The sequence below is a fragment of the Ictidomys tridecemlineatus genome, chromosome 11, assembly GCF_052094955.1.
Source record: "Ictidomys tridecemlineatus isolate mIctTri1 chromosome 11, mIctTri1.hap1, whole genome shotgun sequence".
Taxonomy (NCBI): Eukaryota; Metazoa; Chordata; class Mammalia; order Rodentia; family Sciuridae; genus Ictidomys; species Ictidomys tridecemlineatus.
Genome location: NC_135487.1, coordinates 68,456,596 through 68,528,684, shown reverse-complemented (window position 1 = coordinate 68,528,684; position 72,089 = coordinate 68,456,596). Strand labels below are relative to the sequence as shown.

At 39.3% G+C, this 72,089-nt stretch overlaps 3 protein-coding genes and 1 long non-coding RNA gene across 7 annotated transcripts in view; 3 read left to right on the top strand and 1 right to left on the bottom strand.

The window, feature by feature from the left end:
* Positions 1–2,872, top strand: part of Ddah1 (dimethylarginine dimethylaminohydrolase 1) — a 135,950-nt gene extending 133,078 nt beyond the window's left edge. The window contains exon 6 of the mRNA XM_005334065.4: positions 1–2,872. This exon is cut by the window's left edge and continues 265 nt beyond it. The gene's annotated coding sequence lies outside the window, so the exon portion shown is untranslated.
* Positions 2,873–32,772: 29,900 nt separating this feature from the next.
* LOC144368103 (uncharacterized) lies at positions 32,773–35,311 on the bottom strand. The gene is made up of 2 exons (XR_013427877.1): positions 34,431–35,311; positions 32,773–33,968 (listed from the first exon to the last, which is right to left on the bottom strand). It is a non-coding gene; the product is annotated as an uncharacterized LOC144368103 (long non-coding RNA).
* Positions 35,312–39,774: 4,463 nt separating this feature from the next.
* Bcl10 (BCL10 immune signaling adaptor) lies at positions 39,775–54,796 on the top strand. Its single transcript, XM_078026635.1, has 3 exons — positions 39,775–40,083; positions 46,822–47,110; positions 49,472–54,796. The coding sequence occupies exons 1-3, from the start codon at positions 40,027–40,029 to the stop codon at positions 49,822–49,824; spliced, it is 699 nt and encodes a 232-aa protein (XP_077882761.1). The 5' UTR covers positions 39,775–40,026; the 3' UTR covers positions 49,825–54,796.
* Positions 54,797–59,209: 4,413 nt separating this feature from the next.
* Positions 59,210–67,428, top strand: C11H1orf52 (chromosome 11 C1orf52 homolog). 4 transcript variants are annotated; one of them, XM_078026633.1, is made up of 4 exons: positions 59,210–59,561; positions 60,204–60,402; positions 61,569–61,642; positions 66,726–67,428. In XM_078026633.1, the coding sequence occupies exons 1-4, from the start codon at positions 59,286–59,288 to the stop codon at positions 66,765–66,767; spliced, it is 591 nt and encodes a 196-aa protein (XP_077882759.1). In that variant the 5' UTR covers positions 59,210–59,285; the 3' UTR covers positions 66,768–67,428. The 4 variants fall into 4 exon arrangements, with proteins under 4 accessions (XP_077882759.1, XP_077882760.1, XP_021587920.1 ...); XM_021732245.3 differs by lacking the exon at positions 61,569–61,642 and adding an exon at positions 62,044–62,136 and having other exon boundaries at positions 59,217–59,561; XM_078026634.1 differs by lacking the exons at positions 61,569–61,642; positions 66,726–67,428 and adding an exon at positions 62,044–62,141 and having other exon boundaries at positions 59,216–59,561.
* Positions 67,429–72,089: the final 4,661 nt, after the last annotated feature.

Genomic DNA, 72,089 nt, shown 5'->3' with positions numbered 1-72,089 from the left:
ATTTTCTGCACCTTTGCCCTCCTTCCCCTCACGGTGGTACCTAAGCTGTGGATTTGCTAAATGAATTAAGTAACCTAGAAAATATAAAACTAACGAATCATTGAAATGTGATTAATAGTAGAATGGAAACACTCATTTTTAGTGTTGGTAGTATCTGTGTGAAAATCGTTTAGTCACAATGTATTCCGAAGGATGTCTTCTGATCAGTCAGATAAGCTAGGTCTTTCTCTGCATCGTGAATCACATTTGATTCCTGTGAAATTCCCTGGCCAGTGGATTCACCCTACATCCCTCTTTTATTCTTCTGGACTCCAAAATCCTTTATTCCAGGTACTTTCTTTGCTTCTATCACAGCCACCTTGACCTTGGGTAAGATCCCGAGGCCTTTCGTCTGGATACATTTCTGCAGGTCCACCCTGTCTGCCAGGTTGCCTCTGCCTCACAGCCATGTCTTCTACCACCACCAGCCCTCCCTCCCCTGAGGGCCAAACAGGCTCCTCAGCAGAGTGGTGACCAAAATCAGACTGGCTGTTAGGGGAGTGTGAACTACACATCCTGACGGGGTTTGCCCCAGAGACCTAAATTCCAAAAGAAGTAGGGCACCACACCTAGGAAGGTGAATTTGGCCCCAGATGGTTGCTATGGGATCACAGATCAAGAAGCTTGGAAACACCCGCTGGGTACACCTTAGGAAGTCTCTAAGTCATGTACCATGCTTTTTTTTTTTTTTTTTTGTCTCATTACTGGACCTGGAGAGAAGTCTTACTCCAGCTTATTTCTTTTACTATTTCTATTTACTTCCCTTCAGCTTATTTCTGTTCCCCCCACACACACACACACCCGGGCTCACCTTACTTATAGCCTTCTACCCCTTGCATTTATCCCAGTCTAGTAATGTCATTTATTTCAAAGGAGACATCACATCTAAAAATGATTATCAATGGTCTTGAGTGAGCCAAAGGGAGTAGACCCCCCCCACCCCCCAGTCAAGGAGCCATGTTCAGGAAATGAATGATGGGCTGGGTGCCTGAAATCACCCTCAGACAATGGATGATTCCACTTTGAAATATCTTGTGAATGTTTGCTGTGGAATTCAAACTTCTTTCGTCTCTCACACCTTCAAATTATACAACTTTCAACTGACAGGGGTTCCTTACAAAGAACAATGCCACAGTGAAGGAAGAGATCCTTCTTTTGCTTAAAACTGAATCAGGCCGGGGAAACGGTACTTTCCGAGGAATGCTGACTGATCCAGGCGTGTGAACATACTTCCTAGTCATCGCCACCTTCCTGTGCTGCCTGTGGCTCACTGTTTTAAGATTCAAAATCAGGGAGGCTAAGAAATATTACTTCAAATCTCACTTTGCTCACCTCTGCTTTTGTAATCAAACATTCCCTAAGCCAGTGACCGAGAGAGTTACTGTCGCTCATCTCATCTCCCCTCAACAGACAGAAGTGAGAAACCCCTAAGAAAATCAAGATATCCTTAAGCACTATCAATCTTTTTAATTTATTTAATGATTTTATGCCAGAAACTTGAAGAAATTCCTTCTCCTTCTTCTCTCTCTTGTTTAGTTTTAATTTTCACATTGAACACCAGTATCTTAACTATGTGCATCCTGTAAATGAGCCATGTCTTGGTCACTATCTTATTTTGAAACATCTCATCATGGGTGGGTGACTAATATGTTTATACCAGAGAGAATGAATGTTAGCCACATTCCCAAGTTAATAAAGAAAAATTGTTCTCGGCAATTATGGTTGCCCTTTTGGGTTAAATCTGGCCCTACACTGGCAAAAAAAAAAAAAAAGGGAAGAAAAAAAAAACAGAAATTCTCCCTGGGAGAGCTCACCATCTCAAAACAGCCACAGGAAAAACAACCTGATCAGCCAGTTTAGGCTAACTGGCATATAATTTTCAATAGCATTTCTTCTTTCATCCCAAATTAAAGAACTGTTCTCCATTATGTTTAGTCAATTTCAAATGAATAGATTTTTCTTTTTAACAATTTGTTCTGCCAAAGGCAGTTTAGCTCTTCCTTTTTCTTTGCTTCTTTCTCTCTTTTTTTTTTTCTGTTTGTCTCCAAAAGTCACTTAGAACCTGTGTGCCTCTTCTACATCGTACTCTGAGCTGCTATGTTACCTATTAGACTGGCTTCTTTGGACTCCCTGTGTGATATTAAGATGTGAGAACCTTTAAAGACTTTCAGTGTAATAGTATTACTTTGATGTTCTCATTAGCATAATATTATCTTTGAAAAGGAAAAGATACCCACGACATAAGTTCCCCTTCTTGTCCATTATGATTTATAAGAATGGAAAAACTAACAAAATCTGCTTTTGAGATTATAAAGACATGAGGAATTATATTTAAATAACTAACTGTTGAATCAGAATTACTGGGGCAGTATTATTCAATGTAATGAAGCAATGCCATAGAGCAAATATGTTATTTAGCATAATTTCTTCAACTATAATATATTGCTATAGAAATCAGCAGGCAGTCTCTCTAATGTGTATTGATTGCTCTTTTAAGCTACTGTGAACAGATTACTAAGGTCATCTCTTCATTTCTAAGGGGGAAAATAGTCTATAAATGAAGAATGTTGCATGTTAGTCTCTGTAACCATTGACTCTTCAACATTCTACAGAACTCAGACATGATTTCAACATAATGTTAGTTTTGTGCATTTTAATTTTCCTGCCCATTTTGATCCAGCCAATGTATAGTTATCCACTCTGTGTGCCAAAACCTGTAACACCTTCTGTGGCCCATTAGTCCAGAGAAGTTCTGCACTGATTTTAGTCTCTCGCTGTCCCAATCCTACATGTATACCAATCACGATGGAATAAAGTGTGAATTGTACTGTGATCAACAGTGTATGTCTCTTTTTTGCAATAGAAACTGCTGTGGGGGACAAAGTCATCATTTCTTTGCCATTAAACATAAGATACTGCCAGGTGCAGTGGCGTATGCCTATAATCCCATCGGCTCAGGAGGCTGAGGCAGGACGATCTCAAGTTCAAAGCCAGCCTCAGCAAAATCTAGGCACTAAGCAACTCAGTAAGACTCTGTCCCTAAATAAAATACAAAATAGGGCTGGGGATGTGGCTCAGTGGTTGAGTGCCCCTAAATTCAATCACTGATACCCTCCCACAAAAAAAAAAAAAAAAAAAGATATTTTCCTGTCTCCTATAGGCTATGGAATTAGAACTTCTGTACTTAGAAGTCAATTGCCATCAAAACTTAGGTTAAAATGATATTTGAGTAACACTTTATACTCCAGGCACTTTCATAGTATGCATATCACCTATGCTGAGTCAGGACGGCTTGATTTCACCTGTGTGTCTTCTTTAAAAGTGTCTGTCCCTTCTTTTTTATTGCTCACCCTAGTCAGCACATTATGAGGTTTTATTATGGAGGCAGTTAAGTGATTTTTTTTTCTTTGCTCATCCAAGAGTTTGTTTTTTGTGCATTCATTTTTTTATATAGTAAACATCTTTTAGGAAATGTGAAGTTTCTTTTAATGAGGCTTTTTTATTTTCAACAAAATTTTTGTAAGCTGAAAGAGGTGGGTTTTGTGGGGTTTTTTTCTTTTCTGTTTGTTTGTTTGGTAAAAATAATACCTGGTATACTATAAAAAATAAAATCCAAGCAATGCAAAAACTACAAAAATAAAAGTGAAGGAAAAATTACCCAAAATGTATAATAGCTACTATTAAGACTTCAGAGAATATCCACATATGTTTGAATAAAGATAAAATATGGAATTATTTTCCATAATCATGATATTCTATAATTTGTTTTCCTCATTTAGCAAAGTATTGTGGGCATCTCATCTCAATAAACATAGATCCACATCATCAATTTGAACAGCCCCAAATATTTCATAATATAGTCATTGAAGCATCTCTTTCTAAATTTCACAGCATGTTATATCACAGATGGTCACTGTGCTCCCATTGCCATCAGCCACGGGTCTTCAGGCTATCAAAAAATGTGCTGCTTATAAGCTTTCACGTGACCCCAGTGTTAGTTCAATTTGGTGTACTGTTATCATAACTGAATGGCAAGTGGGAATGTTCACCAGATGCACAGAACAGTTCTAAAATTCCTTGAAGCAGTCATTGATTTAATCACACCTTATCAGTTGAGGCTGTTGCACTGATTGAATTCTCCATTATTTAGTTTGGCTTTGGCACTGGCAATCAAACTGAAAAATGCCACCCCTGCAAACATGCTCTGGGTCCAATAGGAAATGGAAGCCTCCTTCTAAGTGCCAGAACATAGTGCTCCTTGCAGAGGGGAAAGGATGGTCCTCTTTAAAGGAAGAGTGGACAGTGGTTCCCCAACTGATCTTCCTCTCAACCTTTTGAAAAAAAAAATGAGGGAAATACTCACTCATGACAAGCTGCAGGTTCTGGAAATGGGGACTTTACTGAAAGGAGAACACTGGCAACTACAGTGTTAGACAAGTGAGCCCATATTAACAAATGCCCATGTCCTGCTAGGCTCTGGAGCTCAGTCCCTGTCTTCTGAGAGCTGACCATTTGGGAGGGACAGGGAAGAATGAGCACATATATGCATTAATGATTGACACACAGCAGGTAAGGTAAGAACTGTCAAAGGACAATGTTGTGCTGATTCCCAAGTTGGGGACACCCGATAGAAGATCAGGGTGTGATCTGGGCTTGGAAGGACAGCTCGGGCTCCAACACGTCAAGGAGATCTGGGCTGAGGGAAGTCCAGGAGATCTGGGCTGAGGGAAGAGTATGAGCAAAGGTGGGGAAGCCCAGTGTGAACTGCAGATGCAAGTGTATGTTGAGGACTTACTATGTGCCAGTTACGTTGGGCTATGTCCTGGGGATGGAATGGTGATGGTCCCTGCTTTCCTAGAGTTTACATGTAGCAAGGAAGACAGACACTAAACAGCTACAGCAAGTGAGATGAGCTTGATGAAAGGGGAATGGGGTGATGCTCAGAGCAGACAGTGGGCACAAGCAAGTGGTTCTGTTTGGCTAAAGCATGGCATAAATCCTAGAGTATGGTGAGACAATGTAGGTTGGAATTTCCAGGGCCCTACCTGCTGAGTTAGGCTATTTGGACTGAATCTGTCAGTCCATGAGGATCCCCTGAGGTCTTCGGGGACATGGAGAGATACTACTGGAGCTTTATGTGGCAGTATTATATGATTGGGAACAGAGAAAGGCTAGTATTTCTCTTAAGTTGAATTTCTCCAAGTTTAATTTAAACCTCTCTTCTGACCACCAAAATGGAACCCCCAAACCAGACAATGAATTCTCTTCTATTTACTCTCCTGAAGAATAGTTTAATAACACCTTCCCCTCCCAACTCCAAAGGGACATTTTCAACGCAAATGAGATAAAAGAAATGAAGTGTTCTTTGGAAGAAAGGTATAATGTAAATATCATTATCATCATCATTATCCTCATTAACTTGCTATCACAGCATGTTTGGATCCCATCAAAATGTCATCTTCTATTTGAAACATCAATCACCCACTCCAGAAATAACTCGGAATTTTCCTCTTTGATGCCTCTAAGCTGTCCCGACAGCTTCCATGGTGAATTCGCAGGTGTCCTTGGTGCCGCCATGGCTGCTCTGTAGACATACTTGTATCAAGAAATATCCTTCACTGCTCCTTAGGCATCCTTCACTGCCCCTTCCTAGTGGCTGGCACATTAAAATGTTCCTGTCTCCCTCCCTGCTAAAAACATTCATTTGTAGCTTAGAGCTGGGCCACTTGTAGCACAAGATAACAGGGGTCATCGGGCTTTTAGAGGACATTTAGGTGACAAATATGTTACTGGCACTATAAATAAATAAAAGATTCAAACAAGTATGCCAGTGAACCACTTGGTGAAATCCTGCCTGGGCTGGCTTGTGACATGATGCCTAAACACAATGATGGGTCTCTAGGTGTTGGGAAGCCCCTTCTATTTATAAACAGAGTTTAGTCACTTAGTTATGAATACAGAGAAGGAGCTTGCATGATATATAGACCTACGAAGGTAGTTTATTTTTTCCTTTCCTTAAACACTTTTTTTATAGTTTAATTGACAAATACCTATTCCACCTTCCTCTTTAAAAGTAATTTCTAAGTTATGCTCACAGACAAGGAAACTAATTGATTAGCTAAGACTTTTGTGAAAGAATGCAGAGGACAACACCCCAAAATTAACTAGGATATTATGTACTATATTTGAAGTTTCCCTCTATCCCATAAGAATGCAATGACTGCACATTTCACATTGATGCCGGAAAAGTTCAGGATTCCGAGCAACAGTCTAGCTTTGTAGAAATGTTAGCTTTTCCGTTTCTGGAAGAAGCTTGTGGAATAAACACTGATTCATGGATCCAAGAGAGGCTTAAAATTCCAAGGCAGGATGTGAACAAAGTCATCTATTTTGTTTACAGGGGACTCATGAGATCCCCTAGAGTTAATGCTAGGATAGAAACATGGGGATTGCTTTCTGTGTAGGCTTGGTAATGATTGGGGGAGACAGAGGAACACTGTTACCAGGGCAAGGTGGTAACCAACAGTCTGGTAGGGAATAAAATTCATTGCCACTGGATTCAAATGAAGAGGTTTTAATGAAGGTCTGTTTCAGAGGTACCAATGTCAAGGGTACAAAGAAGAAGTGGGCCGGAAACTAGCTGTCAGCCGTGCTCTAAGCCCAGAAGGACAAGGACACGAAAAAGTACTATTGAATTTAGGATAAAGGAGACAAGACCCCATCCTCAGCCAAAGACCAGGTTCCCGAGCAGGGAAGAATGTTTCTCTCTGTCTCATCTCACTCTCCGATCTGTTGCTCTATCCATTAGCTGAAAGTCAACTGCAAGATGCTACTGAGGGGTCCCAGGTGATCTGATCAGCAGGGGTCAGCATCCCAGGGCAAAGAGCTGGCAGAGAAGGGGAAGGGAAGGATCTGGAGAGCCAAGAGGATGGCTGCACAATGCCATTATGAAAACAAGTTTAACCTACCAGAAAGGGACCATCACCAATGCTGTTTCAGAGACTGGCATTCAAAACATTAATTCCTGGCAAATTCCTCAGGCACATGCCAATTCTGTAGTCTGGTCCTCACTCCCTCAATATCAAAAATGATTGGAATAGAATCAACAACAGAACATGAGCGCGCATGGCCTGAGGGTGAAAGATGTTTGCATTCCAGACCCATGAGTCCTGGACCTCTTTAATAAAGCACGATGTTGATTCTAAAATTAGAGCAGTCTCTAGGGCACCTGGTATCCAAAAACAGTGTGTTGTTGCCTTTCTACAGCAAGCGCATGACCTTCTGGTGACATAAAGTTGTTTAAGATTCTGAAAATTCACTTATTTCCTCTGTTTACCTTTTTGTTTGTGCATCCAGCTCACGTAGCCAGGCACAACCTGTTGTAATTTTATGTGGTCAGGTCATTAATGAGGATAACAGTTTAAACTGAAAGTAATGAGTTCCCTTTCCTTGGGGGTGTTCAAGAAGAAACTGAAGGACCCTGAGCAAGAGTAGAGATAGTGACTACATCTGCCACAGATAGTCTCTGTATCAGGGTACTCCCTGACCACCCCGATAGTCTATGATTAGGCCTTTGTACTCTTCTGATCCCAGGTACCACCTCCAGTGATCTTTCTTTCCCCGGTACCACCTCCAGTCTCCCAAACAGATGCACACTGCCCTTATCTAACAAATAACCATAATAACACTGCATCTGTGGATCCACTTCTAAGTGAAATTGATGAAAATTATTTCTAACAAATAAACATTTAAAGTCTCTGGGAATGACTGTAAAAGTATACAGGAAATGGAACAATTATTCAAGAAAATCTACTAACACTTGGTAAGATGAGTAAGAATCTGTGGTACTTGAAGCCAGACCCACCCCTTCCTCCCCACTTGGTGAGGCAGAAATCTCACTCCAGCCTGGGAAGCTGAGGACATGAGGCTACCTCTCCCACTGATCCCAAATGAAAGTTTATCTTCCCAGAAGGGCAGAATATCAGCAGTGCTCATCCTGTGCCCTGTGCCCCACCGATATGTTGCTGAGACACAGGCCTAGTCAAGGGGGATCGTTTGGTGGGGGCCCTCTTCCTTTTCTCAGTCCCCTTGAACGGGACTGAGGCTCTACTTTGAAACCACGGCACCAATAAGAATACTGGGCCCTCAACCCCTCTGTCCTAGCAAGCCATAAAGATTGAAATCTGCTACCTCTCCTCCATCTGAACTTAGCAACTAAAATTAAGATGTCACTCAGAAATGGGCCATTTACCCTGCTTGCATCCCCAGATTAATAATAGCTCAGAGATTTTGCACAGGGTTAGAAGCAAACTAAAGAAGAAACATATCCAAATCTCTCCCCAAAGAACTGACTCCATTTGTAACACAGAGTACAGTTTGAGGCTAAGGGTGCCCTCAAAAACAGTGGAGATTGTGGTAAAGAGGCATCTGAGAGATTGGTAGATTCCTTAGAGATTTGAGCTAAATAGCAGGTGTTCAGTTCAGAAGAAAGAAGTAAAAGCCATCTCTCTTTGCAGATGATGTCATCTTCATATGGAAAAATCCTACGAAATCCATTAAAAATTATTAAAACGAATAAGTGAGTTCAGCAAAGTTTTAAAAGGGTCAGAATCAATATATAAATAAATTAACTGCATTTCTATACATATACTATGAATAATCCAAAATGATATTAGGAAAGCAATTTCATTTACAATAGTTTCAGAAAGAATAAAATACTTATAAACCAACCTAATAAAGAATGCATTTATTCCCTGAGAATAACAAAATTAAAAATCCAAGTAATTGAAAAAACCTCTCATGTTCATGCAGGAGATGACTTAATATTATTAAGATGGTAATAACTTCCCAACTTGATAAACAGATTCAATGCAATCCCTATTAGAAATCCAGCTAGCTTCTTTATAGATATTGAAACATTAATCCTAAGATTCATATACAAGTATAAGGGGCACAAAAATAGCCAAAACAATATTGAAAAAAATTAAGGAAATTGCATATCCCAATTTTAAAACTGCAAAAGCAACAGTAATCAAGTCTATGGTATAGGCGTAAGGATAGACATATAGATGAATAAATAGAATTGAGTGACTGAAGGTAAATCAGCTTGTCTAAAGGCAACTGTTTTTCAACAAAGGTACTAAGGCTTCAGTGGGGAAGAGAATGGTCACCCTGCTCAACAAATGCTTCTGGCATATCTGGACACCCTCTGCGAAAGAATTAAGTTGGACCCTTCCCTTACACTGTAGAAAAAAAAGTAACTTAAAATAGATCAAAACCCTTTATGTAAGAGCTAAAATATAAACTCTTAAAAGAAAACATACTGGTTAAATCTTCAGGACTAGGGATTTGCTATTGGATGCTTACATGTGACACCAAAAACACAAGCAAAGAAAAAAATGGACTTCATTAAGACAGAAAACCTGTGCTTCAAGAACACTATCCAGAATGTGAAAAGACAACCAAACTGAACAAGAGGAAATATATGCAAATTATATCTGATAAGGGACTTATATCTAGAATATATAAAGAATTCATCCAACTTAAAAATTGAAAGAGGCAAAATTTGAAAATGGGCAAAGGTTCTGAAGAGACATCTCTTCAAAAAGATATATGTGTGGCCAATAACCACATGAAAAGATCTTTGATATCATTAGTCATCAGGGATATACAAATCAAAATCACGCCCAATAGAACGGTTAAAATTGTAAAGTCAGCTGAAACAAGTATTGGCAAGAATGTGGAGAAATCAAAGCCCTCCTACACTCCTGATGGGAATGTAAAATGTGGCCAATTTGGAAAACAGTCTGGCAGTTCCTCAAACACTTAAACATTAAGTTACCCTATGACCCAGCAATTCCACTCCTAAATATGGGCCTGAGAAAAATGAAAGCACATTTCCACACAAAAACTTGCATGTGAATATTCTTAACAGTATTATTCAAATTAACAAAGGGAGAAAACAACCCAGTGCATACCAGCAGATGAATGGATAAACAAAAATGTCCATACAATGGAATAATAGCTATAAAAGAGAATGAAGTTCTGAACATACCATGCCATAAATAAACCTTGAAAACATGCTAAGTGAAAGAAACCAGTTACAAAAGACTACATATTACATGGTTCCATTTATATGAAATGTCCAGCTAAGTAAATTTGTAAAGACAGAAAGTAGATTAGTGGTTACCTAGGAAATGAGAATGATAAAGGGGGTGGTAACTAAAAGGTAGGGGATTTCTTTCTAAAGTGATAAAAACGTTTGAAAATCAACTGTGATGATGGTTACAAATATCTGTGAACATGCTTAAAACCATTGAATTGCACTCTGTGTGGGTGAATGTTTAGTATTCGAAATATATCTCAACAAAGCCTTTTATTAAATGACAGTAATGATACTCTTTGTCCTCATATTTCACAGGGTAGTTGGGAATATCAGTGAAAGGATTTATATTAAAGTGCTTAGTACTCTGTGAATACTATACAAATCCAGCCTGTTTTTATTGAATAGGATTAATCAGCTTTTCTTCCACACCTGTCACTACAAAACCCAGAAGCTGCCGTTCCTGAAACTACCTTAGCCCTCCATTTGAATTTCTTTTCTTCAAAAGTTAAAACACATCAACAGAGCCCAACCCTTGAAATAGTGCTGCATAATAAATAATTATGGAATGCTTCTTACCTACATCACCTTTTCAAAAAAAGAAAATAACATTTCTTTCATATGTTTTCCTAAAATTCAACTCAAGTGCATATAATTTCCACATATACCAAGTTGTTAATATAACTCTGGAGCCCACAGGCCCTTATTATAATTTGCTGACGGGTAATGGTTCCTTTCCTCTCCTGTGCCCAGACTCAGCATTACATTTTGGTCCTTGCCCTGCTCCTCTGATCTGGGGAGTATGGCAATCTGAATAAGCAAAAGGAGGTAAGAGTGAAATTTGCTACGTGCAGTGAGTTTGAGGGTGACAGGGACAGAAGTTGATTCCTGGCCGGGTGAGCCTATGAGAGCAGCACCAACACAGTAATTTTACATAAAAAGAGGAAGAAGCCAAGTTAGTTTTCTAGTGGCACTTTCTTGGTATAGTGTGACCTATCCCATTTCACTCTCCAAAATGTATCCCACTATGGGGAAGGTACTGGGGAATGAAATGGACCAATTTATATTACATTGTGTGCATGAATGAGAATGTTACCCCCCCCAAAAAAAAACTACTATGTATAATTATAATGCACTAATAAAAATATATAAATAGAAAGAGAATTATCACATATACCTTATAATATGTACAATTAAAATAGTAATTAATTTTTTAAAATGTAGCCCACACACACACATACCCCTAGTTTTGCATCCTTTCTCACAGCTTCGCAACACAGACCACCTTGCATTTGCTTGGCAATGAGCTGATACGTTTTTGGTCTTTTTAAAGATTCTGTAAACAGTAATTAATGATATTAGCTCCTCCTTTCCCCACCACTGGCTCTCAGCACTTCGGTGCCAGGACTTAAGTGATGGGCCACTTGCCTTATGAAGCAGATGATGTCCAGACTCAGTCTCTGAGTCAAGTCACACAGCTAGTGAGTGTGGAACTGGGGCTCCGGTCCCGGTTCTGTTCAGCTGCATGGTCATTCAGGGTTATTCTAGGTTGCACACTGAAAATCACTGCCCTATTAGATTTTTCAGAATTATTTCACATCCAGGCATTTTCCAAACGTATAAAATGTTTTCCCACTTCTGCTTTTCTGCATTAATACAGGGTGTGTGCTGCCTTTTTCACCAGAGGTATCCCTTGGTTAACCCTCAAAACAAAGGCACTGGGTACATCCCGGCTTGCTGAATTCAGGTCTTGCTGACAAATTGTGGAGTAGCAGCGCCCTCGCATGGTCACGCGCGTTTTCTCAGCCAGCCTTTTGGCGGGGAGAAGTGGTGAGAAGAACGTGTGGCTGCTTACTGGGTGGGTTTTGTGGACACATGGAGAGTCTTGCTGCTCTGAGTAAACTGAGTCTGCCTACGACCAGGAGGCAAACCAACAGAGTCATCTCAGGGACCCATTCCCAGCCCTGGCCTGGGCAGATCCAAGGCTGGCTTCTCCCAGCTGGCTGAAACCAGAATTGGTGTCAAAGTCCTGGTAAGGGTGTTTAAGACCCACACACGCTGGATCTAGGAGGGTCCAATGCTCTGAGCCAGGATTCCCTCCTCTCCCCGGTGCCTCCCACCTCTTGGTTCAGGCCTGTACTTCCTCCCATGGAGCACTGGCTCTTTAGCTAAGGGTTTGTTTCCTTTGGGAAGTGGAGGGGAGCACCAGACTGTGAATTAGGGGTGAGGGTAGTAACACTGTAATTCTTACTGATTCTCAGTGTGAAATATGTTGATCCGACTCTTACCTGGTGACAGGTGTTTTAAGGGAGAGGAAAGGGCCGAAGGACAATGAGAGGCAGTAGTAGGAAGTGAAGGCAGAAAAGAGAAAGGGCAAGGAGGAGAAAGGGGAAGGGAAGGAAGGAGGGGAGGGGAAACAGGTGAAGGGAAGGGGGGAGGGGAGGGGAAGGGAGAGAGAGAGGGAAGGAAAAAAGGGAACAGAGGGAGGACAGGAGCCCGCTCAGACCCTTTCGCCTTGCTCAGTCCTCATTGCCCCAGCCCAGGCTCCCAGGCATGAAGTGCATTTCTGTTCAATACACAGGCCTTTTAGTGGCTCCCACTGGACGCCCATCATTGCTTGGTGTATTAGGCTGGGTTCTCCAGAAAAGCAGAACTAGAACCAGTAGAGGTATCTGTGAGTGTGTGTGTGTGTGTGTGTGTGTGAGAGAGAGAGAGAGAGAGAGAGAGAGAGAGAGAGGGCGCTTTACTATAAGGAATTAACTCATAGGATTATGGAGGCTGACAGGTCCAAAATCTTCAGTCAGCACTTGGGGACCCAGAATTGCTGATGGAGTAAATCCTAGTCTGAGACTGATCCCAAAGGCAGAAGAAGAATGCCCCAGCCCGAAAACAGTCTACAGAGAGAATTCTTCATTAATCAAATTTTAGTCAATTCAGGCCTTTCCACAGGCCAAATGGAGTCCACCCACATTGTGGGGCAGGGGGTGGGAGGTGATCTGCTTTACTCAGTATTTTAGTCTGCTTTGTGTCACTGTGACTGAGGACAACTTAGAGAAAGAAACGTTTATTTCCACTCACTGTTTCAGAGGCTCTGTGCAGACTCCGCAGACTCTGTAGTTCTGGGCCTGAAGTGAGACAGAATACAGTAATTATCTGCGTGTCTGTGCCCAGGCTGCCTAGATAGTAGAGGCAGGGGGCAGACACATGCTTTTCCAGCCTCAGACCCCAGTACCTCACACAACACCTAACAGTAAGTGCTCGGGGTGTTTGAGAAGTACAAAAATAGGCAAATGAACAAATTCAAAGATTTGAGGACAATATAAAGAAAACACAGTGGTTGTCTGTATACACGTGTATGCTTTACAGAGGGCAGTGTGCCTTTTCTCTTCGAGGCTGTGTAGGCCCTTGCATTTTCAGTGCTGAGTTTGGTATCTGATACACAGCAGGTGCTCAATTAATATGTGGCAACCCAGAGATGACTGGATCAGTCAGTGAGTGAGGGAACGGATCCAGTTGGCCATCTTCCCGGGGATGGGTAGGCTTTGCTTTTTACCTAGAGCTAACTGAGAATCACTCTTACCTGTGGTCAGGATCTGAGACTGGGTTTAACCTACTGGTATCCTGATGCTTTCAGACAGATTTGAGAAGCCTTTGTAAAATTCCAGACTTGCTTGTTGTGTAACCACAATGATCCTGAAGCTGTCAGAACCAATAGGACCACTTTGGGGGAAATCCAGGAAGGTACAGAATTACTGCTGTCAGTGAGGAGCCTGTGACAGCACCATGGGCCCTTCCAGGGGAGGAAGAAAATTCTGATTAGATAGAGACTGTCACACCCAGGAAGTCTGCCAGGCTGACATGAGCTGTGCCCTAACATTGTGAGACAGGTTTCTAGAATAAGGCCTCGCCCAGCTTCATCGCCCTTAACTTGCTTATAGTCTCTGCTGCTCAGGAAAATCCAAGAAAGAGAAATCCACATTTTGGGTTTCTCTGTCTCAGTTTTGAAACAGTAAAGGTGGCCCTAGAGGGAGGCAGAGTAAAGGAAAGGACACTGTCAGTAGATGTGGAGTTTTCATGGTGGAAGTATTTGGGGGTTAGGAGGGGGTCATCGATTTCAACCCAATCAAACCTGTTAGTTACCACTTCTCCCTACTCCCAGAGCCATGAAGACATGGGCTCTAGAATCAGAACCGTCTCAAATCCTGGCCCTGACATTGACAAGCTTGAGCCTTGTAGTGGTGGCACCAAGGGGTAACATGGAGGGACATTAGCCACTCACCATCTTCACGAGACCCTAGGGTATCTTAAATATTAATAATAATCATTACGATGGATAGTGGATATGTTGACATGTTCCTGATCTTATGTGAAGTATGCATATAACTCTATTAGGAAATTTTGGTATCTTTGTTATGCACAATCTAAATTAATACAGTGTGTTTTTTATACAAAGCATCAAATGAAGCCTCAAAACTTTAGGACAAGTCCCAGAGCAGTACCCCCACCCCCATTGCCTCCCTGGGCCCCTCTTTATATAGATTCTGGAGCTAACACTGGCTAATCACTTACTTCTTTAAGTCTTGGTTCCTCTCTGTTAAAACAATAAAAGATATTATAATTGTTATATTATGAGTCCTTTCTGTTTGCCAAGAACTGAGCTTTCTTTCCAAGAAAGGGAAACCCAGATGTTTTGATGTGAATTATCTCATTGAATCCTTACAACAGTATAAAGTAAGTCACTACCGCTCTGAGCTTCAGTTTCTTAAGTTGTGAGGTAGAGATATAAAGTCTACCTCTTGGGATTGGAGTGGCGGTGTAGCGCTCAATAAATAGGATATTGGAGAAGCATATGAGGAAATGGAGGAGGAAGAGGAAGAAGATGAGGAAGATGAAATCATGGCTCCTGGTGGACAGAGGCTGTAGATTATAATCAGACCCACCCTCAAGTTCTCATTCACAGCTGCTTTCACTCCCAACTGAAATGTCTCAGCAATGTCACCATATAGTTTTACTCATGCACACTGTTTACGTCAGCTCTTCTGCCACTGTGACCAAAAGACCCGTCAAAAACAACATAGAGGAAGTAAAGTTTATTTGGGGCTTACAGTTTCAAAGGTCTCTGTCCATAGATGGCTCACTTGGGTGCTCTGGGCCCAAGATAAGAACAACATGGCAGAAGGGTGTGGTGGAGGAAAGCAGCTCAGGACGTGGTACCAGGAAGCAGAAAGAGAGATCAGTTTACCAGATACAAACTATAAACCCCAAAGGCCCACCCTCAGTGACCTGTCTCCTCCAGTCACACCCTATCTGCCTGAAATTACACCCAGTTAATTCCCATCAGTGGATTAATTCACTGATGAGGTTAAGACTCTCAGCAGTTTAGCAAGCTCTAAGCAACTTAGCAAGGCCTTGTCTCAAAGTAAAAATTTCAAAAGGGCTAAGGATGTAGCTTGCTGGTCTCAGTAGTAAAGCACCCCTGGGTTTAATCCCCAGCACTGAAAAATAAAAATAAAATAGAAGCCAGATGTTCTTCTTTTCCTTTTTTTACCTTCCAATGTGCTGAAATCCAGTCCTGGTCCTGGTGAGGCAGCTTCAGCCATGAAGACAAAGGCAACCCTTGGGGTTGACTAAGCCGCAAGGTAGAAGCCTCCTGGCTTCCTAGTTGACCTTTTCAGGTCAACTTTATCTCTGGATTTTTCCTTGGGAATTTTTACACATCTGTCTTACTTGTCTAATCTGTTGGTTAAGGCAGCGTGAACTGCACCTTCACTTGTCAGTTGTCCAAAATGAACACAGTATCCAGGTTTGACAGTAGGAATGCTTGGGCTATTATCCCAGTCAGCAGGCCACCCAATATAAGAGCACCTCCGGGGCCTCTCTGAGGAGACACAGGACTAGTCTTCAAAGTTTCAGAGGAAACAGCAGGAATTTCTGGGGCTGAGGTGAGAATGGCTAAAGTGCAAGGGAGGTAGGCTGCTTCCATCAGAAAGGGCAGAGAAGATCCCCTTCCTAGACACCTGGGGTCAAGTTCAGGCCAAGGCAGGTGTGACATCCAAGAAACGGTTTCCTCCTGGGGAATAGCAAGACACAGCCTTCTCTCCACTTCACCCTGGCTTATGTACTATTGTATGGCCTGGTATACAGAAGAAGCTCAAAAAATATTGACTTGCATATTGATTGAATGAGTAATGAGACTTGTGAATTTTGAGCTCTTCAAAACAGAAATAGTATTGGCAGCAAAGACAAAGAGCTGGGCGCCAAAAGGAAAGGAGAGTTGGCTCTGTTTGACCAGCTTTTAATGGGACATTCCTCTTAATTTAAAGGGACAAAATACAAAGTCTCTTATATTTTGTTGTGGTTGGCTGGTGGTGGGGATTGTTTTGGGTACTGGGGATTAAACCCAGGGGCATTGAACAGGGGATTGAAACAAGGTCTTGCTAAATTTCCCAGGCTGACCTTGAACTTGCATTCTTCCTGCCTCAGCCTCCTGAGTGGCTAGGATTACAGAAGTGAGCGACCATGCCCAGTTTAAAAGTTTTTTAAAAGGCCTCTCTTGGGCATCCCTGGCTCACTTCCCAAGCTTTGACAAACAGGGAAGCCAAAGGCTGTGGCTTTGAAAAAACTGATTTGGGGAGGTTGGGACTGGGGAATTAAAGTAACTAAGGAAATGACATTAAATAAAACCACCTCTTTCACCATCCATTCATTCAACACAAGTTTACTGATGTGCTCATAGATGCCCGCACCCAACCAAGTGCTGGGATTATAGAAAAGGTTCTAGAGGCTGGGGATGCAGCTCAGTGGTAGAGCACTTGCCTAGCATGACCAAATACCTAGGTTCCATCCCAGGTACTGAAGTTAAAAAAAAAAAAAAAAAAAAAAAACTTTTAGATCACAACACTCTCCCCACCCTTAATGAATTTGTGTACTTCCCCACATCCTTCCTCAAAGAAAGAAAGATAGCAGGGAGCACAGCCAGACTGCTTAGGACAGACTGGAGGCTGGATGTGGAAAATCCACAATACTACCATCCATCCAGCAGAAGAATGGAGATGATTTATCCCTGCCAGAATCGTCCTGATCTACAAGCTAAGCTTGTCCTTTGGACCTCCACACCCTTTCTGCCTCTTTTGAAAGAGGGGTAGAGCAACCATTACTATAAGGTGACACAATACAGAATCCAGACTGCTGTAGATGCCTGTACATGCTGCTGGCTGGAGGGTGGAGACAGAAATCAGATCACAAGGCTTTCCTGGTTGGATCCCAGTCACAGGTGCTGATACACCCACTGCTGTTTGACGTATCATAGCTCTGAGAGCCTCCTTGACTTTGACCAGACTGGAAGTGGGGAGTGGCTGGAGGAAATTGAAAGGAGGAAGATGAACTGCTTGGAGGGCTGGGTACCAGTGTGCACCTGGGGGTTGGGAGAGACATGGTAGAATGGGAAGGAGAGAGAAGCAGAAGCCCCACATCTGCTGGGAATTGTATCTGGATGGTCATTTTTTTATTGTTATTGTTTTAAGTCAGAAAGCCTGTGTATATGGCTACAATAGTGGTGAGCAGGAAATGGGACCGTGCATATCAGGAAAAAGTGATCGGTGTCCATGCTCCTACATATCAGGAGAGTCAGCAAAGAAGAAAGACAACCAAAACCTGGATGGGTTGTTGGAACAAAATGCTGACTTACTTCTAGTTGGAAGCATGGTTTTCCATTTATGATTCATTTCATAGTTTCAAAACCCAGCATACACATTAAAAAAATGTCAGGCTTCTTTTTTTAATTTTTATTTTGGACTCATTTGAGACTTGCAGAAAAGTTACAAAATAGTACAAAGAGTACTATTCTTTTATGTCCTTTAACCCATTCCACAAATGTTAATATCTTATATGACCATGATATAATTAGCAGGAATGGGAAATTAACATGAGTATATGCTATTGTTAACTAAATTACAGACCTTACTTGAATTTCATCATTTTTTTATGATAAATTTTTCTGTTCCTGGATTCTATCCAGGACCTCACACTTCATTTAGTTTCATATCTTCTCATGTCCTCTAGTCTGTAATAGTTCCTTCATCTTTCATGAGCTTGACACTTATGAAGAATAGTGATCAATTCTTTTATAGAAGATCCCTGAATTTAGGTTTTTCCAGTGTTTTCTTATAACTGGAATCATGTTGTGTTTTTGGCAAGAACATCACAAAATTTATATATATATATATATTCCTAACATTTTAAGGGGTTCATGATGTTGATATGTCTTATGCCTGGAGACGTTTATGTTGATCACTTAAGTTGGTATCTGCCACATTTATTCACTGTAAACTTATCATCTTCCCATTCATAGATAACAAGCAGTTTGGGTATGACTTTAGAATTTTTCTGAAAATTCATCATCTGCAATTGATAGTGTCCTATTGTGGTTAACTTCAGTAGATGACAGTACCCTGACCTTAAACTCTCTTGGGGTCATTAGTTTTAATGATTCCCAAAAATTATTCAGTGGCTATAGATGAAAAGTTCCACAATGAATCATAATTACCAAATGCAATGTGCAAATCTTGTTTGAGTTTTGATTCAAACAAATCAATTACTAAAGGACATTTATAAAACAATCTGGCATCTGCATCCACGGTCTGCAGCAATTCATTTCCTGCCTCTCTTTATTCCTTATTCTCCTTCCTCTTTTCATCCTTTATTATAAAAGGAAATCATAGTAAAACCATGAGGTTGTGATATAGGTCAAAGTAGATATGTCTGATAGTACTTCATTAACTGGAAAGTGTTTATAGGACTTTTGTTTTATTGCTTTATTTTCAAAACAGGAACTATCTTCTATGTGTGTCAAGTCATCAGTTTAAGTGTTGAGCTTATTTATTTGGGATTTTTGTTGTTGTTGTTGCTGCTGTTGTTGTTGGGTTGATTGGTTCTGTGCGGTGCGCATTCCAGTCCCTGAGGGAATTAGTGGTATTCTAAGTAGCTAGCTAGCCTCCCATGGTGACTGAGATACAGATCTGATTCTCCTGAGATGACTGTCACTCTGGACCATGCTACCTAGACTCACTCAGAGGAGAAAATTCTCAACTACAAATCAATGAGGTGCTCAGTGTGTCTTGGTTGTCAGAAACTGTGTTGTTAGTCCTTCTGATAGTAGGACTTATCTCTCCAGATTGGCAGGTGCATAGGCCTCTTACTGAACCTCAATTTCAACAGCTCTGGAGGATTCTTTGAGGTGTCCCCCAGGACCCTGTAGGCATGTCAGTAATGATACCTCTCTGCCCACCCTGAATTCTGAACCTCTTGAGAAATAAAAGACCAAGTAGTTAGAATCCAAAATATCACACTTACTATTGATGAAGTTTAGAAGACCTAACATGTACCTATTGGCTCAGGTACAGATTTAGGAGCAACTCTTTCAAGGCAGTATTGAGCCAGACAAGCCCCCTCACAGGCCAGAGGCTGCCCTGGGGTTTCTGAGCAGAACATGTGCTTTGCAGATGATGAGTCTACCCTCAAGAGGAAAAAGTGAAGCTTGGCACCATGGCGCACACCTGTAACCCAGCTGCTCAGGAGGCTGAGGCAGGAGGATCTTGAGTTCAAATCCAGCCTCAGCAATTTAGCAAGGCACTTAACAACTTAGCCAGACCTGTCTCTAGATAAAATATTTTTTTTTAAAAAAAAGTTGCTCAGTGGTTAAGCACCCTTGGGTTCAATCTTCAGTACCAGAGAGAGAGAGAGAGAGAGAGAAAGAAAGTGAAGCACTGATCCAAACTCCTAGTTTCTCTTCCCAGGTTTACCAAGCAGAGAAAGAACTCTGTCATGGACCAGTTCTAGCCAAGGACTGTTCTTTTCCCTCAAAATCCTCTTGGTGCAAATGTTTATAGAGTGACGATTTCCTTCAAAGGGACATCTGGTCACCCTGTAATCTACTCTGTTCTAACAAAATAACTAAAATACCTCTCTTTCATGCCCTTTCTGGTGTTTACCACAAACCGAAGTTGTGTCCTGGCGTTCACACCTCCCACCACGCAGTCACTTCTTCCGTGTACCTAACACCCAACACCTACTCACCACCAGCTGTAGTCTGAGGGCACACAGGGAACAGTGACTAGCACCCTGCATTTCCTTTCAAACAGTTTAAAGGACACCACCCGTCCCTCCTTTGTCCTTACACAGACACGTTCTGCTGGCAGCCTCCACATTTTGGGACTTCGATGCCATTAAGTGTTGCATGGCCCCACAACAAAAATAAGTGGAAAATCTAATCATTTGTATGTTTTTAGAAGTCAGTTCCATTTAAATGAGTCACACCATTAAGTCAATACACAGTTTCTCTTTAAACCTTTAATCAGTTTCATAAATACCAAAGGGTTCACTCTGAACATGTGTTATGTTAGGGTTTTTTCCTTGTTCTGTAAAACTTTCGTTCTTGGATTACACATTTCCAGGGAAGACTGCCAACTCCTCCCTTCACCCTCAGTCCTTCTCTGTACACTCTGTGTCTATGTTTTATGTCAGCATCCTGGTCCTGCAAATAAAAGTCACCTTTCCTGTTTTCTCAGCAACTTGAATCACTTCCAATTTTCCACTGGGTCACCTTGTCCGTGTTTAGTGTGCATGCTTTGCTGGATTGTTCAAAGAAGCTTCCCACTCCATAGAATTCATGAAGGCAACCAGGGTAAAGAACATTACATTGGGAAAAAAAATAGAATTTTCTGATTCTTTGTGGAGATTCAGCCTCTTCCTTTGAAGATCCAGCTGCTGGGCAGGTGTTTAAGAGAATCTGGAGGATAGTCTGTTCTTCCGTCTTCTTCCCAGTAACGATTTATATTTCCTTCTGCTAAGTACACAACATCTGTATTTTAATGACTTGCTTCTCTTCTTTTTCCTTCTCTGGTGTGTGAATCTTTCCAAAGCAGAAGCTCTGTCCTGTTCTTTTGATCAGTCCCAGCTAACTCCTGACTCCTAGGAGGAGTTCAGTTATTATTTGAGGAAACTTAGAAGAAAAGAGAGAGGGGGAGGGGAGGCAGGAGCAGGTCCCAGTATCCTTAAATATGCTAGCACCCCTCTCTAGAAAGATGTTCCCACACATTTTTCCATGGCCAGTGCCTTTTCTCTCATTCTTGTGTCCATTGAAAATCACCTACTCAGAATGTCCTTCCCTGGAGTCTCCACATAGACACACATATATACACACACTCTGTCTCATTTTCCTTCATGGTCTGATGTCATTTTAGCTGGTTATTTGCTCTGACTCCCCCCACAATAATGTAAGTGCTACAAGGTACCTTAACTTTGTGATCTTAAGTAGTGCCTGGCACCTGGCTAGGGCCGAACCAGTATCAGTTGAATGAATAAATGGAGGAAGAGAAAGAGGAAGGCACACTCTTACCTCACCCTTTTACTCTATTTAATTGACACTTTAAAATGCACAATGCTGGGAACCTCCAGAGAGGAAAAAGGAAGTTCTTCTGCCATTTGCTGACGTGTTCACCTGGCTCTTTAATGTGCACCTCAGGGCCTGGAAGACATCTTTAGTAAAAGAACAGGTGAGGGAAGTATAAAAGGTCTCAAGCTATTTATCTTTCAAGATGCAAAGGAAGAAAACTCTAAGGAATAGGACCATCCTGAGATGTGCAGCCCTCCTAGAGACAATTCCAGCCACACTGTCTGTACTCAGTAAAGAACAGACAGAGCTCCCAATAGGACTATGGGAAACAGCACAGACACCCACAGGCATGTAAACAGAGATGATGGTTTATTGGATATGTCAAGGCATCTGAGAACAGGTGGCATAATGAGAACTCGTGAGGATCTAAGGGAGAGGGTCACACTGTTGAGGTGTGGCAGCTGGTGAAAGATTCAGAGAGGGGGCTATGTGGCTGATGATCACCTTAAAAGGTATGACCGTCTTTACCTTAGTTAACAGATCGTAAGCTCCAGATTCTGATAGCTGAGAAGCAGTTTATTATCATTTCTGTTCAAATGTCCAGATGTTTTCCATTTGTCTTTCTGTCATTAACCCAAGAACACCTAGCACTGGAAGTATAAAATGTAAGAGGCTGTCCTCTGAAATATTTGCCGGGTCACTAAGGGCATTAAACACTTGTTTCCAGCGTTAGTGAAACTAAAACAGAGACCATAGGTCAATGACAGAGAGATGTTTAATGCCTAAATTGGCCTAAGGAAGTCAAATGCTACAGAAATCCTGTGGGCAGCTTTCCACCTTCCTCTTTCATCAATTGCACTGCCTGAGAAAACAACTTCTGGAATGTACTCACTGGAGTCCAACTAGCTCAACAAAACAAGATCGAATGTATACTGAAAGTATCTGAAACACCTCTCCGGGGGTGATTATGAGATCAGCTCACACAACCTTATGTCTCCCTCAACAAGTGAGTCAGAACTCATCCAATTGATTTGCTGGCATTTTAGCACAGGCGTACATTTTAAAGATGACCCTAGATGAGCTCATTGTCTTTCTTTTCTTTTTTCTTATGCTAAATATTTTTTTAATTAAATTTATCTTTAAGCAATTCATTTCTCTGTTGTTGGAAACCTATTTGATGGACTGGCAAGAGTTAAGGGCATGAGTGGGGCCCCAAACAACATGGCCCCAAGGATAGATACAGCTCCATATGTCTTAATAGTGGACAGGGACACATTTACAAAGATGGTATTTCCTCCAGAGGAATATTCCTACTCTAAGAACAACAAGGTATGTGTCTACCATTTCCTTGGCTCATTAGGTTCAGTTCTGATCCCAGGAACTATTCTGTGAAGACTCAAGGTGACCATATCCCCCAAACTGGTGCTTCCAGGTGCCTTGACAGTTGGAAGGTGGGCTTCCTATATGGTGTGGAAGAGCTGAGGGCTGAGCAAATTCCTAAAGCATAGTCATCACTGTGACTGAGGGCTGAGCAAATTCCTAAAACATAGTCATCACTGTGACTAAGGGTTGAGCAAAGTCCTAAAGCATAGTCATCACTGTGACTGCAGCCCATGGACAATGCTCACCAGAGTCTCTCTTTCTGTCTTTCACCTGCACCAGTGACTTCTGAACTTAAACACTACAGATTCGGCTCATTTATTCTCTGCTTTAAGAATCCCCCAAACACAACAAATGACTCCTATAGTTTTCTGGGCTGGGAGGAAGATCCTCAGGGTTCAAGTGAAGAAAATCAGAGAGCACAGAGATGGAAGGGGTGTGAGAGTTGGGGAGAGGCAAGTGAAAAACACAGGGTAATTCTTTCAAATATTCTCCCACTCCACATATAGGATTAGGCCTTGTGCCTATATCTAAGACTTGTTATTGTACAATTGTGTATACCTGTTTCATGTGAGTTTTTGCAGGGCTGCAGGAGTGATATGTGGACCCCAAATGTAGAAGAAAGCATGAGAAGCTGGGTTTGGCTTAGTACTCCACATTTGGGGGTGAACAGTGGAAGTCCTGCTGCAGAATTGACCAAGAGACCCAGATCTTATGGATATGTTTTACACCAGCACTGTTCAAAAGAAGTATAACATGAGTCACACGTGTAATTTTTCATTTAATACCCACATTCAAAAAATAAAGTATATTTTAAAAGTAAAATATATTTTAACCCATATATCTAAAATATTATCATACAAACATATATAAAAGTTAACAATGAGATATTTTCCTTTTTTGTACCATGTTAGAAATCTGTTATTTTATGTTTGAAAAACAATTCTTGTTGGCTATATTTCAAATCTATTCTAGCCACATGTGGTTAGTGGTTACCATACTGATCAAAGAGGTTCTCAAAGTTTCACAGCAGAATTGAGCCCCATTTACCCACAGTGGTAATCTTCAGATTACTGCACCCCATCTAGACTTACTTCTCTCCCTGAATAATTTCTTCAGTCCTCTACAGGATTGAAGAGCTTCCAGGGATCTTGTACCAAATGAACTACTTCTTCTTAAATCTTTTTTTTTCTTTTTTTTTTTTTGGTACCAGGGATTCAATCCAAGGTCACTTAATCACTGAGGAACATCCCCAACTCCCCTTCAACCTTTTTAAAATTTTATTTAGAGACAAGATCTCACAGAGTTGCTTAGGACCTTGCTAAGTTGCTGAGGCTGACTTTGAACTTGAGATCCTCCTGCCTCGGCCTCCAGATCCTTTGGGGTTATAGACATGTGCCACCATTACCAGCTTGTTCTAAAATTTTTGTTTCCGAGTCAGCATCTGAGAACTCAACCTGTTAAGACATTGTGGCTCTAAACATAATGACTCTACTGACAGACACATCTTCCTTTAGTAGTTAAATTATCCTCAATGTTTAATTTCCTTTTTGTTATTTTTACATGGAGTGAATTCTTGTTAAGAGTTACAGCAAGTTGTATTCTGTACTGTGGCAATCTGGAGGGAGGGACTGCCCATTCTTGAGCCCAAATAGCAAAACAGAACAGAGTGTCCCTCCCCTGAGGCCAAAGTGGAGATAGCAGTGGCAGCACTACTGAGATAGCTGTGCCTGGTAGAGGGGCAATCTCAACAATGTCACCAGCAGCAAGGTGGTTGAGAAGAGGGAGGCTGGGAAAGAACACCAGGGACCTATCTTGCTTTCACACAAGATGGCCCTGCAGACATTCAGACAGGCTAGGGGGCAGCTCCAGTCACCACAGCAAGGGAGTGAGCACCAGCTACCACCATTTTATATTTAACAGGAAATTTAAATTTTGGTAGGTGAGGATGTGGAGGTCAGGACATCTGGATCACATGTGAACTTAGTCTCTTTTGGCTGTCTCAGATAGGATAGCTTCATAGAATCCTCCATCTATGCCTCTGAGAATAAAGAAAAACAATGGCCAGTTAAGATGCAAATCCATGCTAGCACTGTTCACAAATTCCTCTAGAAGAGGTGCTTTCTTTCTTTAAAAAAAAATTGATTATACATTATAGAAGGGCTCATTGTGACATATTCATACATATCTATAACATAATTTTTTTAAAAAAAAGAGACTCCTTTTTTTTTAAATAGGCCTTTACTTTGTTCATTTATTTATATGTGGTGCTGAGAATCAAACCCAGTGCCTCACACATGCCAGGCAGGTGCTCTACCACTGAACTTCAATCCCAGCTCCTCTATACCATAATTTGATCAATCTCATTCCTCAGTATTTTTTTCCCCTCCCCTTCACTCTCCCTTGATCCCCTTCCTCTATTCTACTGGTCTTCCTTCTATTTTCATGAGGCCTCCTATCTTTTTTTTTTTTTTTTTTTTTACTTTTTTTTCTCTAGATTCCACATATGAAAGAAAACCAACCTTTGACTTTCTGAGTCTGGTTTATTTCACTTAACATGATGCTTTTCTAGTTCCATCCATTTTCTTGCAAATGACGTAATTTCTTTCTTCTTTATGGGTGAATAAAATTCCCTAAGGAGTCAGAGCATAACTTGGAGGGATGTCAGTGCTTAATACATAAGACAGCTCTATCCGGGTGTGCACAAAGTGAAGAGAGCAATTTCATGTCAGTAATCCCTAAGATATCCCTAGAAGGAACCTGACCCCAAAATGCCTACATACATTAACAAAATCTTTTGTCATTTATCTATTGAAAATGGAAATTCCTTCCTGCTTACTTATATTTTGGCTCCAATTCTCTTATACAAACTGATTCAGATAATCCTTTGTGAACTTAGCTGATAGTTCCAAGCACATTTTTTCTTGAGCCACCAAATAAAGGCTAATAAATTTTAACTGCCATGAGCCAGACATTATATAAAATATTATACAGAATACTGGTCTAACCTTACCTCCCCAAACCATGTGCCTTCATTACCTTTTCCAGAAATTTAATTTAAAATAATAGCAATAACAACATTTCATTTTGGTTTCCATATGCATTCTACTGCAATTACTCTAAGGTCACTTAGACCCCCTATCCTAAAACCAGGATATTCTTTCAGTTCTCTTCCTACTTGAATTTTCTGGAGCATTCAACATATGGATTAACCTTTTTTTTTTCTCTCTCATTCCATTCCAATAAATCTTTATTGATAGGCTACTATAAACTAAGGACTAATATTAAATATCCTGAATACATAAGAAAACAAAACAAAGACCTCTGCCCCTATAGAGCTCATATTATAGCAGGGAATACATCATAAAACATAAACTTCCGTAAATGGGAGAGTGTGTTAGAAGATGGGGACCACATGGCCCTTTCAGAGACACAAGGGAGACCTTGGGCTTCAGAGGGAGGAGAATGTGAGTCAGAGACTGACAGATGGCCATGTGAGCTTCTCACCCCAAGTATTCCCAAACAGTCTGTAAATTCCAAAGCACCACAAAACACCAAGTGAGAAGAAATTTCTTAAGGAAAACAGAGTTGGGGTGTTGCATCATAGCAGGGTCTAGTAAGTTCCTCCCTTAAATCCTCCTCTTCCTCTCTCTCTCTCTCTCTCTCTCTTCTGCCCCCAGGTGGTGAGTTCTGCTCCAGTGGCCACCTCAGCCTTTAAGCTGCTCTCTGTCCTGGGGTTCTTGTCTTCCTCTCCTCTACCTCATCTCCTGTATTGCTGCCTGGGGGATCATCCTCTAAAATACAAAACAAATCCTGTCACCACTGATTTTTTTTTCTAAAATCCACATCCTATATTGGCAATATATGCTTTCTAAAGATTCTCTGATAATAAATACACTGAGAGACACAGGCTCACCTACTGATAGAATCCTACCTAGAAAAAGCACATTGGAATCCTTTTTATTCTCTTGAAGCAAGAATGAAATGCTATTCCTAGTAATAGAGTTGACACACTTGTCACTCCTTCAGGAACTAACTGTGGTTGAAATACACAACTGATCCTAAGAACCTACAGGTGGTTGATAGAGCTAAATGAATTTTGACAGCAGCCAAGATAATCCACAAGGAGCTGCTTATGAATTTTTAGAGCTGATTCCAGTTTAAATCACATCAAGTAAGCTTGCTGCCCAGAGGCTGAATAGCTACAAATTAATCCTTAGATTCAGCAGCTTGCCACGGGCAGAAGCAAACTAGGTACACAATGGCCCAATCAGAAACACAGAATCAACTACTACTCCTTAGCAGTAGTAAGTTTAACTTCTGCTCTGAAGGTTGATCAATGGTGTGACACTGCCTAGGGAGAACCAGCACTTAGGGAGGTAAAGCAGGTAGTTAAGGGAAGAAGTTGTGTAGTGGCTGAGGGAAATCAAGGTCATCATCAACAAGGAGGGGCTGACAAGCATGAGACAAGAAAGACTAGTTAATAATAAAAATAAGTCTCAAGAGTATGAAAGAGTGACAGTCACTAACATCTACTGCCTACATGATATATCCAAGACACGAAGTACTTTTTGGTCTTTGCATCAATTGATCTATGAGGTAAGATTTTGCTATTTCTTTGTCTTTGAATATAGTGTTTCATAATATTTCACTCTTATTTCTCTCTTTTACACTTATGTAAGCTTTTTCCCTGGGTGGGTGAGAAACCTGAGGCACAGAGAAGCTAGGTAATTTGCCTGAGTTTGAACAGTATGTGGTAAAGGAATGATTCAAACCCAAATAAAATGAGGCTGAAAACCAGAGAATGAGATGTGAGTCAGAAACCACAAGGAGGCGGTCCAAATGGATGATGAGGATGGAATGGGTTGGTGCAAGGGGTTTAGAACTAAGGCCAGAAAGAGCTTTGAATTTTCCTTTAGCTGCTTCCTGGTATCTTAAAAGTAATGGTGGCTGGGAGGAGCCATGCAGGTAATAGGGAAAGTACACTGGCATAAAGGGGTTAAGTATGACTCAGTTATTTGGTACACATTTATTAAACACTTACTATATGCGAGGAACGGTTCTAGGAGCAGCATTGAAAAAGTGGAGTGCTGGCCTTACTGAATTCTAAATAGTTTAAACTTTAAACAATAAAGATAACAGATCTTGTACACCCTGTACTCACAGCCAGCTCTGTTCAAGGTTAAAACCTCACTGGAACCAAATTAGGAAAACCAAGGCAAGGGTAAGGAGAAAAGTAACAGCTTCCTATCCTTCAGGCCATGCCTCTTCCATTGTCTAGCAGAGATGTTCAAGATACAAGTGGCTCTGACGGTATGAATAGAGGCTTAGAGTCAAAATCGCTACAACAACCCTCTGACCCTCTTCCAGTTTTTGAATTGCCTTCTGTGACAGCATCACTATCTCTCTTTTTTTTTTTTTCAAACAATGCTCTATTAAATACCTAGGTGTTTTGAGGTGTTTTGAATATAGTGTTTCATAATATTTGGAGGCAGTGGGCTGGGTGTGCAATAGAAAAAAAACTTTAACAGGCCCTGTAGACAGGGGCCTCAAAAGCTCAGATTCTCCTCAGCAACACCTGGAGAGGTTCCACCTTTCTCTGACTCATCATTTCAGCTTCCTGGAGGATTTTATTGGAAGAAAGGGTTGCACAATTAGAAAAAAGTTTGAAAACCCCCACCCCTGATATTCACCCTCAATTCATCAGTTTAAATGTTGACTCAAAGAGACTTGAGAGCACATTTCCCTGCACATGGACAGCAGTCACTCCTGTCTGGAAATGAACTGAGAACCAGCCTCATTATTCCACATGAATTCCCAAGGCTTACAAATTACCCCGCAAAAGGCTGCATGAAGGTGTCAGAGTGCATCCTGAGTGTCACTGTTCTGTCACTACCATTGATTCTCAGCCTTGGATCTATATTAAATCAATTGGGAAACTTCAAAACTATCACCAATACTTAAGAGGTTGAATATAGTTGAATATGACCCAGAAATTCCACTCCTAGTTCTATACCCAAGAGAAATGAAAACATGTTCATGCAACAATTTGTATATGAATATTCATAACAACAACATTATTCACAGTAGCCAGAATATGTGGAAATAGCTCAGTGCTCATCAGCTAAACAATCTATGGCATATACATACAATGGAATATTAACCATAAAAAAGGAATGAAGTACTGATTCCTGCTACCTTGAAACACTACGCTAAATGAAAGAAGTCAGACACAATAGGCCACATATTGTATAATTCTATTTATATTAAGTGTTTGGTGTAAGCTAATTCAGAGAGATAAAAAATAGACTAAGGGGTACCTAGAGCTAGGAAAGATGCAAGCATTTTTTTTGGAGGTGATGACAAAAAGATACAGGTTTCAAATTAGTACAACTGCTATGGAAAACAGTATGGAGGCTCCTCAAAAGACTAGGCATGAAAACACCATATGACCCAGCTGTACCAATTCTTGGTATTTCTCCTGAAGAATTAAAGTCATCTTACTACAGTGGTACATGTATAACCATGTTTACAGCAACACAATTCACAATAGCCAAACTGGAAACAGGCTAGGTGTCTATCAAGGCTGAGTGGATGAATGGATAAAGAAAATGTGATGTATATACACAATGGACTTTTTAGTCAGCCATAAGGAAAAATGAAATTATGGCATTTGCAGGAAAATGGATGGAACTAGAGACGATCATGTTAAGTGAAATAAGTCGAATCCTGAAGGTCAAGGGTCGTATGTTTTCTCTCATATGAGGAAGCTAAACAGGAAAAAGGAAAACAAAAGTGGAGGTGAATCTCCTAAAACATCAAAGGGAGATAAGTAAAGAAAAGGGACTTGGGGTGAAAGGCACAAAGGGAGGGGGAAAATGCCGGGGAGTGATATAGGCCAAATTGTACTGTTAACATTGTGTGCATGTACAAATATGTAACAACAAATCCCATCAATGTGTACAACTACAATGCTCCAATAAAAATTGTGGAAAAAAGATACGTGTCTATTTTGGGAGTGATGAAATATTCTAAAACTGATTGTAACTCTACCTATAAGTGTCCAGAAGTAATCTGTGAAAATGATGCACTATTTTCTTGACCTAGAAAACCCCACAAAATCATGCAAATCAAGAGGTTCAAATCTTCATATTTAAATCATGGATAACATTTACTCTTCTGGGGCGAATCTGGAAGATCTACTTCACTCAACTAGACTCAACTTCCTACAGTATCCATCACCTCCCAATAATGTCATCAAATTATAAATCAATAGATTAAACCACTGATGAGAGTAAAACCATCATGATCTAATTGCTTCCTCAAAGCCCCACCCACCTCTGAACACTACTGCATTGGAGACTAACCTTTCAACCCATGAGCCTCTGGTGGACATTCCAGAACCAAACCATAATACCAAGCAAACAAAGTACCCGAGATGCACTGCCATACTTTCAGAGCTCATGGTGGAATTAACCCATATGTGAGCCCTCCTCCCCACCCCCGTCACATTGAGATGACCTTTACTGAAAAGTAGCAAATTGTTTCTAAACCAGAAAAGGAGGTGGCACAGAAGAAGACATCCCAGAATACACTGAAGAAACGAAAACTTATGGCACAGGAACAAATTCAGCACAAAGTAAATGCAAATAAAAGTAAAAAAAAAATTGTGGTGATGGCTGCACAACTCTGTGAATACATTAAAAGTCACTGGGGCTGGAGTTGTGGCTCAGTGGTAGAGCACTTGCCTAGCATGTGTGCAGCACTGGGTTAGAGCCTCAGCACACATATAAAAAATGAATAAAATAAAGGTCCATCAATATCTAAAAAAAATTTAAAATTTAAAATTTAAAGATAAAAGTGACTGAATTGTGGACTTTAAAATGTGTGAATCACATGGTATATACATTATATCTCAATAAAACTATGAATAACAACAAAAGACTAACCCTGCCAGGCTCCCTCAGAATTTTTGAAGTTGATCTGGGGTGGAATTTGGATTTCTGACCACAGGAGTAACCAGAATTCTAATAAGAACCACTGATTCTCACTAGGAGTAGTGGGAAGGGAAACGACTGATTTTGAGGGAAGCCATGCTGCCTCTTGCTGGTCACCTGCCTCCCACTTAGGCTCTCTGGGGACACTCCTCTAATACTCCCTCCCAGAATTATCCCTGCCCTCAAGCCAGACTGGATTGTGCAAAACGATCACCTTCTTTCCCTTTTTGAGATTTGTATTAGTAAACATTCCTGAATTTTCAGCTCTCTCATGGTTGCCTTTGATCCTTTACGGATTCTCAGCAGCAGCAGATGCTCTCATTCCCAAGGTTGTTTCTACACCCTTGGGTGCCATCTGGCAGAACCGTGCACCTTTTAACTAAAGCTCATTCAGCTCTTCATTCACCTCAGAAGAGTGTTTTTTGGACAAACTCAGTGTACACTGTGAAGTCCATCCTATATTCTTAAATGTCAGTTTCCTCTTCATGATATTGATGCTGTCTTTAAAAGTCCTGCTCCACCAATTATCAAGCCCTAAACAGTGGGTCCATTTCTGATCTCTTCCACCTCTGAGAGCTGCAGGATGCTCTTATAAGATTAAATTTCAGGGTCCATCAAGAGCCCCAGGGGTCCCTTTCCTGCCCATCCTGGGGTATCATTTTCTCATTTAGGGAATTAGAAAGTCACAGGATAAGTTTCCTGGATTTTCTTTTTCCTAGCTCAGGCATGGAGAATGGAACTAAAACCATTAAACCATTTGTCTTGCTCCAAGAAATGCTTGAGTATCTTAGCTTCTCTGAATTACCATGCCCTGAAACAGTTATTAATTAAGAACAGCTGCTAATTAAGAACACTGATCTTGTTATCAAACATCACAAAGTTGCAATCCTGATTCTGCTACTTGGTGGGAGAGTGGCCTTGGGAAAATTATATTTCCTAAATCTAAGATTTCCTCTGTAAAGTGAGAATAATAAAGTGTACATCGAAGGCCTGTTACGGGATTAAATTGTGACTGCAGATGTCAAGTGCTTGGCTCCAAGTGGGTGTGAAATAAATGGACAGTGATTATGTCTTCAGGCAGTTTTAAGATGAAGAGATCTAGCTCCTCCTCCAATGTGTGCTGATGCATGTGCCTGCTTGCACTCTCCAAGTGGAACCATCTTCTAGGGGAAGGTAGGGGGAATAAATCTTTCTCTCAGGTTCCTCATCAGCCCCAGCAATGTCAAAGTCTTGGGATGCACTTGCAAACATCATCAGAGCATTTGCTTAGGCCCATTCCCACAACCTAGCACCCTCCTGTTCCTTCCTTTCTACGTTGATAGTCATTCCTGGAGACAAGGATACCTGGAGTCTTCACAAAGCTCTGTGCAGAAACAGGTCAATTTCATCACACATTGTCTTGCCATTAAAACCCAGGAGTGTCTGTCTCAGAACTGGTTGCTTTGTCCCTCAGCTATTTACCGGAAATTTATAAGTCACCATGACCTGGAATTGAATTTGTTACTCAACATAGCATCTAACATCTGACAAGAAAGTTTAGAACAAATCATTAAGAAGCAGTTCAATCTCCACCTATTAAAATTCTCCCACACAGCTTAAATACTCCTCTTTCAAGTTGTCCTGTCAGCTGGAAATGATTTCCTCTTGCCTCTCTCTGCATTCCTATAATAGCTACTTTTATCCAGTACTCATTGATTGTTCCAGAATCATACAGCTAATGATTGCCAAATCCAGAATCCAATTGAACTAGGTTGAATAGCATCTCTCCAAAATTCATATTCATGGTAACCTCAAAATATAACTTTATTTGAAAATATAGTCATATGTCCATTAACAATAGGGATAGGTTTTGAAAAATGCACTTTGGGGTAATTTTTTTATTGTCCCAGCATCATAGAATGTACTTTACACGAACCTAGATAGAATAGTTATCCATATGCCTAGTCTATATGGTATGTATACATTTCTCCTAGGACTATTCTGAGCAAAATAACATGAGATTAAATCAAACATGAGGGAAAATGATGCACTCAAAAGAGATTTCATAAATATGAGATACATGAAGCTTATGTCATCATAACAGTTTTGCTTTAAACTTTTTTATAAGTAGAAGGAGTATACTCTAAAAGAACTATTAAAAGTATAGTAAACACATTAAAAATAGCAGTAATTTATTATTATTATAAAGTATTACATACTGTATGTAATTATATGTGCCATACTTTAAATGACTGACAGCACAGAGGTCTGTTTATGCCAGCATCACCACAAACCTGAATAAGCAGTGCACTCTGATGCTGTGACAGCTCCATTAGGAGGTGCAGAGTCTTTTCAACTCTTTTGTAGTGTTACTGGACCACCCCGTACATGTGTCTGTGGTTGACTGAAGCAGCCACATGTGGTTCATAACAGAAAGATCTGTATAGACATAACAAAGTTAAGATGAGGTCATATTGGAGTAGGGCGAGCCCTAAATTCAATGGTTGGTGTTTGTTTGCTTGTTTGTTTGTTCTGGCATAGACAGAGGTTTATTTAGGAAGAATAACATATTCAAAGGAGAAGGCAGGCTGTCTCAAGAGTGAGAAGCAGCCTGACTTGGGCTGGGGGTCCAATCTTTATAGAAGGGCTGTTTCAAGGACTGGACTAAAGGTGCAGCCAGGGTGGAGTTGCATAATTTCAGGCCAGTTTTCCCTGCGTTTGCTTATTTCCCTCATTTTACAAGGGCATGGGCCAAGAGTGTGTTGCCCACGATTTACAACCATGCTTTCTACTTCTCAATGGCTTGTGGGTGTTTCCTTTAAGATTCAGTATTTCTTTCTCTTTATCCTAAATTCCTATCTTCCCTCAGCCCCTACTTTGATCCCTTAATCTTAAGGATTGGTAGGAGGTGAAGATCTCTTCTTTGGCTACTTCAGGCTGCCAAGGGGCAATGACCCTGCCTAGTAAGGAATTGAAAGTCTTATGCTGACTGTTCTGAAGGAGGTAGACACTGGTCTCAGTTGCAGGGATAGGTTGATATTCTTGTGTTGCCATCTTCTTAACATGGAATTGTTGTAGTCTGGAAGATACAAGCTTTGTTAGATTTAAAAGACTCAGACTGAGCAATAGAAGCAGAAGTTACCAGAGTTCCTAACAGTGGTAACAGGCAAGTGAGGTTAGGTAAAGTAAGTATTAATAGTTTTATTTGCCTGACAGGATCTGAATATCTCAGGATCTGAATTTTTTTAAAGCATATCATATCAGCAAAATTAACTTAGGGCAAACATCATTTTAACAGAGTGTCTTCTGATTGTTAATATCAGTCACTTGTGCATAAGACTCCTTTTTTCTATATCCTTTATTTACTTTTGGTAAGGCTGACCAAATGTACATCAAGTTACATTTAAAAGGACAGAAGTCTTTCTTTTTTAATCTGCATTTATGATTGTTCTTTAGGTGTACTTTCCTGCCAGGTGTCTTAAGACCAAGTTAGTAAAAAATTGACCTTGTTCCTATCTACTGTTAGGGTCAGCTGAAATACCTCAGGGATCACTTTCAGGAGCTTATGGGAAGCCTCTTGGCTCTTTCAGTCTTCCTTTTCCAGTTGTGCCATCTGCCAGGATAGGTCAGGGTCTTGCTGGCCATGAATGGCTTTCCTTGAAAGTATCAGGAACATCTCCCTCTTCACTGATGCTCCTCTTTGCAGAATGTACACTGGTTGGTTTCCTGGTCTCTGCCAGAGAGATGGTCAAGTGATTTGCCCAGAGCTGCAGGACATTTAAGGCATCCCATGGTTCCCTGGATAGCTGGTGTTCTTACAAGATGAAAAGTTGGACACAGAAACACAGAAGGAAGCACAATTAAGGCCACGTGAAGATGGAGATGGAAGGAAGCCTTCTTTTTTGCCCTTTACTGTACATGGGACTCTTTCCCTGTCTCTGACATCATTTCATTTCTGACACTTTCAACATTCTCAAAACTCATTCACTTATTCACTTAATCAACTAAAAAGGTAAGGGTCTGGTTTGGTCAGAAGTGGAGATAATGGAACAAGAAACAGGGATTGGATAAGACTGAATGAGAATCTTGGGAATTTTTTACAGGTGACAGTTAATATTATGCTTTTCAGATTATGTTCTTGACATTCCCAAGTGATGCTGCCATGGTCCAAAGAATGCCAGGGTTTGCTAGCACCCAACAGAAATTAGAAAGAGGAAAGGAAAAATTCTTCTTTATAACCCTACTGACTTTAGATTTCTAAATTCCAGACTGGTGAAAGAATAAATTTCTATTGTTTTAAGTCACCTAGTTTGTGGTAGTTTATTACTGTAGCCTCAGGAAAGGAATATGCCAGCCTAGTATGTCACGGTGCCAAGATACTCTGGTGTGCTGCCTATGTGCATAGCAGCTAAGATAGTTGTTGAGAGCCACAGGCGAAGTGGCCCCAGCAAACTTCCAGCTGATTGGCTCACCAAGGCCTCAGCAAACTTCCAGCTGATTGGCTCCTCTGTGGTGATGCTCACTGGGCTGTTTCCCTGCCCTTTCAGACCACGGAGCTGCTCATTGGGGGACTCTTTTGGCTCCACCCACGAGACCCAGCCAATCAGCTTCAAGAGTGGGAGGAGTGGGGGGTTGAGAGGCTTGTGGGAAGCCAGGAGAGGCTTGTGGGAAGCCAGTAGGGGCAGTTGGGCTCTGAGGGAATTCCTGAAGAGCTCCTGTGGTGCATAGTGTGTGTTCTAAAAATAAAGTTCGTTTGTGCTTGACAAGTGGCTCGTGAATTGTGCCCAGCCAGACTGCGGCAAGTGCACTTAGAAGTTGAGGTGGGGATGGAGACTATGCTGGGGAATGGGAAAGAAGGGGAGAATGGGCAGGGGTTCTTTTCCTTGAAAATATTGCCCAACTGTCATGTGGAGGCTCTGACCCAGAAATTAAGGCTCCAGTTTCAGCAGGTGGAAGAAGATGCAAGGAGTGGTGGGAATATTGGTCATTCTTTATTCGGAGGTGGCCATTAGCCAGCTCCCCAAGCTATTTTCATAGGCCTTTTTAAAATGTAACTAAAACAAAGAAGGTACACTGCTATAGGTAATATAAGGGGGTGGGGGTCAAGCATGCTCACAAGATCATGTTTATGACCTTGAGTCTATATGCTGAATCACAATCTTTCTGGCCTTGACTAACCATACATAGCTCGTTCCCAGGCCTGGCTACAGACTAAAATCAACATAGTCCACTGGAAGTCTTCAGCGAAAGAGCCTAACTACAGCCATTTGGGGGTCTGCCCCAACACCAACCTTCATTATATTTTGACCCTGTGAACTAGCAGAAAAAGAAAAATGAATTTGCTAATGAAGGAAGAAGGATGCATTAAAAAGTAAGGAGTGGGAACTGCAAAGCCAGCTACAAACTAGCTCTGTGATCAGGCACATGGTGTTCAGATGTGGTTGCTTTGAGTCATAACATAAAAAATACTGTTAACTTTCAACTGTAAAAAATTCCTAAGGTCTTCATTCAGTCTTATCTAATCCCTGTTCCTTATTCCATTACTTCCACTTCTGACCCAGACCAGACCCTTACATTTTAGTTGACTTCATGAATAAGTGAGTTAATATTGAGAGTGGAAGACTGAAGGCATCAGAAATGAAATGATGTCAGACAAGTAAAAAGTCAGATGTACAGTAAAAGGCAAGAAAAAAGACTCAAGAATCAGACTGGTGTATCATTAACATTTGGTAACTAAATGCCATAACAGAAGCAAATGTGACACTTACAATCTTGATTATGTGTTAAGGGTGTTTATAATATTATTCTTTATATTTTGGTAAGTTCGAAGTATTGGGTGCTTTGGATTGTCAGCATTCAAATCCCTTGCTTTAATGGGTTCTAAACCTTGTCTTTCATCAGCAAAGCTGATATGGTTGTAGCCAAACATTTCATTCCCACACATGAATAGACCAATACAGCCCTATGGGGAGAACCTGTGGAAATATACATGAGAAATTATAAACTATTAATTTTCCTGGACTCTGTACTCCTGCTCCTGGGCATTTTTGAAAGGGCAAAGATAATTATTACAAAAGAAAAGTTTGGGGACTATGTAGATGAATAATTCTATGCAAAGTTTTTTTTTAATCTGTGACAAATTTTTATAACAATAAATTAGAAATAATTTAAGGTACAAATAGAGAATGCGCATGATTCCTGCATCTGGTCATGCTACCCTTACCTCTGCCTGGATGGTTGTGGTAACCTGCAGCTGGTCCCTGCTACAACCGTGTTCCCTACAGTCTGCTCTCAACTCAAGCAGCTACCAGACACTTTCAAGATGAAATCAAATCTCCTCTCCACTTCTTTTCAAAGTATTCTCACCGCCTTCATAGCTACTATCCTAGTCTGAACCACCACCTCCTGGGTCCTAAATTATAGCAATAGCTTTCTAACTAGCCTCCCTCTCCCACTTTCTTTCACCTCAACACATAAGTGAAAGTGCTTCTTCTCAAATGATAAATCGGATCATACCACTTCTCCGCTCAGAAGCCTCCAGTGGCTTCCCATCTGACTCAGAGTAAGCCTAAATGACTCAGAACACATCACAGTAAACTTTGACAGTGGCACACAGGAGTTCATCTTCTTCCCAGTCACACTGGAGAATTTTGTTGGCTGTTCCCTCTATTTAAAACACTCTTTCCTCATATGGCTCCATGTAACTTTTATAAAAAATTTCAAATGTCTACCTCTCCTGCCCCAAACATAACACATCCTAGAATATAAGTTCCACAGGGAAAGGGATTTTTATCCATTTATCACAGCTGTTTCCCAGTACTTAGAACATAGTTGACATTCAATAAATATTTGTTAAATGAAAGCACAATTGGTTAAATAAATTGAGTTACATCAAAATGATGGAAGATCAAGCAATCAGAAAAAGAGTTTTATGTATCAATGTGGAAAAAGACAATATAATGTAATATAATGTTAGTGTAAAGATCGAAGCTTATGGGCTGGGGATATGGTAGTGCGTTGGCCTGGCATGCGGGCGGGCCAGGTTCGATCCTCAGCACCACATACAAACAAAGGTGTTGTGTCTGCCGAAAATGAAAAAATAAATATTAAAATTCTCTCTCTCTCTCTTTTAAAAAAAATTAAGATCAAAGCTTTTGTTGTTATCAAAACTATATAGATATGGTTTTGGCAATGATGATCTTTTCTGGTTCTTTTGCTTTCATTTAAATATTGGGGCTGGATGTGAAGGTGTATGTTTCTAGTCCCATTGAGGTGAGAAACATGAAGAAGGATCACAAGTTCAAGATCAGTTTCAGCAACTTAGCAAGATCTTCAATAACTTAGCAAAACTCTGTCTCAAAATAAAAGTAAAAAGGACTGGTAAAGTAGCCCTGGGCTCAATGCCCAGTTCAAAAATAAATAAATAAACATTGGGATCCCCAAGTTTGTCCTTAGTCTCTTGTCAACTTAATCTACTTTGTAGCTTCCTATACCCTCTAGTTTATTACTAGTTTATTTAGTATTTTGTACAAACTACCTTAGGCCCTCTAGAGCTCCTTATCCATGTATATTTTATATACACTGCTGTTTGTTAGATGGTTAGTTATTTATTCATTAGTCTCCTTAAATAAAATGGAAAACCCTCATAGCATAAGATGCCTAGAACACATTAATAAGAAGTAATAAAAGAAAACAATAAAGAGTCCAATTGTGTGCCAAGTACCTCTAAGAACTTTGCATATACTCCCAGCTGCTCTGTGAAGTAAGCCTATCTCTGTTACACAGATTAATAAATGAGGAAAACTTATGCTTGTAATGAACAGTGACCAAAAAGTATGTAAGTGTTACATTAAGTTGTAAACTGAAGTTTTTTCAAAGAGGCCACATTTGTATTTGGGAGCTTTCAGGTTGTTTGAATCTTACTGATTGGATTATCTAGACCTGTGGAGAGACAAAGTACTATAAGAAGCTCAAGTTGTATTTGGATTATTTTAGGCTCCTTTGACTTGCCATTGTATCTGACCTAGCATTTCTGTGACTACTGGATAAATGTGTATGTGAAGCTTGACGGACCTCTGGCCTCTATTGAACATTATGGCTGGGAATGAGACAGTACCTGAATTTTGTAGGAGCTTTCCCTACTTTTTTGAAAGCTTCTGAATCTTGTGGAGGAGTTTCATGATGACACTACCTGCTTGGGGGGTCTAAAAGTTTGTATAATCTCTAAATAGAAGAACCATGTCCTTGGTAATCACTGTTCACGGGGAGCTCATGAGGTTAACTTGAGTACTTGAGTTTATGTTACCAGGGCATAGGCATTACCTGCGAATAAACCATTTACTTCCTTACAGCAGAGTTATTTTCTAAAGTTATTTGCTAAAGTGGTGGGATTGTAGCGGGTTTTTTTTTCTCCTCCAAAATTTCTTTAATTGTAGTTAAGCTGCGTGTGTGTGTGTGTGTGTATGTGTGTGCGCGCGCGCGCGCGTGTTTGTGCGTGGCCAAATAGTTGTAAAATTTAGACAATACAACAACAGGAACTCGCAGAGCAAAGTCTGGGAAAAGGGGAGGAACCCGAAGACAATGACACCCGAGATCAGACTCCACCAAAGCGAGCCCTCTGCGAAGGCGGGGAGTGCCCCCGGGGCTGAGCCGTGAGGGCCCAACCCACAGAAAATTCCTTATTGGGAGGCCACCCAAACGCCTCACGCAAACGAACTGAGGAGGCGTGGCTTGAGGTGTAGTCGTCTATGGGCGGAACCACTCCGGAAGCTGGGGGGGGGGGCAGAGAAGGCGGTCGCTGATTGGCTGACGCAGAGGGGGCGGGCTCCACAAGACCCGCCTCTCCGAGGGGCGGTGTCTGCAAATGAGCCACTAGGAGAGGGAAGTTCTTCTGCCGCAAGGTTACGCTGGCGACGAGGTAGGTTAATAACGCCGTTGGCCCAGAGGCTGAGCCGGAAGCGCTACAGTTTGACCCCCTCCAAGTCCCTGCTTTTTAAGGGACGGCCCTCTTTCCCCCCGCCCCGATCTGCTCCACTTCCTCTCCGCCCCGGTTCCCGGAGGCGAAAGCCCCTGGTCAGGGCGGGGCGGCGCCGCGGAATCCCCCGGCCCCGGAAGAAGCGCCATCTCCCACCTCCGCCATGGAACCCACCGCGCTGTCCCTCACCGAAGAGGACCTGACTGAAGTGAAGAAGGACGTGAGTAGTACTACCTTGCCCCCTGGTGCGGTTGGGGGCGGGCTACAGTCCGGCGGGAGAGGAAAGCGGAAACCCGGAGTCGCAGGACGCGGAGGAGCCTCTTGGTAGAAAGAGCGGTAGTTCCACGCACTGGAGGACCGCAGCGAACCCTGTATTGTATTCAGGGACCTTGGTGGAAGTGGTGCCCAGTGACCAGTTACTCGACGTTTGAATCACTAAACGGAAGGCTTGGATTTTTAAACCTTGTCCAGCTGAGAGTTTGTTGACAGTCATCTTGCCCGTTCCTCGCCTATTTCATGATTCTCCCCCCACCCCCTTTGCCACTGTGCTCTTGGAACTACGTTATTAGCGAAATGGTTCAAGTTCTTCATTGAGTCAGACTGCCTAGGTTGCATTCTCACTCTAGAGCAAAAGCTGGACCAGATAAAAGATCCCATGCAGTGGAGCAAATACGTGAAACTCTTTTTGCAAAGGGGGCTGGGGACAGCTCAACAGCTGAAAGTGCAGCCTGGAATTCCCCTAGTAAGCTGACGCCCACATATTTAAATGGAGGTGGGGCGGGGGAGACGAATACGTGTAGCTCAGAATTAATTTAAAGGTAAACGTAGAAAATATTCAGTAGCCAAATTCTGCTGTTCTGCTTGGAAGAAGCAAGCAAATTACATGACACTTTGGGGCTGATAACGTGGTTCTAACGGTTTAAAAATTAAAACTGCACAAATCTAAATATTTAGTTTATTTAGGTATGACTTATTTCCTTTTTATTTGCTTTTAATTAATTGTTTTATTAGATGAAGCATAAATACCACTAAAAAGTACTTTATATTCTAATTACTTTTACTAAATTATCTTTGCAAACTTGCTAGGACAGCAACTTTTTGAATGCTTATCCCACTTAAAATCCCTTTTTCTTCCCTCCTCTGTATTGTTTATTATACTATACTCATAATTAGAGTTGCTGTGACTCGTTAGCAGGAGGAAACTGGATGTGACTGGGGATTGTGCCTTAGTTTCCTCATTCACTGGAGATTTATGGAGCACTTATTGTGTGAAAAGTAGTGCCCTTTGGCCTAGAAGGCAAAAAATGAAGGCTAGGCCCATATTTTATATTCTAGTTGAGATAAGACTGGGATACTGAATTATTTTAAATAAGTATTGTCTTATTCAAGATGCCAGTAAAATCTGAGCTTGAAGAGCGAGGTTCATTATGTTCCAGATTCTTCATCACACAATTTTCAATTTTTCCACTTAGTCTTTACAACAACCTCTAAGGAAGATAATTGCTATTACCATTTTACAGCTCATAAAACAGGACCTGAAAGAGAAGTGAGAAAGTAACACCTGTGTACAAATACAGATGCAAAGAAGTACTTCCAGATCTTTGTAGCTCTCTTGTTGATTCATTAATGTTATCCATTTCCATAATTTCAACTTATACTTGTATTGGAAAATTATAACCTTGAGGAAACCTATGGATGAGTTTCAAGAGGTCTATGAAAAAACTTTTAGTTTTTCTTAGATATTTGTCATGTTTTCAAAATTGTTAATGAAAACTTGGAAAGTTTGAAAATCATCCTTTGCATATTTGACCTTCCTTCTCTCTCAACTCTAGGACCTTATTTCCAGTTGTCTACTGGAAATCTAGTTTTTATGTTCTACAGATTGCACACCTTTTATTATCAAGAGTTGAACTTTTTATTATCATCCTTCCCCCTAAGTTGCTTGCTGTTCCTTCTGTATTTTCTGTTTGATAAATGATATACATTTGTCCCTCTGAGGATAACTTTCTGTTATCTGAGGTTTTACTTTCTGTGGTTTCACTTGCCATCATCCAAAAGTATTTCATGGAAAATTTCAGAAATTCATATATTTTAAATTGGGCACTAAGTAGCATGGTGAAATCTTATACTATTTTGCTCCATCTAGCCAAGAGTGTGAGTCATCCCTTTGTCCACATTATCTGTGCTGTGTACATTACCTGCCCATTTGTCACTCAGTAGCTGTCTCAGTCAGATTATCATGGTATCACAGTGCTTGTGTATAGGATTTGGTACTGTCCAAGATTTCAGGCATTCACTGGAGTCTAGGGGTCTGGATTGGGGTCTGGTCCTCCCAGGAGCTCCCATATCTTCACTATCTCTTCCTCCCCCTCTTCCTCATCTAGTTATTTACCTTATCTTTTTGGTTGAATTTAATTCATCTTAATAAATACAAATTACATGACACTTTGAGGCTTATCATTATCAGTTGGTTCTAAACAGAAAATTAAAATTTAAGACACGCTTTTAATTTTAAAAGAGCTCAATTTCTTGGGGGAAGGGATATAGACATAAAATGATTATTTTAAGTCACAAAATACGTGTGCAGTGAATTTTACGTTTATCTAAAACACAGTGTGGCACTCTGTAAGTACAGGATATTTAATATTGAACAAAATATACCTGGTTCTTGCCTGTTTTAAACATATAGTTCATTAGAGTTGAAAATATATATGTATGTATTTACAAATTATGTTAAGTGCTATGAAGGAGACAAACTGGTGCTGAGACAGTAACAGGAAATCTGCTTGAGATATCATGGTCATTGGATATTATATTTAAACTGAGTCCTAAAGAACTCAGTATGACAGAACTAGGGGAAAACATTCTAGGCAGAATAGAATTTGATACAGACAAGACCTTGGTGGACTTGAGAATATTATAAGAAGGCAAAGGGTAGCCTGAGGTGACATTAAGCATGTGTCCAGAGCCAATTCATGTTAAGACTCCTCTACCTATTCTGTGGGCTTGAGAACAAGAGTAAGAGTAGGGAAACCAGTGAAGAGACTCCTGGAGTTTGTATTGATGAAAAATGATGGTGGTTTGGATCATGGTAAGGGCAATGGAAATAGATGGAGCACAGTTCCAGGTGCATTTTTGAAACAAATGATAAATTGAATATGAGAATTGGGAGAGTGGAATCAAGATTAGTCAGGGGATATGTCAAGCCAATTAGATCCACCAAGTCTAAAGGTCAGAAACGAGGTCTAAGGTAGAAATAAAAGTATGGAATTGATTGATTTCACTTAGGAAGTTGAGTGCTAAAAGACAAAAGGGTTTTCTAAGACTCTTTAAAAAGAATGTGAAAAACTAGCAGTTAAGCCTTAGAGATTGAGTGTAGTATTCATGTAAGACAAGAATTATGTTTCAAGGAGGGAGTGGTCAACTGTGTTCATGCTGCTGAGAAGATGAAGATGAAAAAGGAACTGATTTGGTAATAAGAACATCATTGGTGGCTTTGAGAAGAATAATAGAAATGTCTGGAGATGAGGTAAAAAAAAGAGACCTGATATATAGAAAAGTGAAATATAGTCACAAGGTACTACAAAGACAGAGGAGAGGGGTATCTGTCAAATCCTGGGGAATTAAGGAATTAAGGAAGAGCTTTTCAAAGGAGATGACTTGAATTTTTTTTTCCCTTCCTGGTACCAGGAATTGAACTCAAGGGGTGCTTAACTACTAAGCTACATCCTCAGCCCTTTTTTATATTTTGTTTAGAGACAGGATCTTACTGAGTTGCTTAAGCCCTCACTAAGTTGCCGAGGCTGGTTTTGAACCGACAATCCTCCTGCCTCAACCTCTGAACACTGGGATTAAGGCATGCACCACTACGCCTGGCGAGATGACCTGAATCTTAAAGGATGAATAGGGGCTTAGAGTGTGAAAAAAGTTTTAGACAAAAGTGACAACATGAGTAAATATGGAGTAACAGCAGTTTTAAGGGGAACATAAAGTTAAAGATCAGAGGTAGTGAAACCATATTATCAAGAATCTTTCCTACAATAATCAGTCATTATTTATTGAGCATTTATTGTATATCAGATACTGTGCTAAACCTTCATCTGCACCATCCCATTTAGTCTTCCTAAACGTTCTACAAGTTGTTTTCATCATTATTTTATCAATAAGGATCCTGAAGCTTTGAGTGATTAACTAAACTTCCCCAACTCTCAAAAGATGTGGCAGATTCAAAATTTGAAATGAGATTAACTCCAGAGCTATGCTTTTAACTTCTACTTGATTCTACTTGATTGAGAATTTTATCCCATAAATCACAAGCAGAATAATTTTCAATTTTTAAAATATTAACATTATTGCAGTATTAGAATTTATATGATACTTTAGATTTCCATTTTCTTTTGATAAGTAAGAGATCTAATAGATGTTTAAAGGAGTAATTTTAGAAAGAGGAAGGAAGTAGGAAGTATGGTTAGGCTTCTATTGTTTGTCCATGTGAGATATGATAAGGACCCGAAGTAGGGCAGCGATAACAGTAGAAATGATGAAGGAGCAGATTGTGTGTGCATATATGTGTGTAAATATGTATGTGGTTGGTTGGCAGGACCTTGTGGATGGGTAATTGGATGTGGCAAGTGAATGACAGAAAGGAAGAGTTTAGATTTATAGCATGGCTGAATGGATTGTGGAACTTCCAAATGAGTTGAGAATGTCAGGGGTAAAGAAAAGGGGAAGGTAATTTAGTTTGGGGTATGTCACATTTGAAGTATATTTAGGATGTCTAAGTGAGGAAGGTCATTTTACCACCTATATTTTACCATATAGGTGGTAAAATGACTATAGATGAGGTTTTTCAAGGAGTTCATCTTTTTTAAATATAATCTTTCTTTGCATCCTTACAACTTAGATTCATACATTCAACTTATTCTATGTAAGATGATTGTAGCAATCTTCTGACTGGCCTCCTTTCTCCTTTGGCCCCAGTTTGACTCCCCCTAGTCCTCTGCAAATGTTTTCTTATTGCATCTTTGATGACTCTTCCTTTTGATTATAGGGAAATTTGTGTCCCTGAGTATGTTGTAAAAGTCTTCCTATGATGTAACACTAGTTTTACTTCCCAACTTCATTCCTCTCAAACCTTTCATACATATCTGTGTTCCAGCTACACCAGACTTCTCATTGTCTTTTGCAGTTGCACATCTTCATGCCTTTAGCTCAAGTATAGCCTCTGTAGATTTCCCAAGTCCTGGGGATAGCTCCTGCTCACTCTATGCTTGCCCAATACTTGACCTATAATCTTTTGGGGGAGGGCCATATCAGTAATCTGATAGTTATTGTTTTGCATGTGGTATGTATTCCCCACCTAGACCAGAAGCCCTTTGAATACAGGATTCAAGTTTGTTCATTTTTGTATACTCAGTGTTCAGCACTTTGCTTACTAGGAATTTAGATACAAAAAAAAAAATCTCTTATATGAGTAAATACTGTATTTCACTGCATAATTGTTGCCACAGCATTAATGTACATTCACAAGTATTCTGTTTACCAAAGACAGTTTAGTAATAAATATTTTTTAAGTTATACTGGCACAATTTAAAAAAGAAAAGGGATTCACCTACTGGGCAAACCTTATATTTTTATAAAAAAAAAAAAAAGGCATAAACTCTGCAGTGATTGTATGGTGAAATACAGTTAATGCATGTAGGAATTCAATGAACTGAAAACTATACGATGTCTTCACCCAGAAGACTTGGTGTATACTAGGATGCTGATGATTCCTTCTGTTGCTTTTAAGTCATCATTTTTGAATGTGAGTCAAATAAATCATCATTGTCATCATCCCTACTATGTACCAGGCACTTTTCTAAACACTTTGCATATAATATTTATTCCTTATAAAAATTAAATGATGAAAGAGACACAGAGGAGTTAACTAACTTACCTAAGATCACATATCTAGTACATAGAAGAACTAAAATGCAATCACTGACATCAGATTTATTAATGGCATTTATTAAAACTAACATAGACCTGATTTAAACAATGTGCAATATATACATGTATCCAAACATTACATGACACCCCATTGATATCTATACTTTTTGTGTTTTATGTATTAGTTAAAAAAATATATAGGAACAAATAATTTTTAAAAAACATGTATTTTCTGCAGATTAAGCCTATTGAGGCACATCTTAGGTCTAGACTTGTTTCTCCTGTCTCCTTTTTCCTAATATTCACTTTCCCTTTAGGTTCCTCTCCCCACACAACACAACACACATTGCATATCTCCCCTTCCACCTAGACTGACTCGGGAAGTTATAGTTTTTCTAACCAATCCCAAAGACTGATACATTATGGGCTCTTTTAGTTTAGGAGTTTTGTTTTCTGTTTATTTGTTTTTAATGGTTTCACTCTAAGGAGATGGAATAACTAATAACAAACATGAGAAACTTAAAAATTATGAGGCTTCATTCTAAGTTATCCTCCCTGTTTCTGTTTAATTCTGAATTCCTTTCCAAATGGTACCTAAAATGTGCAGTAGTCTGTTCCTATCTTTACCACCACAGGTGACCCTAAGCAGACCTTCCTATTTCTAAGGACCTGGGCTCTCCAGATTTGACTGGCCCCTCTTTAAAACAGCCTGGTCTTGGTTTTCAGGTGGGAAGATAAGAACAGAACCAGGCCGAAACAGGAATATCTGAGAACTTCTTATACCTACTTGAACTTTCATCTTAATTCACATGCATTTTAAGTGATCTGAGCCTCCTGACTTCAGAACATTATCTCACACCAGTTGAGATTCCTAACTAGGACTAGGATTGTAGCTTAGTGGTTGAGTGCTTGCCTAGCACACATGAGGCCCTGGGTTCAATCCCCAATACTTGTAACTACTTATTAGTTACCTGTGTGGTTTTACTAGATGTTACAAAATAATACTGAAACATATTTTGTCTTTTAGGCTTTAGAAAATTTGCGGGTTTACTTATGTGAGAAAATCATAGCTGAGAGACATTTTGATCATCTACGTGCAAAAAAAATACTCAGTAGAGAAGACACTGAAGAAATTTCTTGCCGGACATCAAGTAGAAAAAGGGCTGGAAAATTGTTAGACTACTTACAAGAAAACCCCAAAGGACTGGACACTCTTGTTGAATCTATTCGGAGAGAAAAAACACAGAACTTCTTGATACAGAAGATTACAGATGAAGTGTTAAAACTTAGAAATATAAAACTAGAACATCTGAAAGGTAAGGCATCTTAGGTTTCAAAGAGTTAATATAACAGTGCTTTATTTTAATATTTATTTTTTAGTTGTAGTTGAACACAATATCTTTCTTTTATTTATTTATTTTTACGTGGTAAGGAGGATCAAACCCAGGGCCTTATACATGCTAGGCGAGCGTTCTACCACTGAGCCACAACCCCAGCCCATAACAGTGGTTTTCAGAAAAGTAAAATAAAGTGCAAAACAAAACAAATTGGAAATAATTATTATTCTTTTATTTTTACCATATGTGATGTCATTATATTGCAAGAATGAAATATTCAGTATCCTGTATTCATATTTATTTAGCAATATCATTTATAGATATATGATGGAAGTAGTCTCTGAAAACACTGTACATCGCATATTGAGAATTGTATATAAGTGAAGTTCAACTCTGCTAATTCTCTTACCAGTTGATCACAAGATAAAATTATTGGCATGTGTTTATAACAATCATGTATGTACATACAACTTTAAACACTAGAGTCACACAGTTTAGCAAGACATGAGAAACATGAGAACTGAGACTGATTAAGGGAATAGCATTACCTCTCCCATTTCACTTTCATCCCAGAGCACGCACACACTGATTGGAGTACTGTGCTTCTCTTTCTAGAGCACTAATTTAAATCTTCACATGAAGATAAATCTTCACATAGCTTTACTCCATTTGTTCTTGGCATTAGAGACCAAGAAATGAGAAATTTAGGGCTCTGCCCTTAAGGAACTCATGGTCTGTATGTCCTTACTGAGACACCTTTGAACGATTTCACTCATGAGCCATATATAATAGTTTCTGAAGCATGGAACAGAGTGTAAATGTATTTTGAAAAACTAGTGGAAAAAAATGACATGTAATATGTATATTGCACATTGTACTAAAATTGGTCAACTCAGGAGTTTCCATTCCTTTAACGGGTTGAATATTTGCTAAGCCTAACAGAAAAATAAATTGTACTTGTATTTATTCTTTCAATTCTGGGGTTATTTGTCAACTAGACCCTTCGGATACAATAAAATTGTTTTATAGGAATAAACACTGTCATTTAAGTAAACTATTATGTTGAGAACCCAGGGTATTATCTATTGCATTAAGGTTCTCACTTTCCCACAAAATAGTCTTGGAATAAGAATGAGTTACCTGGCTGGGTGTGATGGGATATGCTTATAATCCCAGCGGCTTGAGAGGATCAAAAGTTCAAAGCCAGCCTCAGCAAAAGTGAGGTGCTAAGCAACTCAGTGAGGACCCTGTCTCTAAATAAAATACATAAAAGGGCTGGGGATGTGGTTCAGAGTCATGTACTCACAATCCCTGGTACCAAAAAAAAAAAAAAAAAAGAATTAGTTACCTGTTTTCCCATCTCTGTTGGTAATAATGAGATGACTTCTAAAATCCTTTTGAGTTCTAATACACTGTGATTCAAGAATCAATAATTGCCATTGATCAGCTCATAGCATATGCCTTGATTAAATTTTGTTTTTATAGGCCAATTGGATTTTGTTTTTTACCAGAATTCTAAAAGTATTAGTTGTGAAAACTATTTCTTATTTTATGAAAAAAAATTAGGATTGCTTCATTTTTTCCAGGTACTTCAGTGGTTAAATATGTAAATATACATTAAATTATAGCATGTTAGTTAGCTTCTTTGAGACTGCTTCCTTATCTAGAGAATGTGATTTTTAAGAAAAGCAAATGAGATTGAAATGGATTATGACAGAATTTATAAATTTCAATTTAAATTCTGATCATGTGGTAACTAGTTCATAGTCTTTTTTTTTTCCCCCTTGCTACTGGGATTGAACCCAAGAATGCTTAACATTTAGCCACATCCCCAGCCACAGCCCTTTTTTTGGAGTGGGGGTACCAGGGATTAAATTGAGGCGCACTTGGCCCCTGAGCTATATCCCTAGCCCTATTTTTTTTTTTTTTTTAAAGACAAGGTCTCACTGAGTTGCTTCGCACCTTGATTTTGCTGACGCTGGTTTCGAACTCGCAAACCTCCTGCCTCAGTCTCCTAAGCTGAGTAGCAAAACCTTGTCTCAAAATTTTAAAATGGGGAAAAAAGGAGGGTGGAGTCTTGAGTCCACACCTATCTTGTAACCTCTATTTTTTTTTACTGGGAATTGAACCCAGGGTGTTATATCACTGAGCTACATCCATGGCCCTTCTTACTTTTTATTTTGAGACTGTGTCTCACTAAGTTGTCCAGACTGGCCTTGAATTTGCCATCCTCCTGCCTCAACCTCGAAAGCAGCTGGGATTATAAGCATAAGTATGACTGAATTAAATTCAGATTTTTTTAGTTACTTTTTCATTTATATCTGAATAATTTTATTGTAGGACTGAAATGTAGCAGCTATGAACCTTTTCCAGATGGAGCCATGAACAATCTTTCTAGATCAAATTCAAATGAAAGTAATTCCTCTGAAAAACTGAGAGCATCCACTGTCATGTACCATCCAGAAGGAGAATCCAGCACAGCTCCCTTCTTTTCTACTGATTCTTCTCTGAATTTGCCTGTCCTGGAAGTAGGCAGAACTGAAAATACCATCTTCTCTTCAACTACATTTCCTAGACCTGGGGACCCTGGGGCTCCTCCTTTGCCACCAGAGTTGCAGTTAGATGGAGGAACTTGTGGAAGCTCTAGTGAGATGTTTCTTCCCTTAAGATCACGTGCTGTTTTACCACAATGACACTTTACTGCCTTTTAATTTTTTTAGTAGTGACAAAAAAAATGTTTTAAAGGATATGAATCTTTTTATAAAATCACTATAATGATTTTCTTCCATTTGATAAATGTCTTTTAAAACAATGTAAGTATACTTTGTAAATATTTTTTAGAATAAAGGAAGCATACTTTTGGAATAGCTAAATGTAAATCATGTTGATCATGTACTTTTCAGTATTTTTTTTTTCATTTTTTAGGTGGTATAGTACTTTGAAATTTTTTATATTATAAGATAATTTTAATGAGAAACATTTCTCTATTTGGGAACAGAAAGACTGGGAATAGTGTTCTCAATGCATTTGTACAAGAAATTTTCCGAGTATAGTCTTTTCAACCCATTTACCAGTAAATTTTCAGCATTAAGCTATTTCTATTTGGCAAGAAACTGATGACTGATGGGAAAGCTGCCAGTAAACTGAAAAGAATCTCTTTCCCACTCATTTAGTCTTATGGTGTCTCCTCCTGTTTCTGGAGGAACATGGAGTTTGAGCCACTTATGATCTGTTTGCCAAAATTCTTACTAACCTTACTAATTAATATTACTTTCTTTGGGTTTTTACAGTCTATCCTTTATAATTTTCTTTCTCCAAAAAAAATCTTGATATGAATCTCATTACATGTAATTTGATGAGATTTTTAAAAACACTTTCTCTGTATTTTTCATTCTTTTAATGAGTACCACTATACAGTTGAAATGGCTAGAACAAATTGGTTTTGAGATGTATGTGTGACAATTCTGTTTTTAATACTATTTGAAACAATTAGGCCATTAGCCAGATTTATCTTATTGTTGTACAACAAAATTTGAGTAATTTCACACATATAAATCTTGTGTTCTCATTGTCTTCATTTAAATTATAATTCTACCAGTTTCCAGACATTCACCTCCTATATATTCCTATTATTTTAAAAACCTAGAAGTGGAAATTTGCTATCAACAATAAAAGTTTTTTAAAATGTAGTGATAAGTTTTAGAGTTTGAAAATTTTCAATAGGGAATGTCTAAAATACCACCACCCAGGTAGAGGTTAGTTTTAATACTGAATTTCTTTTAGGCTATTGAATAATGGTATAAACAATAAAATGAAGGTTTAAAACTTAGGCTTTGGATTTTGAATCCTATAAGTCAATTTTTTTCTCTTTAAACACTAAAAGCTTACCATTGCCAAAAATATACAAATTAGAATGACATATTGACATGATATGCAATTTGTTACTGTTGATTAATGCAGCAGTGAAAAAGTTACTTTTCAGGGTACCACATTATCACAATATAAAACAACACCTTTAACTTCTCTTCTTTTTAAAAAAAATGGAGCTGGGAAAGTAATGCACACCTCTATAATCCTAGCAATTCAGGGGGCTGAGGCAGGAGGATCACAAGTTCAAGGCCAGTGTGGGCAACTTAGCAAGATTCTGACTCAAAAAATAAAAAAGGAATAGTGCTATATAGAGCATAGTTGTGGGGCATACCTGGGTTTGATCCCCAGTATCTCACATAAAAAATAAATAATACTTTTTGGTGCAGTTGTAGGTTTACATAAAAATTGATCAAAAAGTATAGAGTTCTCAAATACCCTTTCTTCCCCCAGTTCCCCATATTAACATTTTGCATTGTTGTGATACATTTGTTACAATTGATAAACTAGTATTGATACATTATTATTCCAATCTTGGTACCTTATTATTGGCCAAAGTTCCTCATTTATTTTAAGGTTCACTGTGTGTTGTACAATACTATAAATGTTTTTAAAATGTATATAATGTCATGTGTCCACAATTACAGTATTATACAGAATAGTTTCACTGCCTTAAGAATTCCTATTTTCCACGCATTTGCTCCACTTTTTCTGTTTTCCACCTTCTGTCCCTGGCAAATACCCATCTTTTATTATCTCTAGTTTTCTTTTCAGTATATCATCTAGTTAAAATCATAATGAGTTGCATCTTCAGTCTGACTGCTTTCATTTAGCCATGTTCACTTATGATTTCTCCAGGTCTTTTCATGAGTTCACTTTTGATGAGATGATTCATCTTTGGTTATCCCAATACAAGGTCAAACACTGGCAAAACAGTAGGCCAGAATAATGGCGGGGTTTTTTTATTACTATTTTGAAAATATGTCAGTAATTTTTGTATACTAATTTGTTATACATGATAGTAGAATGCATTTTGACACGTATACATAGATGGAGTATTTCTCATTTGTCTGACTGTACATGATGTAGAGTTACTATGTCAGTAAGTTTTACTGTTTAAGAGATTTTTGCCTTCCCAGCATTTTGATGCTATTCTCCTGTTTATTTCTGTAAGTTCAGTTTTACTTTCCTGTTTTGCTCTCTGGTCCATTTCATTTTAAAGTAATTTTTGCGTGAATTATGAGATAGAAGTTCAAATCTCATAGGTACTGTTTAAGCAATGCAAAAGGAGGAAGAAGTTTCCATCTTCAATCTCATTTTTCACTGGATAAATATGTATACTGTTGACTTGTAAACAAAAGTAGCAAACCAAGAAACAAATAGACCTATAGTTATTAAATGTGGCCTATGAAGCCTTTCTGAAAGAGCAGATATTAACACAGATAACTTGAGTGCAGCTCCTAAAATCCTCCCTAAATTTGCCATATAATTTTTAAAAATGTTGTAGTTATAGATTACAGAATGCATTTATTTTATTTATTTTTATATGGTACCAAGGATCAAACCCAATGCCTCATACATGTTAGGCAGGCACTCTGCCACTACAGTCCTAGTCGCTGCCATATTTTGATTTAATGATCAGAAATTGTCTTTTATTGATTCTATGACAACAAAACTTGGGAATCACAGCCTTATTGGATGCCAAGTACTATGTTTGGTGTTTACCCATGTGTAGTCTTGCAGTCTTGTTTGTAATCCTAATAATAACCCTACAAGGTGAGTTTGTTGTCTTTTTTTATTTTAATAAGAAAATTTACCAAGAAAAATGGCAAATTCTTTTTGCAAAAAAGAATTGATAGCATTATCAGGAAAGACCTCTTAACAGCAGGCAACCTTTGAGCTGAGACCTAATAGAAGAAAGGAAGCTGTCCTGTGAGATTCTGGAGGGAGAGTTCCAGGCAGGAGTTGCATTGAGTGTAAAGGCTGTATTGACCTGTGTGGCTAGAACATAAGGGAGGTGAGGGTGACTGGAGATGAAGGAGCCTGCTTTGAGATGAAATTTCACAAATGGAGAGGAGGGCCTGCAGGTGTGTCCCAGCATCCAAACCTGAAGAAGTGGATAGGAACAGTATGAGGAAAGAATCTGCAGAAGGATAGGTAATAGAGATGGCAGACCCTAAGTGGAGTAAGCAGGCCTTTCCACGGGGAAAGGGATAGCAACAGAGAGAAGATCAATCGCATACTTAGGGACTGATCAAATAAGGAAACACATTTAGGATAATGGGACCCAGATCTCTCATGATACAGAATGAAGCTAAAAATATAGAAAGAGAAAACTAAAAGAAACTCTATAGTATTGAATTAAAATTAAAGGTGTAAGTGCAAACTCAGGTTTTCAATATTTCTATGAATGGATATGGAAATAAAATTCTTTAGCTTTGTCTCTTGGTGAGTCCTGGAAACATTAATATCTCCTTTTGCAATGAGAACAGCACCCAGACCTTGGCTTCTAAATGCCATTCTCCACTAAAAAGAATTGGGATTCCTTGGTGAAATGACTAATTTCAAGGCACAGTATAAGAACAACTTTGGGCCAGACATGGTGGCTCATGTGTATAATACTAGTGACTTAAGCTGAAGCAGAGGATTACGAGTTCAAGGCCGGCCTCGGGAACTTAGCGAACTTAGCAAGAACCTGTCTAAAAAAATAAATAAAATACAAAGGGCTGCAGATATAGTTCTGTAAAAGCACCCCTGGATTCGATGAGCTTAAAACATGTTCCAGGATGCAAGCAAGTCCTCAAGGAATGGTGGAGACGTGCAGAGGACACAGATGCCACCTTGAAGGGTTTCCACTGGCCAAATCTGAAACAATTTCAACATCAAAATAAAAATAATACTTGATCATAACTCACTAGATAAAATGGGACACCATGAATCAATGCTAATATAAATAAATGAACAAATAATTTGGTAGAGAATAGAATATTGACAGTTTCAAAGTAGCTCCCAACAAAATTCTTATTAATTACAAAAGGGGGAAAGGTGGCTTTACAGTAGAGAAACCTAGCCGACTAAATGATAAGAAATCAAAGTTAGATTCTTGAGTCAGGACAAATTGAAATGTGCCTTCTAAAAGTCTGCAGTGAGAAGACTGCATTACTACAAGTTTCTTCCACAAAATAACTGGCCTTATAAGCTTCCAAATAACAAAATCATGAAAGACTGAGCAATGATTCCAGGTTGAAGGAGACAAAGACACGACTACTAACTACCACGTGTGAATCTGAGCCAGATATTTTTGCTAGTTTGGTGGTTTTTTGAGAAGTCTTTGTAATATAGACAATATAAACAAATGTTTTTACTAAGCTTAAAGTTTGGGGGCATAATAAACATCATCTCAGATGGGTCAGAAAAAAAAAGTTCTTTGTCCTTGCAATTTGTGCCTGCAATTTTCCATAAGTTAAAAAGTGTTCCAAAATTTAAAAATTTAAGGATTATTGAATATAAGGAAAAAGTAACAATAAGAATACTCTTGCCATTTTCTAAGCAAAAAATGAAGGTGGTAGAAGTGGAGTTGGTCAAAGTGTTAGAATTTGGAATATATTTTAAACTTGGAATGACAAGACTTTCTGGAGTTTTGTCCTGAGCACCTGGATGAATAGTGGTGCAATTTAGGGATAGAGAAGACTGTGAGAGATGGAAAGTACTGAGGATGGAGAATGATCTGTGGCTGCTTGGTGCACTACTACAAAACAGTGTCTTAAAATAAATAAAATATTTGTTTATTAGTATCAACTTGAGCTTAGCTTTATGGTTCTTCTGTGTCATTCCTGGGCTAGACTGGGGCTGGATAATTCCAGATGACTTCACTCACATGTGTTTTCCCTGAACTAGATGGTTGCACTTGCAGGGTCTGGCTGGGGTTCTTCCTCTCCTCATGCTAACTCCAGCAGGGTACTGCACTTCTTTACATGGTGGCTCACTAACTCCAAGAAAGCAAAACAGAAGCATTATATTCATTAAATCAAGCTACAGGGCCAGCCAAGATTTAAGTAGACTCCAACCTTCAATGGAAAAAGTGATACATATGCACAGGGATAGGAGGAATTATTGGTGGCTGTTTGGGTAAGCTTTTCATCACCATGACCAAAATACCTGACCATAACAGGTTAGAAGAGGGAATATTTTTGGCAACTTATAGTTTCAGAGGTCTCAGTCCATAGACAGCCGACTCCATTACTCTGGGCGTAAGGTGAGGTAGAAGGGTGAAGGAGAGGCTCCATTCATGGCAGCCAAAAAACACTGGGGAAGGAGTCACAGACAAGATGATGCCTTCCAGGCCACAGCCCCAGTGACCCATCTCTTCCAGTCATTCCCCTGCTGCCTACAGTTACTACTCATTCCTTTCACACTAGGATGGACTGATTAGGTTATAGCTCTCCCAATGCAATCATTTTTCTTCCAAATATTCTTGCATAATGCAGGAGCTTTCGGTAGGGGACACCTCATATCAAAATCATAACAGTGGCCATCTTTGTGGACAATCTACTACAACCATGCTAAAGTTTCAGGGGCTTCTCTAAGACATTGAAGTATGAAATTAGATAAAGCAGTTTGGTCTACTAAACTGGACTGATTTTATAAATGTTTGAATTAACATAAATAAGTATTTAGAGCCATTAGACTTGGAAAGTTCACTTTGAAAAGTAGGGTAGATAAAAAAGAGAAGACAACCCAAGCCTGATCCTAAGGTGCTTCAATATCTAGAGATGAGATGAAGAAAAAGGCAACAGAAAAACCCCAAAAGGGCCCTGTGAAATAGGAAAGAACTCCAGTGTTTAATGTAGGGAATGGCAGGAAAATTAAGGGTTTCAAGAAAGAGACCTCTGTTGTTGAAATATCAAGTTGGAAGTGATTCTTAGACTTGGTCACACAGGAGCTATTAGTGGCTTTGATAACAAGGACTTGTATTGCTTAAACTAGGTGCCCCAACCCCAGTAATATTCAACAGTGGGCTACTTTTAAAAGTCATAAAAGTAGTTATGTTCTTAGAGTACCAATTTTACTCAATAATAAGCCATTTTAAAATATCTTAGGAGGGCTGGGGATGTGGCTCAAGCGGTAGCGCGCTCGCCTTGCATGCATGCGGCCCGGGTTCGATCCTCAGCACCACATACCAACAAAGATGTTGTGTCCGCCGAGAACTAAAAAAATAAATAAATATTAAAAAAAAATTCTCTCTCTCTCTCTCTCTCTCTCTCTCTCTCTCTCTCTCTCTCTCTCTCCCCCCCCCCTCTCTCTCTCCTTAAAAAAAAATAAAATAAAATATCTTAGGAAAATAAAGAACTGCATTAGGGACAACTGTGCAAAATTTGCATACATTTTCAAGATACTATATTGTATTTACTCCCAAAATTGTATGTCCTTGGGACTTTGGACCACACTGTATCAGCTTGAGCTCTGGAGGGACTGGAGACAGCTCAGTCATGTAGGTATTCTCCATACCAATATAGCCAAGCCCCAGTAAAAACTCTGGACACCAAGACTTATGTGAGCTTTTCTGATAATATACTCCATGTATATTATCACATATCTTTGCCCCGAGAAATTAGTACTTTTCATGACTGCATTGGCAGAAGACAACTGGAAGCTTTGAATGTAGAACACGCCTAGATAGACAGATCTATCTCTTCCTTTTTCTTTTCTCTGTATTCTTTTGCTGTAGTAAATTATTACCATGAATATAATAGCTTTCAGTGAGTTCTGTGAGTCCTGCCACATTATTAAACCTGAGGGTGGTTTCTGAACTTGCAACTGGTGTCAGAAGTGAGGTTGATTGAGGGACTCCCGAACCACACTTTAGGACTATAATTTTCCTCTGTCAATATAGGCATTTGGAAACGGAAGGCTCACTCTTTTCCGTTCCCTTAGATTCTTGGCATTAGCTGTGCCAGACTGCGCCATTGGAGCGTCTAGTAGCCATGCCACAGAAAATTGAGGAAATCAAAGATTTTCTTCTCACAGCCAGGCGAAAGGATGCCATATCTATCAAGATCAAGAAAAACAAGGATAATATGAAATTTAAATTTCAATGCAGAAGATACCTTTATACCTTTGTCATCACAGACAAGGAGAAGGCAGAGAAGCTGAAGCAGTCCCTCCTCCCAAGTTTCAACTGAAATGAATCAGACAAGCTGATTCAAACTACATTAAAATGTTCAAAAGTATATATATATATATATATATATATATACACACACACACACACACACACACACACATATATATGTATACACACACACATCCATATATATGTATATACATACTTGGATGGAAAAAATGTGAGAAACCATTATCTAGGCATATTTCCTGGTAAACTATTATAATCAAACAGTATATATTGATCATCTGCTTGGTAGACAGGACTGAGTTAAGTTCTAGGAATATAAACGTGAACAAAGCACAATCCATTCCTTCCATCAAGGAGTTCATGGACATTGTCCTATAAGATTTAGGATAGAGGAGTAAAGAAGATAGACATATCTTTGTCCTTGTAGCCTACCTCTGGGGAGGAATAGCAAGTTTTAAATGAAGGTGAGTATCACCTGAATGAGCAGGCATGCTTGAGTGGGGGTCTAAACATTTACATTGACACCTACTTCATTTGAGTATCATTCCCTCTTTAGTTCACTAGAGTCAAAGATTTCTAGTTTCTGTGGTAGATAGGTACATGATTATGTAATTTTCTAAGACAAAGAACACAATGCAGAAACAAGTTATATGGAAAAACAAGGTACTATTACAATAAGTAAAACATTAAGGTCCCAGCAGGATGTGCCTGTGGAAAGTTTAAGAGCCAGTGGAGGTTTGGTCTGGAATGTGTGAGAAAAGGTTGGGACTAGAGACCCAGATTTGGGAGTCACAGCATAAGATTCTTGATGCCAAGGAAAGAGGGAGCTGACATGCAATTTTGTACACCCTCTACAAAATGTTAACAAGTGTTGCTGAAAGATAATATGTTGGGAAGCACCAACATATATGGTCCATAAAGGAATAAAGCAGGCATGGAAAGAGGCTGATAATGGGAAGTCAGAAAGTTCAGAAGACCTCCCCCCCAGAGAAATGGGATGCAATCCAAGAGTGTTTCATCAGAGAGAGACTCTTCAGAGTGCATTTGAATGAGTTCAAATGAAAAGGATTTGTTTTTTTTTCCTTGGGGGATAAAGGCCTTCACCACTCCCAAGAGTGCTTCATATCAACTGAGGGAGGCACACTAAGATTAATTTTTTTTTTTGAAAGAGGAACCTGGAAGAAATTCTAATCTCTAGTGCATAATGCCCCCTCCCCGCCACTTCATTATCTGATTCTTCCAATCATTCCAGAAGGATTTTAGACATATCAGTAACAAAAATGAATTTATTAGAAGGAAAGGTAAAAGCAAAGAGGGATACTCTAAAGGGACACAATAGGTCCTCTCAGAGAAGAGAGAGGCAGTGCACCTCCAGTTTTGTTGGGGGGGTTGGCTCCAGGGAAGTTTCCAAAGTTCCGCCCAGGTCCACCCCTTGGCTTTTGACAGGATGACATCAGATTTTTTTCAAGTCCCCACCGTGCATGTCAACTCTAGGTCACTTTGACCTAAACTGACTGGTTCTAATGGGAACCTATTCTTATAGATTCTATGATTAGGGGAACTTACCCTTATCACCCTGAGTTCTGGGATTTGGTCTGTGTAAGGGTCACAAAAGTCCCACCCTTCAGGGTAACTTATGTTCTTTTTATTGGCATTTTGGACCTGCATTTCCCCTGCAGGTAACAGGTTGTTTACTGAAGAATGTAACTCGGACAGGGCTGCTCATAAATCGCTTTTGAAAAGAGAAAGTGGGAGTCAGCACAATGGGTCCATTTTTATAGAATTATTCCTTAACCTTATGTTTCCATTACTCCTGTCAGTCTATTCCTTATTAGACTAGAGTAACACTGAAAAAGTAAAAGTTCTTAGCTTTCTATGCCTTCAGTAAAACTTACTGAATGCTTAAAGTTTGGTTGGGACCACTGGCTCAAAAATCTCCTCTCTCCTGAGGACTCTTTGGGAAAGAGCAAAAACAGATTTGTCGCATCCCGCCTCCAGCCTACGCTCTCAGTCCAGGAGTAGAAGCGCAGCCCAACCACCAGGGGTCGCAGACCGCGAAACAATTGCAAGAGTTGGGGCGGAGCCAACCGTGGGGAGGGTCCTGAAGCGGCTTCCGGCTTCCGGCAGAGTCGTGGGTCGTCGTGCGCAGCCGCCATGGCAGCTGAGGAGAAGGATCCTTTGAGCTATTTTGCGGCATACGGGAGCAGCAGCTCAGACTCCTCGGGCGAGGAGGATAACAGCGAGCCGGAGGAAACGAGTCCGAAGGGCCCGGATCTGGCGAAGTCGGCGGGCGGCTGTGGGAACAAGGCAAAGAATCGACTGCCCGGACCTGATGAGCTGTTCCGGAGCGTGACTCGCCCAGCCTTTCTCTATAATCCGCTCAACAAGCAGATAGACTGGGAGAGGCACGTCGTCAAAGCGCCTGAGGAGGTGAGGTCCCCGACCCCATTTCCCGATTTTGGCCCCGGCCTCCGCCCCATTCCTCCTGAGCGCGGTCCTAGGGGCCGGCAGTCCGTTCCCCCACACGCAGTCATCCCCTATCCCCCGCGGGATGCCGCACCACCCCCTCCCATCTCCAGCCCTAGGGAGCCCGGGTCCCCTCCCCATCCTGGTGGGTGTCGGACCGGACCCGCAGCCCCGCCCCTTGTGAGGAGACCCAAACCTCCGCGCTCGGTGCCCCCACCCGCGGGGCGAGGACTAACGGTGGTGACTCCCCCGCCCCCCTCGCTGCAGCTTCTCCCCGAGACCCCTTCCCTTTGACGCCGAAGTGCCTGCGGTGCTGCCTCCAAGACAGTGTCTGCTGCAGCCTCCTGAAGGGGTCAGCCTTGGCGTAGTATCTGAGACTGGATTCTTCTTTGGTAACTAAAAGTTATTAGCTTTATTCATATAGGGAACCCTTTGGCTTTTCACTTAACAGTATTGTGTTTTTGATGCAAAAAAAATGTATCTTTAAACCTTAAGAACAAAAAAAGTCAGACAGCACGGTAATCGAACGGCAGGGAGGTGCATGTGTTCATATTAATCATGGAACCTCGGTTCGTCACAGGGCTTCTTAATGTGCTTACTTAACAGCCTCCAAAGGAATTCAAAATATGGAAGTCAAACTATGTGCCACCTCCAGAGACCTACACTACTGAGAAGAAACCTCCGCCTCCAGAGCTGGATATGGCAATAAAATGGTCGAACATATATGAGGACAATGGTGATGATGCCCCACAGAATGCTAAGAAAGCTAGGCTTCTACCAGAAGGGGAGGAGACATTAGAATCAGGTAAGAAGAATTAGGCTCTGGTGGTGTTATCTTGGTCCCTGTGATGGGTTTAAAAAGAATGAGATATTTAATGAACAAAGTTTAAACCTAGCATTTTGACAAACTGAAATGGACATTGGATACTTTGTACTCTATTTTTGAAAAAAGATATTTTTCAATTTTAAATCGAAGTCTGATATCTAAACCAGTAGTATTTGCTACTGAAAGTGAAACATCATAAATTATTCAGGTTTTAAAGTGAAATTTCTGATATCACAATCAGTTTACATGATTTATGATAATTTTATTAGAACAACAAGAACTAATTCATGCAGCAGATTCTTGTGATTGCACTTGTGAAGTGCTGACAGTTTCAATTTAAAGCAGTTGTGTTTTAGAACTAAAAATCAGTGTGATAAGATGGATTTAAGTATCACTACATAGTAATAGGAAGGAAATGATCTGGTTTTCTTGTCTTAGTTCATAGTATCATAATTTCATTTCTTACCTGAACTGTCACAGGAATCTCTGCCTCTGAACTCTTACCCCCATGGTTTCATCCTTCACACTGCAGCTAGTAGTTGAGACTTCTAAAAGTCACAGATTATATAATTTGCCTGATTAAAACCCTTCAACACAAGATAGACTTGAGCTTTCTGATAGGCCCTGCCTGTGTCTTCACCATCATTTTGTTTTGTTGGGTACCAGGATTGAACTCAGGGTCACTAGACTACTGAGCCACATCTCCAGCCCTATTTTTTGTATTTTATTTACAGACAGGCTCACTGAATTGTTTAATGCCCCGCTTTTGCTGAGGCAGCCTTTAAACTCTCAGTCCTCCTGCCTCAGCTTCCCAAGGTGCTGGGATTATAGGCTTGCACCACCACCCCTGGCTTCTTTATCATCATCTTGAAGGACCTCATTTCCAGCATTGTAAGATTTTGAAATTCAGAACTGCATACATCATGCTATTTTATGGTGCTCTGCCTTTTAATATATTTCACCTTAATCTAGAATATTCTTTCCTCCCTGTTTGGCTGGTAGATTCAGTCATCCTTCAAAATCCAGCTCAAAAAATAATAATAATTATCTCAGGTGTAATCTCTAAGTAATAATTGCTCCTCTGTACTTCATATATGCTAATGCTGCTAATGTCATTTATCACCTGTGTCTTATTTTTTCATAAGTCTGTTTCCTTCATGAAAATAAATTCATCAACAGGATCCTGGTCCTCTATATGTTGGATCATAGTTATTACTTTGTAAGTATTTAGCAAATAATTGTCAGATTGAACTTAATGAACATAATGTTTTGGACTATCCATTTTTAGAAAGGGTGTGCCTTTTTTCTAACAAGATTTCTGGTCTCACAGTGCAAGCACCACTAATTTAGTTCCCTTTATAGCCTCACAGAGAGTTATGATTTAAGAGAAGGATTAACTAATGGGCAATTGTTCATATCCCAGTTTTGATTCTACCTAATTTTTCTTTCAGTAGTCTCCTGGTGTGTATTAGGAGTCATGAATGAAAGCATACGCTTAGTGAATGGCATCCTTTTTTGGAGATCTTAAATCAAGTGGTCACTTATAGTATACCTCCTATTGTATAATATTTTATATAATTAATAAAGTGCATTTGCATAAATAATCTTTAATCCTTACAGAGCCTTGTGAAACCACATGGGAAAATGTGGAAATGAGAACTTAACGTGACTTGTCCGAGGTCACAAAACTAGAAAATACATGCTCTAAAATAGGTAATTTTCACACAAGTTTTCTAATTAATTACTCTTAACAACTTGATAAATTAGTGGCACATGATGCATTTTTACTATTTTTTTGTTTGTTTTTATTTTGTGGTGTTGGGGATTGAACCCAGGGCCTTGTGCATGTGAGGCAAGCATTCTACCCAACTGTGCTATATCCCCAGTCTGCATTTTTACTATTTTATAGACAAAACAATCTCAGATAAAATGATTTGTCTAAATTCACAAAGATAAAAATAGGTGGACTAGGGTTTCAAAGAGATCTTTAAATGGAAATTGTGCCTTGTTAAGCTGAAGGTGCTTTCTTGATGTTTTCCAAACTAGAGTGCTTGAGAAATTGCTTTGTTTCTATAGGAAGGTCACTAGAGTTGTTATTTAAACTAGGTTGTCATTAGGCTGGTGCTTTAATATTTTTGTCCCTTTATGGAAAAGGCCAGGATTATTTACCAGGGCAAGCAAGTAAGAAATAATTATTTCTCTAACTTATTTCTTAGTTCAGTTAGAAGGAATTCCAAGCAAGTGGCAAAAAATACTATTCTCTCAAATAATTTATGTCCTTTTGATCACATGATGGTTGTTTATCAAAGTAAATGTAGGCAATAGCAAAAGACAGAGACCTAAGATTCAGCTGGTTTATAGCTGGATCATATGATTAAAAGATAATTCTGCAATTTTCAAATTTGACTTTAATGGTAGTTATTAATGTGACTTTTCTTTTTGTAGTAAATAACTTTCTCTTTAGAAGTGGTTTTTGGGGCTGGGGATGTGGCTCAAGCGGTAGCCGCTCGCCTGGCATGCAGTGCGGCCCGGGTTCGATCCTCAGCACCACATACCAACAAAGATGTGTCCGCCGAGAACTAAAAAATAAAAAAATAAAAAAAAAAAGAAGTGGTTTTTGTTTTTGTTTTGTTTTTGCCATTGTAGACTTCCATCAAAAGCCACTCAGATTCATTGTTAAAAATCAGTAAGATTTGCTTATTTTTTAAATTCATGAATTAAAAATTAAACCATGTTTTTCATGTTACACTTAACTTTTATTTTACCTTCCATTTCCTGTCCTTTGGCCTTTTTTGCCATTTAATTTCTTTCAGAGACTTTTTAGAGGAGTTGGGCAAGGTTAAACTCATCTGTTAGATCTTGCTGCTTTGTAGCACTGCTGTCTTGATCTGGTTTGGCTTGCAATGTTGGGAATTAAAGCCCAGGCTTTGCGCATGCTGGACAAGTGACTACATCCCCAACCCTTTTTATTTTGAGAAAGGGTCTTACTGTGTTGCTCAGGCTGGCCTTCAACTTGGATTCCTCTTGCCTTAGCCTCCAAATAGCTGGAATAGCCGGGATTACAAGTGTGTACCACCACTCCTGTCTTTTTTATCAGCATATTTAGTGTTCATAAAGCATGGATAAGAAAGGCTTAGATACTCTTTGTAACTTCATCAGCATGTAATTATAAAAGCCTAGCTAACATAGCTTATTATTTTTATTTATTCTAAAATTTAAAAAGTTTATATTGATGTTAAACTTACTTACCTTGTGCTGCTTGAGTTCCATAATTGATAAATTATTTCTGCACCAGTGCAACAGTACCATGTGACAAAAGCTCCCTAAAGCTGATGAATGAGCATTTTCAGATTTGTTTTTCCTGCGCTGGTTTTTAAGGTAATTCTTTGTCTTGACACTAGATGGCATCAGCTCCTCTACTTAAATCACTGATAGAAGTTATTTTTTTTTTCAATCTCAGTAGTTTGTGGTTTTGTTATCAGTAAATTTACTTTTAAGTGGCAGAATAGAAGGAGAAGTGTCTTGGGGTCATCTTCTCAATATTTGTTAATAGTGAATTTTATAGGAGGCTTAGAAAGTGCTTTTAATTTTTTAATTACCATTCCTGAAAATAATCTCAATATGACCTTGATGGTAACTCCAGTTAAAAAACAAAAATTGGGGCTAGGGATGTGGCTCAGCGTTAGAGGGCTCGCCTCTCAAGCACAGGCCCTGGGTTCCATCCTCGACACCATGTAAAAAAAGTAAATAAATAAAGACATTCTGTCCAACTACAACTGAAAAATAAATATTAAAAAAAAAATAGCCAAACGTCCTGGTCAGGTACAGTGATGCATGCCTGCAATCCCAGCAACTCTGGAGCCTGAGGCAAGTAGATCCCAAGTTCAAGACCAGCCTAAGCAACTTAAATTTTGTTTTATAAGCAAGACCCTGTCTCAAAATAAATAGAGCTGGGGATGTGACTCAGTAGTGTAAAACACCCCTGAGTTAAAATTCCCAGTCCCCCTACCCGCCCCCCAAAAAAGTTCATGGCTTAAATAGAGTATTGTATCAGTTAACTTGTAGAGTCAGTATTTTTCTGTGTACATGGTAAACTACTGATTAAAACTTTGATTTGAAATTCCAGATTGGAGTTATTGATATGAGTTGTATTTATTATATTGCTTATGTAAATTCATAATGCTCTATGAGACATGAATGATATTGCCAAGTTGTATTTGAAGATAAATGAATAGGGATCACTTAATACTAATTATTGTCCTCATTAAAAAATAAATTGTTCGGCTGGGGATGTGGCTCAAACGGTAGCGCACTCGCCTGGCATGCGTGCGACCCGGGTTCGATCCTCAGCGCCACATACAAACAAAGATGTTGTGTCCACTGAAAACTAAAAATAAATATTAAATAAAATAAAATAAATTGTTCTGAGTATGGTACATTCATTAGAAGAGAATTGAAGGCTTAAGGTTTTAAATGTATTTCAAGTAATTTGTGATTGGATATCAGGTTCTACAACTTTTTAATAAGAAGGTACCTTTCAACATATATTTATTGCATCACTTATGATACTTGTTGGACTTTGAGTCTCTGTTGATCAAGAAAAACTACAATTAATTCATTAATGTGATGAATAAAATTTTGTTTTATAAATCATAACATCTTCTCCATGTGATAGTGCCACATTTTTATGTAGGGACGTGGGAATTAGCAACTAGTCTGTGCTACCCTGTATTTTATTGAACCATATAGTTGGAATTTTATGGGGTTTTTTTGTTTTGTTTTTGGTACTGGAGATAGTAACTAGAAGTGCTTAAACACTGAGCTACATTCCCAGTCCTTTCTATTTTTCATTTTGAGAAAAGGTCTCACTAAGTTGCTCAGGCCCTCACTAAATTGCTAAGGCTGGCTTTAAACTTGGAATCCTCATGCCTCAGCCTCCTAAGTGCCTGGAATTACAGGCATGCACAACTGTACCTGGCAGACTTTTTAATAGAATAAAAAGATCCAGGGTTGGGGATAGAGCTTAGTTGGTAGAATGCTTGCCTCAAATATACAAGGCCCTGGGTTCAATCCCCAGCACCACCAAAAAAAAAATAAATAAATAAATAAAATCCACTTTTTTAGATTTGACAGTTTTTGTTCATTGGAAATTTTCTGTGGCTACAGACACTAGTAATGTTTTGGAAGTGTGAAAGATGGTTGGTTTGGTTGGTTGGTTGGTTGGTGCTGGGAATTGAACCCAGGAGTGCTTTTATACTCTTAGCCTTATTTGACTTATTTAGAGACAAGGTCTCTCAGTTGCTTAGGGCCTGGCTAAATTGCTAAGGCTGGCCTCAAATTTGTGATCCTCTTGATTTCAGCTTCCCAAGTTACTGAGATCACAGACATGTACCACCTTACCTGGCAAGGACACTGTTTTAATATATGGTTCTTCTCTACCTCCATCCAAATTTGACACAATATGAAGAGGGGAAGATAGTGTTCTTCTGTTGCCATTGGAATTTTCTGACTTAGGAATGGAGATTAGAACTACACATGGCAAAACTGAAAATAGAGGTTCAGTGAAACCTTTACTTGTGCTTTTTAACCTCAAAATGCAAGGGGGAGTGGTTGCTGAGAATGGGGGGAAAAGAAATAGTTGTGAGAGGAAAGAAAGACTGAAAAGGACAACCGATAACCCCTTGAATGATGTCATGGTTATTAGATTGATCCTTCTTATAGTAAGAAAACAGTGTGTTCCATTCTTACAAAGTATAGATGTCATTAATATGCAATGTATATACTGTAGAATATTAGAGAATAATTTTTCAGAGCAAATCTGATTTTCATGGAAACTCTTCTATTTAAACTACTTTAATGTAGTGCTAAATAATAAATTTGTGCACTGGGCACCATGGCACACAAATGTAATCCCAGTGGCTCAGGAGGTTGAAGCAGGAGGATCCTGAGTTCAAAGCCATCCTCAGCAAACATAAGGTGCTAAGCAACTCAGTGAGACCCTGTCTCTAAGTAAAATGCAAAATAGGACTGGGGGTGTGGCTTAGTGGTCGAGTGCCCCTGAGTTCAATCCCTAGTAACAACAACAAAAGTAAATTTGTGAATTTTATATTGCTGTAATTGAAGAAAAAAAATGTTTTCATTTAGAGTTTAATATCAGTTCTAAAAATTATTTTTAAATTTTTGTTTGGAAATTTTAACAGTTGAAGGTGTTTATTTTGGTATAAAACCTATGACATTTTAATGCTTTCCATGTTGGTTGCTTTTTAAATTACTGATTGAAACTCTTCCTTTCCTATTTAAAGATGATGAAAAAGATGAGCATACTTCAAAAAAGCGCAAAGTAGAACCAGGAGAACAAGCAAAGAAGAAAAAGTAAACAACCACAAGTGACAAGAATTTTTGGACTACTAAACTTGTTGAAATGTGTCTTTGGGCAGATTAATTTGATGTTATGGGTTATTATGACAAAACATCTCTGAAAGTACATATGTTAATGAACTAATAAGTATTGCTTCAAGAACTTTCCACTGTAGAATTCATTTTTAATTTAAAACTTGTATGTATTTAAAATTCAAATGGTGATCTGTGATTGTGAAATTAACAGTACTTGGAAGCATTCTTGTTATCACACAATTGGTGACATGCTTTGAGAGTTTTGTCACATATTGACATGGAAATGTTCTATGAACCTTTTATAAAGGAATATATTTTTAAAGTGAATATATTGTAATGTACTGTGAACTTGTAGGGTGCTTTTCATCAGTGTTTGTACAGTGTAAATAGATCATGGAAATAAAATTACTTATTCAATATTACTCTTACTGCATAATATCAACATTTGAATATTTGTGACAAGTACCTTCCTTGTGACAAGGAGGAATTACCATTGGGGGAGTGCCTCATGTTCCAGGTGCTTTGTATATATGTTATCTCTTAATCCTCAAGCAGCTTTGTAAGAAAAGTACTAGTATCCCTTTGTATAATAAAGAGAGCTTGAGTAACGTGTCCAAGGTTGCACAGGTAGTGATGAATGTTGAATTTAACTCAGGACACTTGAACTCCAAAGTCATCACATTAAACCTCCTGCCCACGTTAAGCCACTTGAAAATTTAGTCATTTTTCAAGACCTACATTAATTGCCATCTCTTCCAGGGTAGTCTTCTGTTCCTCCCCTGAGTGTGATTGTACTTATTAGATATGGCCTTATGTTATTCATTAATTTTCCTATTAAATAGTATACTGAAGAATAAATGTTCTCTATAAAGGGTTATCAAATTTAGCAAAGAAAACTACAGGGGACCCAGTTAAGTTTAGATTTCAAATACTGGTAAACAGTGTTTCAGTATATGTGATGTTTGGGACATGTGAATATCAAAGTTTGTTTATCTAGCCAGGCATCATGGCACACACCTATAATCCCAGCTACTTAGGAGGCCAAGGCAGGAAGATCACAAGTTAGAGGCCAGTGTGGGTAATTTAGGCCCTGTCTCAAAAATATGAAAAGGGCTAGAGATGGAGCTCAGTGGTAGACTAGCATGTATGATAAAGGATACTAGGGTTTGATCCCTAGTACCACAAAATAAACAAAAAACCCTGTTTATCTGAAATGCAAATTTAACTGAGCATCTTGTAATTTTATCTAGCAGTCCTATTTCTACATGTTTTCTCTAGTCTGTTCCAATTTTTTTTTTTTTTTGATACCCAGGATTGAACTCAAGGGGCACTTGACCACCAAGTCACATCTGCAGCCCAATTTTATATTTTATTTAGAGACAGGGTCTCATTGAGTTGCTTGGCACCTCACTTTTGCTAAGGCTGGCTTTGAACTCTCATCCTCCTGTTTTAGCTTCCCAAGCCTAGGATTACAGGCATGTGCCACTGAGCCTAGCTCAGCCCCTATTTTAATGGTGTGCATATAGTAATACTCAACAAACTAGGGGTATTTGGGAAGATGTAACCTTGGATTTGAGTAATACAATCCAAAATGCTGTAGTTATTCATAGGTTTTTCTTTGTGGTGCTAGGGGTTGAACCCAGAAGTGCTCTACCACTGAGCTACCTCCCCAGCCTTTTTCATTTTTTATTTTGAGACAGAGTCTCAATAAATTGCCCAGGCTGGTTTTGAACTTACCCTCCAGTCTCTCAGCCTTTTGAGTCATTAAGATTATAGGCATATACCACCTTGCCCAGTTTATTTGTAGCATTTAGAACAATCAAAAGACACTGCATCAATCTTTCCATGATTCTTACACTTTTAAGAGACAAAGAGGAAATAATAGGACACTGCACATTCGGTATAGAAAAAAACTGCCAAAATTTTAAAAGTTATATAGAATTCATTAAGTTGGGAAATATATTAAATATATCATAATTCATAAAAGTCATTAAAAGTAATTGTGCCAGCTTTCGTGTTTTGTTTGATGAGGAAGGAACATAATGATATATCTCAAACTTAGTTCTGTCACTTACCTAGGTTTGCAAATAAAACTCCCAAAATTGAAGTAACTGCTAAAACAAGAATTTTCTTTAAAGATCAAAGATATAGAAGGGAGTAGCAGCATGACCCCAATTTGACACCAAACTACATATAAATAAAAGAATTATTAGGCTGTGATTCTCAAACTCTGGAGAAATCCTTAGTCCAGATGCATGGATTGTTCAAATAAATCTAAGAAGTTACTGAAATATTGCAAGATTTTAAAATTGAGGAAAAGGGGGGGAAAAGGCCCAGCATGCCACTGTCTGAAAATTTTTAAGTCTCTTTACTACCCATTGATTGAACTCATCAATTAGTTTATGACAAAGAATAAAAGTGTATTGGTTCCCTGGTGATAATTTGAACTTATTTTCTAGAAAGTACCAACTGGGGAAGCAAATATCTTTTTTTTTTTTCTTTTTTGGAGAAGGGGGGTATGTTTTAGTTTTTCAAACAGGTGGTGGCTGCATCTGTGGGATTAAGCAGTTCTGGGAGCTATACACCTATGCCAGTATAGATCACGGCTAGTTTTTATTTTGTAAAAGGGAATAGAGGGCTCAAGAAGAAAAAGTTAAGTATTTTGTAGTCATCTGACAACCATTTGTATCTAAAAAAATGTTTCTTTTCAAAACATGGCTAAAAAACGGAAAGGGAAATGAACTTTCTTATGAATTGCTTCACAGAAATATGCCTGGTCAAAAAAAAAATGGACTTTTCCATATCACTCTCCTTCACTGCAATAGAGTGGATTCTTTTTCCCCTTCAGAGGTGTCCTGGGAACATTTTGCACAAGTGTTCATATGGGTACAGAGGTTCATCTAGTGAAAACTCATCGGAGAAGGGTCATAAAAGTTCATATAGATAACTCTTTTATTCAAATATCTTTTTAGAGAATCAAATCACTTGATATTCCTGATTGTTTCCTTATCTTTCAGGAGGCTAAGCTACATCAGGCATTCATGACTTTTTTGTATATGGTAATTTGAAAAAAAGATGAAGCATATGTGAGCCGTATTTTAAAATTTACAGTATAAAAACTTGATAGAATTGTTTGGAAAGCATTCTAACTGGAATAAAAAAAATTACAGGGCTGGGGATGTGGCTCAAGCGGTAGCGTGCTCGCTTGGCATGTGTGGGGCCAGGGTTTGGTCCTCAGCACCACGTACAAACAAAGATATTATGTCCGCCAAAATCTAAAGAATAAATACTACAAAAATTCTCTCTCTCTCTCTCTCTCTCTCTCTCTCTCTCTCTCGCTCTCGCTCTCGCTCTCGCTCTCTCTAAAAAAAAAATTACAAATTAAGACTGCTTTTCAGCCATTAAAATGCTAAAGCCTAAACTTATGGCAAACTTGTGGCTAATCTTAACCTTCAATTTTATGTAGTGCATTTACGTTAACACATTCAACACATACTAGTATTTTATTTTTTAAAAATCCTATGACATAGGTTTTACAATTTCCAAATCAGAGAACAGAAAATAGGCTCAGTGAGGTGAAGCAATGTACCCACAGGTGCACGGTGAGTCAGCAATAGAAAACAGGAAAGCACATATAAAACTGATTGTGCTTAGTTGGATATAATGACTGAGCATGAGGTTTTGTTTTACTGCAAACTTTTTAAATTAAAAATGAATGGACGAATGTAGGTTTGGATATGACCTACATAGAAGATATATTTCACATAATTAAGTTAGAAAGCTCAGCAACAAATATTTGAAAATATGTTTTGTCAGTTTTATACAATCTGAATGAATTCTCGACAATTCAATTTGATTAAGTCAAAAACTTTGACTAAATCCACATTGGGCTTTAAAATATATCATTGGTTGGATTTTGACTTTTTAGTTTGGTATCTATACTTAACTGCTTCTGTATTTCACTCCTCCATTTGATAGTAATTGCAGAAGTTCAAACGTTCCTACAAAGAGGTGCTAAAACTCCCAGCAAATATTTTGGAGTTTTCATTAAACCCTAAAGCTTTCTCTCTTCATCTCCCTGCACTTAGTTTTTTCCATCTGAATGAAGAAAGAGTGCTCATGAATTCCTTTTTATATGGTCCAGAAAATAGAGAGACATTTTGCCTGTTAACTAAAACAGTGCCTGGCATAAGTAAGCAAGCACTCAATAAAACTGCTAAATGTTGAAAGTAAGCTGAATTCCTCACCTTCAACTTAGGGTTGATCCTGAATTGTCTTGGTATAAAACTATCCTCCCTGTCCATAAGCTTGTATTTTTAATTACATATGTCAAGTCTCAACAATATAAATCAGTTTTCTGTCATTTTCAACCCAAAGCATCCTAATTGATATAAAACTCTTTTTACTCTAGTTTCTTCCTAGGGTCCCATACTAGCCTGCTTCCATTTCTACTCTATTTAGCTCCTGCTGTTCCAAATGCTCCAAATGCCAGATTAGCTTACATTATTCTTGTTCTCCATGCTGGTTGTAATTGTAGTAAAGTTCTCAAGTCTGTGGCCACTACCAACAATGCCACACTGAACTGAATGTTCTGGTATACTGTTAGGACACTAGAGTAATCTGGTAAAGCCTCAGATTTGCATATCCACTTGTATATCTCCACTTAAATGTTCAGCGCTCCTCACATACTTTGCCGAAAACCCAATATTTGTCAAAACCCACACCATCTCCCATGTTTTCTTATTCAGTAATGGCATCATCATCATCAACCAGAAATCTACCCTCTACCCCACTTACCATCACCTAGGTTTGGCCAGTAAATCATAGTTTCTACTCCCTCATTCTCGAATATCTCTCTTAACCCAGCTGTAATGAATCATTTACAATTCCTCAGATAACACTGTTTAGTCCCAAAGTTCTGTGTCTTCACTTGTACCATTTGCTTGACCTGGCCCTTCTCCAGCTACTTATTAAACTCCCTCTTTTCTCCAAGAATCAGTTCAAGTTTTGATTCTTTCATGCTCTTTTTTTTAAAATTTATTTATCTCTGTATCTTCACTTCTACATTGCTTTTCTCCATGCTCAGTACTAAATGAATGGCCAAAATTTCTTGAATACTTACTATATGCCAAGCATCATGCAATGTGCTTTATACAATGTATTAACTCTCTTAATTCCACGAGGAATTAATTAGTTAATTGGAGGGGAGGAAACTAGGGTACAGAGGGATTAAGTAAATTACTCAAATACTTTTCCAGCAAAGCTGGGAAACC

Bases quoted from the DNA above. Each gene is read 5' to 3' on its own strand.
- Bcl10 (XM_078026635.1), top strand. From the start codon at position 40,027: ATGGAACCCACCGCGCTGTCCCTCACCGAAGAGGACCTGACTGAAGTG. The intron at 40,084-46,821 runs GTGAGTAGTACT...TTTGTCTTTTAG, and splicing joins TGACTGAAGTGAAGAAGGAC to GCTTTAGAAAATTTGCGGGT. The intron at 47,111-49,471 runs GTAAGGCATCTT...ATTTTATTGTAG, and splicing joins AAAACTAGAACATCTGAAAG to GACTGAAATGTAGCAGCTAT.
- C11H1orf52 (XM_078026633.1), top strand. From the start codon at position 59,286: ATGGCAGCTGAGGAGAAGGATCCTTTGAGCTATTTTGCGGCATACGGG. The intron at 60,403-61,568 runs GTAAGAAGAATT...TTTTTTCATAAG, and splicing joins GGAGGAGACATTAGAATCAG to TCTGTTTCCTTCATGAAAAT. The intron at 61,643-66,725 runs GTAAGTATTTAG...TCCTATTTAAAG, and splicing joins TGGATCATAGTTATTACTTT to ATGATGAAAAAGATGAGCAT.